Genomic DNA, 72,089 nt, shown 5'->3' on the forward strand with positions numbered 1-72,089 from the left:
GCAGGCCCATTAGTAGCATTTGATTTACAGGCCCTGGCCACCTCTAGTGCACTGTACTAGGGAATTACTAGTAAATCAAGTATGCCAATCATGAAAAGCCAACTACACATACATTTCATGTAGGAGCACTTGCACTTTAGCACTGGATAGCAATGGTAAATTGCTCAGAGGATCAAAAATAACAAAAACATAGTCTAGCACACATCAACAACCTGGGAAACAGAGGCAAAACGTTAGGTGAGACGACGCCATGGATGCCAAGTGTAACAGATCTATTTCATATTTTTTATATGAATGTACAGGAATTTCAGAGGGGTGCAGCCCCTCAGCCCTAAAAGAGCCATCGCCCCTGTCAAAAAACAATAAAGAAAATTATCAATATAGGAAGTTGTACACATCGCAGGTCAAAATACATGAAAAAGTCATGCCCTGAAAATGAAGAAATAATAAACATGAGGGTAAAAAGGAGGGACATTTTTCTTCCCATGTCCTGGAAATCCATAGAAAATCATAATCATACCATACCCAGCAAATCTACAATTCATCAATCATTTGTGAAATGAAACATACACAATAGCCTCCCAATATGGCTCAAATTTCAGTCAAGTCCATAATGTCTAAGTGGAGGTGGGACCAAGCTTCCTTCAAACCCAGGATGTGTAGGAACATAATAAAGCAATACAAATTGTACATAATGTGCAACCCAATCCAAAGTGTGCTTAGCAACAAGCAGAAACATGTAGTTGAGTGTAACAGATAAGATCACATTTACTAAAACTCCAAGTGGAGGAACGGCAAATGATAAGATCGGTGAAAAGGAGAGAGCAGCAAGAGGGACAAAATGATCGCTTGGTTATAGAAACAAGAGATGAAAGATAAAGAAAGGAGGAAGAAAAGGAGAAAAGGTAAGAAGAGAAAATAGTTTCAAATGGCAGAGATGAGAAAAGAGTGGAAGTTAAAGAGAAATAGAAATAGGGCAAATGGGGAGAGGAAAGAAAGAGGGAGAGGAATGGGGTTGGGAGAAAGTAGAGGGGGCATAAAGAGAACTAGGAAGTGGAGGAATGAGAAGGGTAGGATGAGAAGAAGAGAAATGGGGGTCAAAAGGGACAAGGGAAGTAAAGGGCCACACTAAAAAGAAGGTGCGGGTATGGCTCGAAAAAGTATTGAAATATAAAATTAAATACAATATAAATTACAAATTACAAAAGGGTCTAGATATGTATACTTATACAGGCTAGAGGAGTGACTCAACCTAGATGCACAAACAGTTCCTCATCTATGTTTAGCCCTTTAGGGACCTTGGTGTTCAGACTAATCATATATTGTGATTCCAATTGCCTCAGTGTTTTCATTCTATCACCCCCTCTCTTATTGGCAGGTATCCTATCAATCATGAAAAACGTGAACTTAGAGGTATCCGTATTAAGGTGAGTTTGAAAGTGACGACCCACTGGATAGTGTTGGTCAGTATGTGTAATGGCCCTCATATGTTCCAAAATTCTCTTTTTAGTTGGATGTATGGTGCGCCCAATACACCAGAATTCACAGGTGCAGCTAAGAACATAAATAGCAAAATCTGAACAACAAGTATGATGAAGCCCTGATTGTTATAATAGCTTCTGTGAGTCATGACCTGTGCTCTGTGATGGTATGACTATATTCATGGGCCTTGCAGCTGGTACAAGGGTCAAAACCCTGTATGCTGGTACTGGGCTTCAATCCTAGACTGATATCATTCTTATGTAGACCATCTTTTAATGTGGTACCTTTTCTAAAATTCACCCTAGGGCAATCCTCTATGTAGCCAGTTAAGCTTTGTTCTATAGACAAAACTGGCTAATGCTTCTGTAACATTCTCTTTATATCACCAGCTTTGTTCTTATAGGTGGTGATGAATCTGACCATAGCTGTAGCTGCCTCAGTGGGTGAAGGTTCAGGAATAAGAAGTTTCTCCCTTGATGTGCTTTATTGAGAACTGCTCTGAGAATCTCCGAATTGTAGCATCTTTCTCTGAACCTCTGAAACATGTTAAAGCATTAATCACTGAAAGAATCCTCAGTGCTGTCAATCATTTTTTGGGGTGACTGCTGGAGGCATGAAGCAATGTGTTGTCAGCTGTAGGTTTTCTTTGCAATCTAGATGCAAGTTTTTTGTTATTGACTTCTATGTCTGGAAACACAATGGTGTTCTCATTAATGCATGATGTCAGATTATTTTTCTACACGTTATCATTCAGACATTCCACAACCTCTCAGCACAAGTTATAGTTATTTTAGGGTGCAAGTGATAATTACTTGAGAGAACCATAACTATAAGTGCTAAATTGGGGCAGAGCTTGCCTAGCTAAGATAGCGGCCGCTTAGAGCCAGAGCTCCAAGCCGGCCCGCCTAAAATATCAGGCTCTTCGAGGGGACCCCCACGACACGGTGCGCAGGTGGGGGCCCACTAGCCAGGAGAGAACCGGCAGACGGAGTCCCTGGAGGTGCAGGGTGCCGCCACGGACTGGGCGGACGCCCGGCCAGCCTGCCACCTGGACCACTGAATTAGAGAGCGGCTGATGGCACAGAGGAACTGGTGGTGCGAACATGCGCCACCGTGCTTGGTGGCTATCCAGGAACTGGAGCAGGGGCGTGAGGAGAATTGCTGTGCCCCTGAGTGCGACCGGTGGTGCGCTGGAGATGCGGCTCGGCCGGACCCCAGAGGAGCCCTGAAGGGTGCCGAGTGCCGCCGCTAGCCAAACAGACATCTCGGCTGATCGGAGCAGCATGGCCTAGGGTTGGCTGCCACATGGGCTGCTGCCTTCCCAGAAAACCAGTGGTGAAGGGGGAAACTTGAGGTACAGGCGTGCGCCTGGATACTCAACGGCCAGGTGACTGGAGTGGTGCTGCTGGGGGGTGCGTTGTAACGCCCCAAACGCGATTGGAGGGGTGCTAGGGGTGCAGCCCGGCTCAGATCCATGTTATGGGGCGCAGTTGTTGCTGCAAAAGAAGTGGCCCCCCTGGACTGGTCGTGAGGTGCATGGGGAGCCTGGAGTGAGGTAAGGAGGCAGCGACGAAGTTGAGGGGGACCCTTGACCTGGAGAGCATTGGAGACGGGGCCCGCCCGAGCAGTGTGACTGATGGAAGGTGTTTCTTGCCTTGCCCTCCCCTACGGATGATGGAGGGGCCAGCATATGGGTGCCTGATGCGGAGCCCGAGGCTACAGATGCCCCCATGGCAACCCCATTACCTCCCCCCTGCATGAAAAGTGGACCCATTAGAGTGGAGATGGGAGATGCCAGCACAGAGGAGCTTGTAGCAGTGTGGGGCTGGGTTCCCTTCTGTGGAGCTGACCTGGAGAACCCCCTTGCCGTGTGAGGAGGTCGCTGGTGCTCGGTGCTGCGAGGCTCATCCACATTGCTGGACACTGGATGGAGGTGAATCCCGGATGCTCCCAGAGCCTTATTGACTATGGGAAAACTCAGGCCCAAATCACAGGGGGCGCCCCGGGCGGAGCTGGGGTCTGTCCGACAGTTGACTATCGGCAAGCCTGTGGAGAGCACAGCGCCTACAATGAAGCAGGACACTCTGAACAAGAGCCTTGGGGCGATTGAAGATACTAAGCTAACCCTGAGCCAGGAAATCGGAAAGGTCTCTTCTGAACTAAGTCAATTACGAATGGACCATCACAAACTGGTTGACAGGGTGGAAGCTACTGAAACAACCCTGGAGGAGCTACAACCTTTGCACCAGGCCCTTCGAGCCCAGGTCACCCACCTCTCTGAGCGGGTTCAGGTATTAGAACGCCACGCAGAGGATGCGGAGGACTGCAGTCGGCGCAATAATATACGAATTGTTGGAATGCCAGAAGCAGTTGAGGACGGTGATGCGGTAACCTACCAGGAGACCTGGCTGCGCACTATTATGGATGAATGGCTCTTTACGCCCTTCTGTGCACTGAAGAGACCACATCGAGTCCCAACTTGTAGGATAGAGCCGGGAAGACCACCCCGACCAATTGTGGCAAAACCTTTGCATTACCGAGACTGAGATTTGCTGTTGCAGATGGCCTGCGAGACAGGCCCCTTCTAGGTAGTTGTTACAACTCTGTCGTCCCATTTCTAGGGGGCGCTGTAAGGGGACTGTCGGAAGCCTGGGAATCACCTCAAACACTTCTCTAGAGTCCCTTGCTAACTCCTGTTTGTTTTTCTTTTCTCTATGGTACACTTGTGTAGTACTACATTTGCTTCCTGGGATTGCAACTCCCATAATGCACAGCCTGGTAGTCAGGAAAGCCCGGATTATGTTTCCTATTGTTTTCTATGGGAGAAGTCCAGTTGCTCCTTTTCACCGGATCCCCTCCTCCAGGACTTGCAAGTGTCTGAAACTACACACACCTGAGACCTCTCCTGTACAGCCCAGCCTGGAACTGTTTATAAGCAGCCATTTCCTCAAGATCCCCGTCGTGCATTGGAGTTCGATTTCTTTGTGTTACAGACCCTTTGTCAGATGGTGTTCCTGTTTTGTTCCTGTTCTGTTCCAGCTTGATCCTGTACACCAGTCTCAATCCCTAAAAGCTCTGCTAAACCCTTTTCTATTCTGAGTGGGTTTGATAACAATATGGACATACACACACTAAAAGAGCAGTTTTGGCAGATTAAAAGGCAAATATTGGACTTCTATGATGAATACGTTGTAACATACACTAGAAATCTTGCCCGTGGGCTCTTTTCATCAATGCATATTTCACTGTTGCCAGAACCAGACATTCTGTTTATCTGTAAGGTAGAAGAAGTAACAGAGCAGCTGATGGAAACTACTGCAAGGCAATTTGAAAACCTGAAAAAAGAAAATGATCACCAGCTTTGGCTCAAAGAACAGTATGCTACTTCATGTGCCTCTCCAAAGACTACTATAGAGCAGATTGTCCCTTCTATTATTGACAGTCAAAAGACAGCTCCAGTTATAAATATATCAGCCTTTTTTTCAGACTCTCTCTCAGCTTGTAGTTCTCCAGAGAATATCCCGGTACAGTTGACTGAATCTCTGACATCTCTGAGAGATTTGACACATTTGATTCAGAGGATGGATCAGAGTCTTCAGAGGGAAGAGTCTCAGCCCCTCTATCAGAACAAATAAAGCCAAAGGAAGAAGAGAGTTCTGATGCAGACTCCAATAGCTGCACCTTAAGAAACGAAGATATGACTTTACTGGAGATTAATGGCAAGTTGTGCAACAGTGTTGAAGAATCTGAATCTAGTGATGACAGTGGTTCCTGCCTTGCCATGAACAAACCTGCAGATAGTGCTGTTCAAATGGCACACACCAGAATTTTCAGATTGTGGGGATACTCCTGCCCTTTCAAACAATATCATAGAATTTTCAGACAATGAAGAGACAGTTCCTGTTTCAAGTGAACTAATGGATTTTTCTGACCGTGAAGAAATACTCGCAATTGCTAAGAATGTAATGGACTTCTCAGAAAGTTTAAAAATCTCTTCTGTGTCAAAGCAAACCGTGGAGAATTCAGACAAGGAAGAAAGCCAGCAATCTGAAACTAAACAGCCTGTCATAAGAAATGAAAGCCTTCTCCTAGAACTGGACACAGTTGCAGCCTCAACCACTGATCCTGACCTGCTGATCCCTGCCAATGTGTATCCTGTTTCCAGCTCCACGATTAGTGAAGAAAAGATCTCTGAGCTACCGGTATCTGATTTTGATGTAAAATCAGCCACACCAATGACACCTGCTCTGTCTCTGAAATTAAAGACTCCTGAAAAACACCAATCTGAAACCAAAGCTCAAGTACTGAAAGATGTATTATGTCCCACTAAAGCTAAAGACTTGGATTTGAATCTTGTATTCGAAGATCTGATGATAAGTACTGTTAGTGTTTTATTGCAAGAAACCATCATCACTTCAAAGGCAAGAGCTGAAATTATAGATAACAATGTAAAGGCGATTTCTGAAGAGACTCCAGTTCCATTTCTTTCCAAAGAACAACCTTTCAGTGTTAACAGAGTTGAAGATCAACTACCTGTAGTAGAAACGCTTTGCAAATAAACCATTTCTGATACCACGAAAACACCACAGAGCACTTGCAATGAAGAAATCTCAGTCTTGTCTGAAGATCACCCTAAAGAATTAGCTTGTGGAACATCTACATTTTTAGATGTTAATCCAGTTTCTAAAGACTTGAAAACTCTTGTTGCTCCTGAAGTTGATACTCCGAAGTCATCCAAGACGAAAGACAATTCTGACTTTTTCATGTTTACCTTGAGAACACCAGTTACCCATGTCTCCCAAGTCCCTATGTTTTGCAAGCCTCAGACCACAACCAATGCAAATACTGCTGCAGAAACAGACATATCCTGCTTGTCGGAAGGTGTTACAGACCTGACAGTTACTAATACGCCAATTATCTCCTCCAAAGAAGAAAGTACTGAACAGGTAACTAATGTCCTAAAAATACCGCCCATAATGCCATTCCAGATCTCCTTGCTCCTGAAATCACTTCACCAGAAACCAACTCCATGCATTCCTCCCATATCAATCGAACAATAAAGAGGAAAGACATCGGATCCCATATGGGTATTAATACATGTTTTTCTTATTGGAAGATTCACTTAAGGCAGGACTGTAAACTTATCCACCAAGGTTGGTGTTGGATTTTCTTGCTGTGGCTTTTCCTCTTCAACTTTTTTCAGCCAAAGGATCACCTTCTCTTCTTGAGCAGACTGGTGGGAGGGGGTATACTGTTACGACTCTGTCGTCCCATTTCTAGGGGGCGCTGTAGGGGGACTGTCGGAAGCCTGGGAATCACCTTAAACACTTATCTAGAGTCCCTTGCGGACTCCTGTTTGTTTCTCTTTTCTCTATGGTACACTTGTGTAGTACTACATTTGCTTCCTGGGACTGCAACTCCCATAATGCACAGCCTGGTAGTCAGGGAAGCCCGGATTATGTTTCCTATTGTTTTCTATGGGAGAAGTCCAGTTGCTCCTTTTCACCGGATCCTCTCCTCCAGGACTTGCAAGTGTTTGAAACTACACACACCTAAGACCTCTCCTGTGCAGCCCAGCTTGGAACTGCTTATAAGCAGCCATTTCCTCAAGATCCCCGTCGTGCATTGGAGTTCGATTTCTTTGTGTTACAGACCCTTTGTGGGATGGTGTTCCAGTTTTGTTCCTGTTCTGTTCCAGCTTGATCCTGTTTCCTGTTTCTCTGCCCTGCTCCTGATTGGTCCAGCCAGAGTCTGCTCCCTATCTCTTAGCCTTGTACCTGTTTGTTTCTTCCAGAGCCTGCTCCCTGTTTCTCTGCCCTGCTCCTGCCTTCTTTCAGCCTGAACCTTCTCTCTGTTTCCCAGTCCTGTTTACTGCTCATTTCCTACTCCCTGTATTCCAGTCCTGTCCTTGCCTGTTCCAGCCAGAGCCTGTTCTCAGTTTCCCAGTCCTATTTCTGATTGTTCCAGCCAGATGTTTGCACCCTGTTTTCAAGTCCTAGTCCTGCCTTTACTTCAACCTGAGCCTGTTCCCAGTTCTTGCCTCTGCCTCTTTGTTTGTTCCCTTCTGTTTCTGTTTCTTCTTGGTTCGTTGTGTCTGGTAAGTGTTCTATCAGTCTTCACCAGTGTATAAGTGTCCTCCTTTGTACTGGGGTTGGCTCCTCGTTTCCAGGAGGCAATTCCAGCCCCCATCCTTGTCTAGTGTTATACGTTGTCTTTTGTGCCTGACAGTGACAGTGTGCCATTGCTGTTTTCTCAGGAATCGCCACTGTGTTTCCAGCTGGACCCACAAGAGCGTGTCCTGTGTATGTAAGTACTATCCTTGTTTGTGCTCTAGGGTCCAGAGACAGAATCACTTCTGCTGCCTCCTTTCTATGGGGCTGGCAGGGTGACTATCTCTAAGAGCAAACTGCACAGAGGCATTGAGATTCCCTGTCACTGTGGGAGGTTCTGCACCTTACTCTGTGTACAACCCCAGCGTGTTTGTCCACTAGTAATCTGTTTCCTGTTTGTTCACACAAGGGTTGCTCTGCTTTTACTTTCCTGTGCCTGTTCATAGCTGTCCTTTCCGTGTATGCCTTTAGCTGCTCTTCTTCCCCAGTATACTACCTCTTTAGGATAGTCGGTGACTTCAAGGGGTGTCCCAACCAGAGTCCTGATCAGACCAGCCCAAAACCGTGACAGTAGCAGGTGGCCGTGCCACCTTATTCCCAGACTTTACACTGGCGGTCCAGTCTCGATGAGCCACCTTCCTGGGGGTGAAGCGAGCCCTGCGGGAGGAGGGACTTCCATATTCTTTGTTGTTCCCATCCAAGTTGGGGATTATATTAGATGGGACTACACACTTTTTTCAGGAACCTGATGAAGCGTGGGCATGGCTTGAGCCCTACCGAGCGGGCACTGCGGGCCCCAAACAGGGGGAATACAAGCAACCTCGATGCCGTGGCAAGAGAAGAAAAGCCAGAGACTCCCTGGGTGACCACCAGGTGACACAACCCACAAACCAACAGGTGCACCAAGGGAAGAGCTGCGCTCCGGGCGGTGGCCTCCCTGATTGAGGCGAGAAGTTCTGATGATGGCCAGAGATCGGAGCCTGAGTCCTTGGACAGGGGAGACCCCACAGATGTAGAATCAATGGCTAGTGTGGTGGAGGGACTCCCGCACGTGATGCCTCAGAACTCAGACAACATTATCTGAATCCATGGGGCCTACATACTCTTAGCCCTACTGTTCCCATATGGCTCAGATGCGGGCCAGCTAGAGCACTAACAGATCACTTTTGTGCTCCGAACCACCTCCAGATCACCCATCAGACAACCCAATCGGATGATGATACCACTTGTTCATATACTGGTTATTATGGTTTGGGCGGGCAGCAGTTGCTTGTTTGCTCTTGGGATGGGGAGTTGGGGATTGTTAGTATTGCCTGTTCTAGCCTGTGGTCCCTTAGACATACGTGATGTGCTATTGCAATGGTCAATGGGGAGCTGCGTGGGAAGGAGGTACATGCTCCTTGATGACCCTTTTAGGTGGTATGGCTGCGACACATCCCTGTACTAAAATACTGTCTTGGAATATCAGGGGTATGGGTTCGATTGCAAAACGACACAATACTTTCCTGTATGAAGCATAGGGGTTACAAATTGCCATGTTACAGGAATCACACCTCACCCAAGTGGAAACAGATCCCCTTCGGTGGGGTTGGCAGGGACAATTGTTTGCAGCTACATACTCGGCCTATGATAAGGGGGCGGAAGTATGGGTGAGAGCGGGCGTCCCCTTTGAGCCCACTAATATTGACACAGATAAACAGGGCCGCTATGTTTTTGTGGAGGTGCGACTGTATGGTAGGCCGCTGGTCCTGGGTAGCATCTACGCCCGAATCAGGACCAGCTTCAGTTTCTACACACATTGTCTGCCCGGCTAGCACATTTTGCTAATGTTTCATTCTTACTTGGTGGAGACTTCAATGGGGTACTAGACCCTGATCTAAACCGCTCCACTGCTCCGCTGCAGGGGGCAGCCGCCATTAGAGTGGCCAAGGGCTTGTCGACCTGGATATCCCACCAGGAACTGGTGGATATCTGGAGCCTTCAGAACCCTCTTGGTAGAGATTACTCATACTATTAACCACCTCTACCGTGTGCACACTAGAATAGATAGAATGCTCTGCTCCGCCTCGCTTAGCGGGTTGGCCACACACTCTGAATACTTGGGCCGGACTGTATCTGATCATAGTCCGTTGTTGATCCATCTGACCACGCTGGAGGCTTGCCAACCTGTCCTGACGTGGCGCTTGCACCCAGCAGCATTGGAAGATTACGTATATCGCACAGCACTCCTACAAAGGTTGACGGAATACTTGACGCTGAACCCAGGATCAGCGTCTAGTAGAGGCATTAAATGGGAGGCCCTAAAAGTTGTGGTGCGGGGTCATTGCCTTGGACAGACGGTCGGCATCCGACGGGATCTTGAGCAGGACATTTTGCGCTTAGAGGACGACTTACATAGCTGTGACAATGACCTAGATGGCTCACCAGAAGCACAGGCCAAACTGCAGGAGCTCAGGGAGAAATACTCATCGGCGCTACAACGCCTTAGGTGTCATGACTATAAGACTTATATGGCCAAAGTGCATGATGAGGAAGGGAAAACGGGGAGGCTATTGGCATGGCTGATCAGTCCAGAGACTGGGGGGACGCCGATCACTCACCTAATGACTAAGGGGGAAATATTATTTACACACCTACTCAGATCAGTGCTGAGTTCATGGCTTACTATGAATCCTTCTATGGTCCTCTCCAAGTGGACTCATCTACCGTGAGGGAGAGCTTCTTGTCTGCACTGCCTCGGGATGTCCTGACTGATGAGGACAGGGAGGGGTTGGCTGTGCAGTTATCGCTGGGAGAGATTAAGGCAGCCATTTTAAACGCTAGCGGCTGGTAAGACCCCAGGTGCCGATGGCTTGCCCTCGGAGTTCTATAAATTAGGCTGTGATGTCCTGGCTCCTAAACTGGCAGAGATGTATGCTGAAGCCTATGAGACCAAACTGTTACCGGCTACGACCAAAGAGGCCATAGTGATCCCATTACCCAAATCTAAACATGCCGACAAGAGGGTTACCGACTTTAGGCCTCAGCCCATGCTCAACACTGATTTTAAAATCCTTAGTAAAGCGCTCGCCACAAGACTGCTCCCCCATATGAATACCCTCATCCATGAGGATCAGAGTGGGTTCTTCCAACCTGCAGCACCTCCAATAACCTCTGTAGGCTATACTCCCTGCTCTACAATGATATACATTCCCCTACCCTGGCGGCAATGGTTGTGTCGGTGGATCTTGAAAAAGCTTTCAACACAGTGAGCTGGGAATTTCTGGACACCACTAAGATGCGGTTGGGCTCGGGCAGGGCCTGGGGTGACTGGGTTAAGTTGCTCTATACGCAGCCTATGGCTCGGGTCAAGACAGGACAAAATATTTCCTGTAGCTATGGCATACATAGAGGAACCCGACAAGGATGTCCTCTGTCCCCCTTGCTATTTGCCATTGCCATTTAACCCTTGGTGGCGAGACTCCGAGATAAGGCCCAGGAATGGGACATGTGTCAACGTGGACATTTCCATGTAGTCTCCTTGTACGCAGATGACCTGCTCATCTACCTTCACAATGGTCCAAAAACGTTGCCCCAGGTGTTCCATCTGCTATAGGAGTTCGGGGTCTGTTCTGGTTTCTGACTAAATAAAAGGAAGACTTATATCTTCCCGGTGGTTCATGGAACGAGCCATCTGTCTTCATGCCCGGAGGAGGTGTCCTGGGCACCACATACCTTCTGCTATCTGGGCATCCAGACACAGGACCTCAGAGAAGGTAACTTGGGGCCGGCGACTCGGGCATTGCGGCCCAGTGTCACCTTTTGGCTCTCCCTCTGTTTGCCAATTATGGCCCGCGTATCCCTTATTAAGATAGTTGTGCTGCCCAGACTGCTCTATTATTTTACTAATTTGCCTGTCACCCTGCCGCCCTCTTGGTTTTTCACCCACTGGACATGCTGATTAGGGAACTGATTTGGGATGGTGGACGGCAGCAAGTGGCACTGGCCACAATGCGACTGCCCCCGGATGCTGGAGGGCTTGGAGTCCCTGACTTTAAGTTTTATTTTCTAGCAGCTCAGATGCAGTGGCTTGCACGGTGTCTCAGTGGAGTAGGACTTACGGAACTGACAGCAGATGGGGGAGATCTCAGTAGCGAACTATTGGTGGATGGGCTGCTATTGCCAACCGTACGCGGCACTAAGAGGGGGGTATTCCTGACAACAGCTCTGGCCAATTGGTGGAGAGTCCTTAGAAGAACACCCACGGAGGTGCCCTATGCTCCAGATATACCACTAGTGGGAATGCCCTATGGCGACCCCGTCTTTTGTTTTACAACACAACAACTACACTGCTGGACAACCATAAACCTGCTTATGCTAGGTGCATTGTGTAGTCAGGGAATGCTAATCCCCCGTTTGAGGATCTTGTGGACCAGACTGGTTTGCCTCACAGGCAGTTTCTGACATATGAGGCGATGGTACGGACTATTCGGACCCTCTGGAGAGGAATAGAGGGTGAACCTCCCACACGCAAGGTCTAACAGACTATGCTGTCCATTGGGGGGGGGGCTCACACTTGGTCTCCTGGCTTCATAGGGCACTGTTGGCAATGGTACATAACCTGCTGGATACTCTACGGGCTAAGTGGGAAGATGACCTAGATAGACATCTCACTGACGGGTAATGGAACAGAATTATTGCGTATGCCCCCTCGGTCTCCCACAACACCTGACTAAAATATATACAATATAACTACACACATAGGACTTACCAAACCCCATGTCAGCTGACGCTCGTTTATGGGGGGGCTGAGATGTGTTGCCCACAGTGCCGATTACTGGATGCGGGATTCTGGCATATGGCATGAGAATGTCCACAGCTGCAAGAATTTTGGAAAGGGGTCATCCATCAAATTAACTATGCACTCCATAGACGGCTAGAGACTACGATGGAGACATGCCTCTTGGGGTTATTTACTAGGCCACGCCCCAAAAACGTGGACAACAGATTTGTTGATCTGGCTCTGGTATTGTCTAAACAACAATTATCGATGGCATGGAAATATGCTGAAGGTCCTAGCCTACAGACTTGGACACTACATGTCACGAGATGGGGCAGGAAGGAGGAGAGAGCCCTGAAGTGGGAAGAAAGCAAAGGGATGAGGCGTAGGCCATTGGCCCCACTGTGGACAGAGGTTATGGATAGTTGGGAAAACAATGCTGCTGGAATAGACACAGACCCTGAAAGCGATACAGGAAGCACTACAACAAGTTTCTAGGAGAGAGATGTAGGCAGGATGCCCTTGTATTAACTCCAGGATCCCCAGGGGAATGGCATATGAGCGGGTTGTTACCTTTTCTGCACACCCACACCACTGGAGAACCATCCTCATGCAAAGACTCCAAGATAGTACACAAAAGATGATTTCCATATCTACTGTCACCACACAGCCTGCTCTTATACATACGAGGACCACGGGCAGATTGTTAGTTCTTGTTTCTCTTAGCTTTGTTACATTGTTGGCTTCATTTCTAGATGTCTCACTTTATAAGTATTGCAGATTACAAAGTGGATTGGTAATCCCTAGATGACATGAATACGTATTGATGAGGTTGCTAGACAGTGGCCTTATGTGACATGATTATCTATACCCCCATTCCTCCACTGCTCTAGGTCAATGATAGGAACCGCTGAGTACTACTTGTATCCTAACAGAGGGGTGAGAACTTTAGCGACAAAACAGAGTTACGATGTACTGCAGAAAGTTCACTATATCTGTAAAACCTAAGAATGTCACATGTACAAATACCAAGAAATCTGTCATGAAACGAACAAGGTATTCTGTTATATCTGCTCAAACTTCATGTAAAATGCCAATAAAAAAAAGTTTTAAAACAACTATAACTGCTGAATTTCTAAGTTGTGTGTGTGTAAAATCTGAGCCTAACTATAATGTCTCTGTAACCTTTGTTTATGTCACTTAATTTTTAAGGTTTTAAAAAAAAAATCTTTCCCAACTATAACAACCTTGTAATCTCTGTTTTTTGTAGGGAATTTCTTCAGTTTTTTAATGCTATTTCCTTACTATAATGTCCCTGTAACCTTAGAATTTTTAGTGAATTTATCTTTTTTTTATAAATTGTACTACAATTTGGCCCATAAGTTCAATTTACTAGCATACATTTTCACTAGTTTAGAAATACATTTTATGCACACATTTATTTTTAGCATATATTTTGAAAAATAAATAAAAAAAATAAGGTAAGGTAACTTATGAAGTCTTTCTTCAAATGTTACACATTAAGGCCCTCATTACAATCCTGGCAGTCGGTGTTAAAGCGGCAGTAATGCCACAACAGGCCGATGGAAACAAAAATGGAATCATGACCACGGCGGAAACCGCCAAAACATACAGCCACTTTAACACTCTGACTACCACGGCGGTAGCAACAAACACCGCAGCGGTAAAAGCCAACAGACAGGTGGAAGACAATGTACCATCCACCCCATTACAAATCGCCCGTCAGCCAGCTTTTCCGGGGCGGTACCAACGCCATCAAAAGCATGGCGGAAACAGTACACAGAAGGAAAACCACTCACCTCTCAACACTCAAGGAAGAACCAGGACGCCATGGAGCCCGAACTAAAGGTGTTACCCATGCTGGTGTATCTTCTCATATACCAGGAGTACCAACGCCGGCGACGATGACCACGATGAGTACTGCACCTAGTACAGAGGGGAGGAAAAAGAGAGTGACACACACACGCAACACCCTCACCCCCAACACCATACACACAAACACATACAACAACATTACATATACACCCCATAACCCTCTGGAATAACGCAAGGACAAAAGAAATGGAGTCAAAATAGTGTAATATTAGAAATTTAGAGAAATACGTTTATATATAAATAAACAGTATGTCCAATATATACAATATATACAAAATGAGGGACACTGTCCACACAAAAATAGTCCGTTGCCCACTGGGCTATAACACATAGGCCAAGCCCACACTTGACTCCTGCCTCAAAACGGAGAGAACACTACATGGGCATCAGGTTGAAAACACACTGTCATCTCAGGTGGAAGAGGAAGGGGGGGCCTCAGCTGAAAGATGGTACTATGCCACTGCTCCTGGAGGGGGCTCCATGCCCACTGTTTGTTCCTGGGGAGTGCAAAGCCACAGTCTCTCAAGTGGGTGGTTTGCCCACTGCTTGGTCTTGGGGAGTGCAAAGCCACAGTCTCTCAAGTCTCTCAAGTGGGTGGATTGCCCACTGCTTGGTCCTGAGGAGTGCAAAGCCACAGTATCTCAAGTGGGTGCTTGCCCACTGCTTGGTCCTGGGGAGTGCAAAGTCACAGTCTCCCAAGTCTATTAAGTGGGTGTTTTGCACACTGCTTGGTCCTGGGGAGTGCAAAGCCATAGTCTCTCGAGTGGGTGGATTGCCCACTGCTTGGTCCTGGGGAGTGCAAAGCCACAGTCTCTCAAGTGGGTGCTTTGCCCACTGCTTGGTCGTGGGGAGTGCAAAGCCACAGTCTCCCAAGTCTCTCAAGTGGGTGGTGTGCCCACTGCTTGTTCCTGGGGAGCACAAAGCCACAGTTTCTCAAGTCTCTCAAGACACTCAAGTGGGTCGATTGCCGACTGCTTGGTCCTGGGGATGGCAAAGCCACAATCTCTCAAGTGGGTGCTTTGCCCACTGCTTGGTCCTGGGGAGTGCAAAGCCACAGTCTCTCAAGTCTCTCAAGTGGGTGGTTTGCCCACTGCTTGGTCCTGGAGAGTGCAAAGCTACAGTCTCTCAAGTCTCTCAAGTGGGTGGATTGCCCACTGCTTGGTCCTGGGGAGTGCAAATCCACAGTCTCTCAAGTGGGTGACATGCTCCACTGGTTCTGGAGGGGGCATGGTGCCCACTGTGCTTCATCCTGCCAAGGATAGGGTGAGTGGATGCCTTTCTCCACTGGTTCTGTAGGGGCCTTGGTGTCCAGTGTGCTTCATCCTGCCAAGGATAGGGTGAGTGGATGCCTTTCTCCTCTGGTTCTGTAGGGGGCTTTGTGCCCACTGATGCAGCACATGGGGGGTGCCAGGTCACAGTGCCTCACCTGGGTGTCAGAGCCACGAGAGTTTCAGTGACCAGGATGCATGATAGTCCATGGAGGGAGGGCTACAGTCCATCTGCCGGCGGCTATGGCTCCATAGTATTGGTAGTTCCGGTGCTGCCAGTGGTGGGGGGAGGCTCCAGCCCTTCTCCTTCAGCCTCAGACGCTGCCCACTAGGGCTGCTGGCAGTGGTGCTACTGTCAGCGGTGCAGGTGGCGGTGCTGGCCGCGGTGCAGGTGCCGGTGCTGCCAGTGGTGGGGGGAGGCTCCAGCCCTTCTACGGCAGCCTCGGACAGCAGCCCACTGGGGATGCTGCTGCTGACAGTAGTGGTGCTTGCAGCGGTGCAGGTGGGGGTGCAGGTGGCGGTGCTTGCGTCGGTGCAGGTGGCGGTGCTGGCCGCGGTGCAGGTTCTGGTGCTGGCGGTTGTGCTGGTAGCCCCCAGGCCTTCACCTGAAGGCTTGGACGGCTGACGTGCCTTGGCTAGTGTTTTGTGCCCCTTCCTGCCCTTGTCAGATGGTGGTGTCACCTTGGGTCTGGCAGCTGGAGTCTTTGAGGTGGCCTTGCTGGGTGGTTGTGGCTCCTTGCCCTTGCTGGGTGCTGTCCCCTTCTTCACCTTCCCAGGTGGTGGAATGTTCTTGGCCTTGGCAGGGGTTGATGGCACACTGGCTGGACTGACGGGTGCCCCCTTTGAGCCTCTGACAGCTTCAGACACCACAGCGGATGTGGATTTGGTGGCTGAGGTGCTGGGCTGGATTTTGGCCACCCTGGCCTGAGGTGAAGGACAGGGGGAGGGGTAGGGAAGAGGTCAATGTTTGCTTGGAAGAGCTTCTTAGGGACATTGGGGCAAGAAGAGGGCAAAGGTTTGTGAGTGGAGGAAGAGGGAGTGCTTGTAGGAGGTGTCAGTCTGCTGTGTTTGGGTGCAAGTGCATGAGCTGGATGCTGTTGTGAGGTGGATGGCTGTTGGGTGGGTGTGTGCCTGTGTTTGTGTACTTTGGGAGAAGGGGTCACAGACAGAGTGGGAGAGGATACAGGGGAGGTGTGCATGGATGTGGGGCTGGTGGCTGCCAGTGAGGGGTGCGTAGTGATGGGCGTGCTGGTGATGGAGGTAGTGGATGAGGATGTAGGTGTGAGTGGAGACGCAAATGGGGAGGAGGTGGACGAGGAGGAGGAGGGGGACACAGTGGAGGCAGTGGATGTTGGTGTGTCTGCATGGGGAAGGTGCTTGTGTGAGGGCCTGTGAGATGAAGTGTGGTACTTGTGTTTCCCTGAGCCACTTCTGTGTGTTGATTTCGGTGAATGCTGGTCTGAAGATGTGCTCAGGATAGGCTGGGGTTGAGGGGATTGGGACTGGATAGAGGAAGTTGGAGGGGAAGGCTAGATACAGGGACAATGGCTGCTATTAGTGCGGAGGCCAGAGCCTGAAATGCTCTCTGTTGGGCCTCCACGCCGGAGTGAATGCCCTCCAGGTATGCATTTGTTTGTTGCAAATGCCTCTCAACACACTGGATGGCATTCAGTATGGTTGACTGCCAAACAGTGAGGGATCCCAGGAGGTCAATAGCTTCCTCACTGAGGGCAGCAGGGCTGACTGGGGCAGGGCCTGAGGTGCCTGGGGCCAAGGAGATGCCTGGGTGAGCGGGCACGGGAAACATGCTGAGGGGCTGCTGGGAGGGCGGTGCTAGTAGGGGGGTGACGGCTGTACCTGTTGTTGGGGTGGGCACAGAGGTGTCCGCCATCGCCAGGGAGCTTCTATTGGAGGAGGAGTTGCTGTCTGTAGTGTCCCCACCTGTCTCTGTTGTGGTGCTCCCCTCGCCCTCCGTCCCACTGGTGCCCTCACCCTCAGTGGATTCGGCCTCCAGGCCCATGTGGGATGCAGCTCCCTCCGTCACCGATGCCTCTGCTCCTCCTCCTGATTATGCTAATGCACACAAGGACAGGGTGACAAAACAAAAAGTGGGGGAGAGACAGAGGATACACTTGGTCAATGCCAGCCACAACACTACCATTGGCGTACACCACACAGAGAGAGCTACCCTATGCACTAGGCCATGCACTACCTGTTACACAGCTAGTCACCAGCCCATGGGGTACGATGCCTAATGCCATGAGCTGCACACCTGAAACCCACAGGACCCTGGACAGTAGTAGATGCCCACTAATACTATTAAGGTTGGAGTACTTCAGAGCCTGCCCAAATAGGGACCTATCCTGCCATGTTCGCCTGGCCTAGGGGCACCCACAGTCCACATCCTCCACCCAGGTAATACCTTAACGCATGCAAAATCATGAATCTCAATTTGTATTCACCCCCTTGTGGCTGCTGTGATGCACTCAAGCACCCATCTAACTCTGGATAGGCCACCGCCAGGATGCAGAACATCAGGGGGGTCAGGGTACGATGGGCTCCCCATCCTCGTTGGGAGGCTAGCCCCAGCTGGGCTTCCACCGTCTTCCATGGCCAGCGGCGCAGGTCCTTCCACCGTTTTCGGCAGTGGGTGCTCTGCCTGTCCAAGACCCCCAGGGTCCGCACCTCCTTGGCGATGACACGCCAAATACCCTTTTTCTGATGGGCGCTGAAATGCAGGAAAAAGGCAGCAGAAAAGGGATTAGTCATACCGCCTGGACTGTCATACTCATGGCCCACAATACCCCTCCCATCCCCTTACGCACATACATTGACCAACATACACGCAGCGCTCTGCCCAGGACACCTCAGCCCCCCCATACATGTGGCTTACACACACAGCACTCCATACATTCATGCCCCACTCACCATGCTCACAGTGTACTTACCTGTTTGTCTGGAGGACCATAGAGAAAAGTGTACTGGGGTAGGACTCCATCCACCAGTCTCTCCAACTCCTCTGAAGTGAAGGCAAGGGCCCTTTCCCCAGACACATGAGCTATTGTTGCTTCCAGACACAGGTCACAGCAGCACTTGCAGTGTAGGTCCTCTCCTGTTGAAGGTCAGGTAGCAAGTGAGTGAACAGATAGAAAATGGCAGTGACATCCACGGGGGGCGTACCGTTACCGCCGGCGCACATCGCCATTGGCTCCTGCAACCCATAGGGCCTAATGTTAACCAATGCGAAGTTGCACAGCGGTCGTCGACCACCAACCGCAACGGCGCACAACACCAGCGGAATTACCTCATTTCCACTTGTCCCTCCTCACAGGTGAGGCAGCCGCCATTTCAGGGGGGCACAGGCCATGGCACCTCACTGCGTCATGGCAGACATTGGCACATCAACTGACTCTCGGATTCACATACTTGTTTTGTAAATGAAGATTTGCATTATTATTTCAATAGATGTGTGAATATGACCCTCTGCTCACCGTTTTCCTCCCTAGACTTCAACCGCTGAGGATGATATTTGAGATGGAGACATCCTCCAGTATACATACCCCTGGTGGACCTGGCGACAATGGAGGACAGACACATTATCCTAACCTACAGACTTGATAGGACCACAATCCAAGAACCGTGTGCCTAATTGGAGCCAGACCTGATTTCAGCTATCCGCCACCCCACAGGTATCCCCCCTCTAGTGCAGGTCCTGTCAGTGCTCCATTTCCTGGCAAGTGGTTCCTTCCAAACAATAGTGGCAATGGCATCAGGGATGTCTCAGCCAATGTTCTCAAACGTGTTGACCAGAGTGTTGTCTGCCCTGCTGAAACACATGCGCAGCTACATCGTATTCCCCCAGGTGGAGGATTTGGCCACAGTGAAGGCTGCTTTTATGCCATGCGACATATCCCCAACATCATTGGTGCCATTGATGGTGCCCATGTAGCATTTGTCACCCTCCCGTAGAAATGAACAAGTGTTCAGGAATAGAAAAAGTTATCACTCTATGAATGTGCAGATGGTGTGTTTGGCAGACCAGTACATCTCCCATGTGAATGCCAAGTATCCTGACTGTGCATGATGCCTTTATCTTGAGGAATAGCAGCATCCCATATGTGATGGCTCAACTCCAGAGGCACCGGGTGTGGCTAATAGGTGAGCCAAAGGTCCCCACCCAGTATATATTGGTGTATGGGTATGGGGTTGTCCCTAAGGGTGAGTGTTTGGCCAACAGGTATCCCTTGATATTTGCAGGTTACCCCCAACCTCTCATGGCTACTGACCCTAGTGAATAATGCCAGGACAAGGGCAGAGGAACGTTTCAATGAGGCACATGGGCGAACAAGGCGGATAATTGAAAGAACCTTCGGCCTCCTGAAGGCCAGGTTCAGGTGCCTCCATCTGACTGGTGGATCCCTGTACTACTCACCCAAGAAGGTGTGCCAGATCCGCGTTGCATGTTGCACAACCTGGCCTTGAGACGGCAGGTGCCTTTTCTGCAGGAGGATGAGCCTGGAGATGGTCTTGTGGCAGCAGTGGAGCCTCTGGACAGTGAGGAAGAGGAGGCAGAGGATGAAGGTGTGGACAACAGACGTTCTCTCATACAGCAGTACTTCCAATGACACACAGGTAAGACACTGTAACTTCAGTTTACATTGCAATTTTGGGTTGGACATTGGACATGGCAGCATGATTGCCCTGTGTCTATGACCACTTACTGTACCCTTTGGCATCTCTATTTTCAGATCTCTGTGCCCCTATCTGGCTCCTGGTGTGTTTACTGCTGCCCACTACAGGTTATACCAGTTTATAAATAACTGTACAAATGAATTGCAATGTTTACAGATTGTTGAATTAATAAATTTTTCAATCAATTAAGATACTCCAGACTTGTATTTGTTCCAAGGGTGTTTATTCAAGAGGTTGAGGGGGATGTGCAATGGGCTGGGGTGATGGTGGAGGAATGTCCAATTAGAGTCCAGCCTCTTTGTATCACAGGTGCATTGTCCAGTGGGGCATAGGAAGGGGAGCAATGGCAGTTCAAGATGGACAGGGTAGCAGAGTGGGACACAAGGGTGACAATCAGGAGAGTCTTATTTCCTGGGAGGGGGGGGTCTTGGCAATGTTCTCTGGCTTTTGCCTGGATCGCAGGGACCTTTTGCGTGGTGGTTCTCCTTCTGCAGGGGGTGTGGTGCTGGTGGCCTGTTGTTCCAGTGGAGGGGCCTCCTGTCCACTCACGCCGGTGGAGGTGGAGGGCTGTTTTTCGGTGTGGCTAGTGTCAGGGCCTGTTGGTGTGCCACTGCATCCCTCATGGTGTTGGCCATGTCAGCCAACACCCCTGCAATGGTGACCAGGATGGTGTGGATGTGTTTGAGGTCCTCCCTGATCCCCAGGTACTGTCCCTCCTGCAGCCACTGGGTCTCCTGCAACTTGGCCAGTATCTGGCCCTAGGTCTCCTGGGAATGGTGGTATGCTCCCAGGATCCCTGCAAGTGCCTCGGTGAGAGTGTGTTCCCTGGACCTGTCCTCCCCCTGTCGCACAGCAGTCCTACCAGCTTCCCTGTTGTCCTGTGCCTCTGTCCCATGAACCGTGAGCCCACTGACCCCAGGTCCCTGATTTTCCTGGGTTTGTGGGGTTGTCTGGGGTCGCCTGTAGTGGTGGACACTCTGCTGATTAACATGTCCTGGGGAAAGTGGAATGGGCCCGCTGGGTGGGTGCGATGCTGGTGTTTCCTGAGGGGGGGGTCTGTGGTGGTATGGGACTGTGGCAGGGTACCCGACTGTACAGAGGTCTCTGATGGTCCAAGTTGGTCATAGTGATCCAGGCTTGCAGAGCTGCTGTCATCACTGTGGGCCTCTCCTGTGGGGGGACTGGATGTTGGTCGCACCTCCTCTCTGGTGACGTTGAGTGGGGGTCCTGTGGGGATATAAATGCAGTGTTATTATATCTGCTTGTGCCATCTTGTGCACGGTTGTGTTTCCCTGTATGGTTGTGATTGCCCTGTCAGCTTTGCCTTGTGTGCATGGTGATTTTGTGGGCTAGGTGATTCTCTCAAATGGGCATGCTTTCATGGGTGTCCATGCAGGTCTGTGATGGGTGTCCATGCATAGGTGTTGCATGCAGGGCTTGGTATTGGGATGGGGGGTTGTGATAGCGGGGTATATGTGAGGTGGTGGAGTAATGAGGGTGAGGGTAGGAATTGGTGATGGCATACAGGTAGGGTGGGGGATATAGCAGTAAAGATTTGACTTACCAGAGTCCAGTCCTCCTGCTACTCCTGCAAGGCCCTCAGGATGCATTATTGCAAAGACGTACTCCTCCCATGTTGTTATCTGTGGGGAAGGATGTGGGGGTCCACCGCCAGTCCTCTGTACGGCTACCTGGTGTCTTGCAATCACAGAACGCACCTTCCCATAGGTCGTTCAACTTCTTCCTTATATCATCCCTTGTTCTGGGGTGCTATCCCACGGCGTTGACACTGTCCACGACTCTCCGCCATAGCTCCATCTTCCTTGCAATGGACGTCTGCTGCACCTGTGATCCGAATAGCTGTGGCTCTACCCGGATGATTTCCTCTACAATGACCCTTAGCTCCTCCTCTGGGGTGTCTTTGGGGTGCCATGGATGTGGTGTGAGTGGTATGTGTGAGGATGCATTTGGTGATGTGTTGTGGTGTGTGTGGTGAGGTGCGTGGATGGTGTATGGGTGATGGTGTTCTGTGGCTCAGATTGAGTGGGTGCTCCTGGCTTGTCTCTCTCTCTATCTCTGTTAGCTATCTTTTTTTCGTTGAAAGGGTTGTGGGTAATGGGGTTGTGTGTTTTATAGTGGTGTGGATGTGTGGGTGTGGTGTGTGTATGTGTGTCAGGTGTGTGTAGTTTGAATTGTCCAATGTGATGTTGTTTTGTAAGTGTGTGTGTATTATGAGCGCGACAATGTGTACCGGCAATGGTTTACCGCAGTTGAAAGACCGCTGCGGTGATTCCTGGTCCTGATACTGTGGGAGTATTCCTGTTGGCATAACGGTGTGGGATTTGGTACCGCCAGTTTATAACTGATCTTTGGTCTGGCGGACTTCTGTGGGTGTCTGAATAGTGGCGGATTTCTCTGTATAGGTCATAATACCCGTAGCGTTATACAGCCGCGGTCATGGTATGTTGGCGGCTGTCAGCACGGCGATAGGCGGCATTTACCGCCAATGTTTTAATGAAGGCCTAAGTCTTTCTTTTTTAAATTCATTTTATGGATCTGTTGATCTGTTCCCAACCAAAAGCACACATTCAATACTAAAACAACAACATATTTGATACAAACATATGCTATTGCGATTTCTGTAAGTGTATTACTGCCTGTGTGTGGGTGCGTGAGTGGCTGTGTGAGTGACAGTGTGGGTATGTGATTGGCCATATGGGTGTGTGAGTGGCTTTATGGGTGTATTAGTGGGTGCTGTAGGGGCTCTGTGGGTGTGTGAGTAGATGTGTGAGTGGCTGTGTGGGTGTATGAGTAGTTTTGGGGTTCTATGAATGGGTGTGTGAATAATTCCATGGGTGTGTGAGTGGTTGTGTGGACGTGTCAGTGGTTGTGTGAGTGACTCTAGCTCTGTGAATGATTTTGTCTGACTGCCATATGGGTGTGTAAGTCATTGTTAACCCCTTCTATGTTGGGGACGTAATGGTAACGTCCACCAGCACAGTGCTCCTGTGCAGAGGATGTAACCATTACGTCCTCGGCACTGAGCTGAGAGGGAGCGCTAGCGCTCCCTTTTTGGGCTTAAAAGCCGGGATGGAAGGGGAAGCTCTTCTTCCACCCGGCCATCCATCCCACCTAATGACGTGAGCGCACGATCACGCGCTGACATCATTCCAGGGTGCTGGTCGCACTAGAAGCCATTTGCTTCCAGTGCGCAATCTGAGAAACAGGTGAATTTCTCGTCCGGCAGGTGGGGGTTTAAATGAAAGAGGCCTCTGGGGAAAGGAAATGGTTTTCCTTTCCCCCGGTGTTTCTTTAAGAGTTCCTGCTGTGCGATCAGGCAGCAGGAATGTCCACTAGACACCTGGGATTTTTGTTGTTGTTTCTATTCAATGTTTTCTGTGTCAGGAAGCGGCCCCTTGGGCAAGGGTCGCTCCCATTTCGGGGGCATGTTTGCTTTTGCCATTTCTGCCTCCCTTGGGGGCAGATCGGGCTATTATTTTTAGACTGATCTGCCCAAGGGGGCAGAAATCACAAGAACACCAGGGATTTTTGTTTATATGTTTATTTATATGGAGGCCCCCTTGAGCAAGGGGCGCCCCCCCAAGGGGGGCATAGAACTGTTTGCCATTTCTGCCCCACCTGGGGGCAGATCGGCCTATTTTTTTTGTAGGTCCATCTGCCCCCAAGGGAAGCAGAAGCCACTTAGACACCAGGGATAGTGTGTATGTGTGTGTTAGTGGATGGGGGGTTGCCCCTTGGGCAAGGGTTGCTCCCCTTTGCGGGGCATGTGTTTTATGGCCAGATCTGCCTACTATTTTTAGGCTGATCTGCCCCCAAGGAGGGCAGAAACCACATGGAAAACCAGGGGTATTTTTTGTTTTGTTTATTTATGTGGGGGACGCCCCCTTGGGCAAGGGGCGCCCCCCCAATGGGGGCAGAAGCCACTTATGCACCAGGGATAGTGTGTGTGTGTGTTTTTTTTGTTTGGGGGTGGCCCCTTGGGCAAGGGTTGCTCCCCATGAGGACAAACTACTAAAGGCATTTTCTGCCCGCCTATGGGGCAGTTTGGCCTATTTTTTAGAATCCACTTAGGCACCAATTTCTAAATGCTTGATGGTGGGGTGTTTGTGCTCTGGCGAAGTATTTGCATTTGTGATTATTATTTTTTTTGGCCTTTTTGTTCTAGTTTAAAGCTTTTGGTTTCTTTGCTGTGGCTCCTTGCGGTTTTGGCAGTGGTTGACCTGCGGTTTGCATAGTTGCATGTTTTAGGTAAGTAAAAACAATTTACTCCAAAGGAGTATTGTTGCCATGCATGAATGACATGTTTGTAGGTGGTGTACTAAATGCAGGATTGTGTGTGAAATTGTCCTTAGATTTGTGCACAATTATATTTGTGTTGTCTTATTTCTAATTTGCTTTTCTTTCTTTCTTTTTAGTGGGATATCATTGGTGATTGCTGTGTCTGTGCTGAGTAGTTGCTGGTGAGTCAAGCATTTTTAGGCAAGTGAGCGGTATAGTTTTTGAGTTTATAACTCTTATTGATAAAGCTACACTTTATTACTTACCTTATACAGTGCTGGTTGTTGGTGGTGCATTTGTTCAGTTACTTTTTGTTGGAAAGATCATGGCTAGCCGCAGGATGACCGCTCAGCAGGTGGTTGGTATGCTTTTTGAGACATTGTCTTATCATGATTATGAGACGGACTCTGCATGTGAGGCAGAAGAGGAAGTGAGAGATTCTGGCAGTGAAGTTTCCATCGGACAGGAATCTTCTGATGAGTAAGCCACTCTCAGTGCAGATGAAGGGCCTGTTTTTTTAGGACAATGATGTGCCATTAGTGCACCAACCTGGGCCTGAAAGGTTTCCTGTTAGAAGACCTGAGAGCTCCCAGAGTTGCCTGCCTTTACTGGTCTCCCAGGGTGTAGAGTCAATACAGAGAACTTTTTGCCCGTCAATTTCTTTGAGTTATTTGTGGATGATGTGTTTTTGGAAGAGATTGTTGAGCAGACTAATGTGTATGCAGAGCAGTATTTGAGGGACAATACTTATAGACTTAGGCCACACTCTAGCGCTACCCAGTGGACTCCCACAAATTTTGAGGAGATGACAAGGTTTTTGGGTTTGACTCTTTTGATGGGGTTGATAAAGAAGCCGTCACTGGCTTCTTATTGGTCTACTAGTCCCTTGATAGCAACAGCTATATTTCCTGCAACCATGAGTCATAATCGGTATTTGCTTCTTCTTAGGATGCTGCATTTTGTTGACAATGCATTAGCCTTGCCACGAGATCACCCTGATTCTGACCGTCTTTTTAGGTACTGGATTTGTGTATAGTTTCTGTGTCTACACTGGTAGGGATTCCAGTATTGACACCTCTGGTAGTCCTCCCACTTTTGGAGTTACTGAGAAAATTGTGTGGGAACTTGGTAGACGACTGTTCAACAAAGCTCACCATTTGTATGTAGATAACTTCTACAATGGAGTGCAGTTGTTCAAGGAATTGTTTAGAGTGGACACTGTTGCTTGTGGCACAATTCGTTGTAACCGGAAAGGCTATCCAAGGGAGCTTGTCTGTAAAAAACTTGAGAGCAGACAGTGCAGTGCCTTGTGGAAAGATGAGCTGTTACCTTTGAAATTTTCAGACAAGAGGAATGTCTACATGCTAAGTACCATCCATGATGAGAGTACTTCCCCCGTGACTGTTTGGGGCCAGGTTGCTGAAGTGCGCAAACCTGTGTGCATAATAGATTATAATAAGCACATGGGAGGTGTACATAGATTTGATCAGAGGTTGGAACCTTATACTGCTATTCGTAAGTCTTACGTTTGGTATAAGAAGTTAGCAATTCACCTCTTCCACTTGGTAACTTTTCATGCATTTATTGTTTTAAAGGATAGGTATCCAGAGTCAAAGATGACATTTGTGAAATTTCAGGAGTCAGTGATAGAGACCCTTATTGTGGTGGAACAGGCAAGAGTTCCTAGAGAAGCAGTGGTGGAGGATGTGGCTAGATTGAAAGATTGCCACTTTGCTGAGCACATTCCTCCCACGCACAAAAAATACTTTCCGGCTCAGAAATTTAGTGTTTGTGCTCGAAGAGATATCCGGAGGGAGACTCGAATGTACTGCCCAGATTGTCCTTCAAAGCCTGGGCTGTGTGTGGGTGGTTGTTTCAAGAATTACCACACCCAGAAGAATTTCTGGGAACTACCATGAGTGTAAACTGCCTGTTTTATATTTCCATGTGTTCAGTTTCATGGTTGGCATTTCTGTCATGTACTTAACTAGAGCTTTTGTGTTTGTAGTTTTGTAATTATTTCTAATTAGTTAGTGGTTTCTTTGTTTTTAAAATAAAAAAAATGATGCCATTGTGAGCGGAGTGGCGCCTGGCTGACGGTGTACATATTGACTTGCTGTTGGCTACTGCAACACACTGCCTGCCAAACGCCAGTCAACACACTCCCATCAGCTGGTGTGATTGCTGTATCAGGCATGTGGGCGTATGTAAGTGATGGGCCCTTGAGTGGCACTGTCTGTCGATGCAAGTGTTGTAATGTGCTGGGCCCGTGGCTGGCGGCATGAATAGTCTTGTGCATGTCATGTATGAAAGGTGTGTGAATGGGCTGTAAAGCGGTTGGTGCCTTGCCGTGGCTTTACAGCTCACAAGCTGTGAGTCATTGTTTCAGTATGTTGACCTTTCAGTTATTAACAGTGCATTTCATTTTTGTGAAATATCTTGTTAATAAAATTTGATTCACTGAACCATCACTCACCCTCGTGCCAAATCCAACCAGTATGTGTGGTAAAAATGTCAAAACCTGCTCTGCTGTAATCAGGCGTTGCAGCACACCTGTGACACGCTAGGTGTCTCGGGTGGGACCCCGATGATGAAGCGTGCCACCAACTTGGTTGGTGGGTGAGAGGTCTTTTTAACATAACATACAAAAAGGTGTACACTGTTCCAAACGGAAAAATGATAACTAGGGGAACATTAAAGTTCAGGAGCAAGAGCCCTCACACATCCAAGAGGATGTCATGCTTCATCATCGGGTAGCTCCTCGTCAGACCGGCACTGCAATGTCTGACGGGCTCCCCGTAAGGGGGCTCTTTGCCGGAGATCTTTTTCGGTAGCAGCCGTGGTAGCGGACACTACAAGACCTAATGTTGCGGTCAGGCGCTATTCCTGGCAGGAGAGTGAATGATAAAAATTGGTTACCAATCCTAAAAAGGCAAGTAAATTTAATTAATCAAAAGAATAAGACTGGGACCAAGATTAAAAACATAAGGAAAGAGTAAAATGAGAAATAATGCTCAACCACTTTCTACATGGTGCTGGAGCTTGAGGAAATTATCTCAAGGCTCCCAGGACATGGTCAACATGTTTCGCGTACAGTGGTCTAACAAGATCCTATGACGCTTCTTCAGGACCAATACATAACAAGACTTCTCCTGTCTATATTACAGACAGTTTGCAAAAATGTCAAACAAATCATGTAGTCACTTCAATCAATCAATAGTTTATTCGGCCTAAGTTTAGGCTATTTAAAAATTAGAAATAATCATACATGCAAAAAGATAGAAATCGTACACCATCACATAAAAAGGAAGCATTAACCGTTAGCACACTGTTTATCGAAACGGGCTAGAGGTTAAATAAGAGTTCCATAGTTTGTACTTCCCAGATAAAAAAGTGCCATTTGCCAGAACGGTTACAAAGAGAACAAATGATATGCCAAATCTTTTCAAAGTGTGCTTAAGAAAAACTGTTATAGAGCAAATTCTACTTAAAAAATGGTTCATAGTGCTTCATAAAAGATTTCATAAATAATTAAAACAAGACATTTAAAATGGTACCTAAATCTTACCATATGCAAAGTGCTATGTGCTAACATAATACAAATCAATTTAGAATAAAAGGTAGCATACCAGGTCTTTTCTGATAAAACATATAAAACTATTCTAAAACAGATTTGTCCATAAAATAGATCATAAAACTTCATTAAATAGCTCTTATTTACAAAAGTTAAAAGCCAAACAGTGGAAAAGGGTACCCTAGGTTGGCCTGTTCTCTTAAGTAAATTGGTCAAATGAATTGTGTCTTGCCGTTTACAAAATAATATGTACTAGGGAACTATAAATCACTTTAGTTGGGGTAACCCACTGGAAAGCATGCACAGAGATACAATCTGATAGCCTCAATAGATCAGCACTAATAGTTATATTTAAGATCCCTTTCTATTGTAACAGGCCACATCCGCTAACTTCTAGACCGTTCTTCAACCAGTGGATTGAGATCTGAAATAATCCTACTACGGATTGTCCATACTGCTGACAAGTATTTAGAAACAGAACTCACTACCAGCATGGAGGTGTCATATTTACATAATCTGTAGACACTGGTTCGGTTTTGTGCTAGCAGTGTTTTGCACAGAGGAATAATCCACTTTCCTCTAGGGCATTTGTACAAGGGACAGAAAAATAAAACATGCTCAGGAGTTTCCTTGCATAGGTGACAATTTATACATTTGTCAGACATAGGACTATTGGGCGACCAACGAGCCGTGAAGCTGTTGACCGCAAATGTTCCGTATCTGAACTGGAGTAGTAAAGAACGGGCACGGGCTGGTATAGGGAGATCCAGGAAGCTTTCAGGCAAAGGTTCGTGCTTGACCAGCAGAAACTCTGCTGTCAGCCGACCTGACCCATTTGAGCCGAGAAATTCCTCATAGATTTTCCCCCAATATCGGTCTTTGATCAGCAATCTAGCGTTAGCAGGAATCATCTCAGGATTCTCCCAGTAATTGGATAAACCCAATTTGGCCCAAGCTGCTTTCATCTCCCTTAGCCAGCGAACTTTCTCCCATCCATAGCAAGGTGATAATAAATCTTTAACTGCTATCCTAAAGGGTTCGAGTTCTTCCGTTTTCCATAATCGAACCCAGTATAGAAGTGGCCTTAAGTAAGCTGTATCTTTGATGCTGTTTAAACCCAAGTCTAGTCTTAGGGGGAGCATCGGCGTGCCCTTCCCTAGCCTAGATATGTGTCTGAGGAAATTATTTTCTTTGGTTTGAAGGGTGTCCAGTTGTCTATGTGAACCCCAGAGTTCCGCTCCATATAGGGCAGCGGCACGTATTTGGACTTTGTAAATTTCAGAGATAAGAGTCAAAGGGGGGCTTACTGCAGTGCTAGCCTTCCGTTCTAGCACTCCACATCTTTGGCTGATGGTAAGTGCCCCTTTCCTTATAGCTGCATCCCAGCTACCCTTATCAGATAATCTAATGCCCAGGTAATCATATTCCGTTACCCTCTCCAAGTGAACTGAATCCATCTTTATATTTGCTCTAAGTTTCTTGTTCGGGGCGCTATATATCATGAGTTTGGTTTTCTTAACATTAATATCCAACCCGTAATCTCTGCAAAATGCACAGAACTGGTTGAGCAGATTTTGGATTCCCATGGATGTTTTGGCCAACAGGATAGTGTCATCCGCATAGAGTAAACATGGCACTTTAATCCCGGCCAACTTTGGGGAGTCATTAGTGCAATTTGCTAAATACCTAATACAATTATTTATGTATAGAAGGAAAAGGGTAGGGGCCACAACACAGCCCTGTCTGACTCCTCTCTCAATAGCTACTGGATCAGTTAGGTCACCATCCTTACCGCTCCTAATTTGTGCGTAGGTGTTCTCGTGTAATCAGACGATAAGTTTCAAGAGACCATATGGGATGCCCATGTTGGCTAATGTCAGCCATAACTGATTTCTGGGGACCAGATCAAAAGCAGCTCTAAGATCAATAAAAACTACAAAGAGGTTACCCCCTCCTACTTCCACAGTCTTCCATTTGATTGTAAGAAATCTTAAAACTTGATCTATGGTACTGACTGCTGGCCTAAACCCTGCTTGCAGGTCGGAAATAACATTAGTTTCCAAAATCCATTCTTCTAGGCGGGACAAGATTTGCTTTGCAAAGAGTTTTTGGAAATTATCAAGTAAGGAGATTGGACGGTAGTTGGCAGGGTCGGAGGGGCTGCCTTTCTTAAAGATGGGGACTATCTCTGCTCCCATCCAGGAGCTCGGGACAGACGCTCCTGCAGCTACTGTATTGGAAATCAGGTTCAGGTATGGGGCCCATATATCTGGGCTTGTCTTGTACAAATCGCCTGGAATTTTATCAAGGCCGGAGGCCTTACCCACTTCAGTGAAACAATCGCAGCCTTGGTTTCTGCCAGGGTAAATTCAATTAGGGGGGTCTCAAAGGTCATATTATTGTTCAGTTCCATGGTGGTAGCACCTGAGATCCCAGAATATAATCGGGAAAAATGATCTGTCCACTCTACGGGGAGTATTGAAGCACCAGGCGAGCGGTTAGGTTCTTCACTGGCATCAGCCACCAGTTTCCAAAATTTTGAGGTGTCATTTATTTTAGCAGAATCCAGGAGTGAGACCCATCTAAGTTCATCCCATCTCCTACGGGCTCTACTTAGTTCCTGTTTGTAGTCTTTCCTAGCTTTCCTTATATGGTCTGACTGGCCCCCTCTTAAAGCTCTCAATAGTTTGTGCTGTGCTTCCCTGCATATAGCATCGAACCACCTTGCATTGCACTTCTTTTTGACTTTTTTGGCAGACTCTTTAGTAAGAAGATGTTTTAGAGAATTAAATAGTTGTGTGTGGGCTACTATAAGCCCTTCACTATCTTCTAAAAGCTGAGGTATGCGTTCCATATGGTCAGCCAACTGCCTGTACACAGATGCCATTATGGCTGTGTCAGTACTCATAGATTCCCATTTAACGTTTCGTCTGTTGTTGGTCAGTGCAAGCTGTTGCTCATGAATCTTGGGGCAAGGGGCTTCAAGTAGGGGTAATAAACTCCTAAGAGATAAAATCAGTGGCTCATGATCACTTTCCTCATGTTCTACAATATTCATGTCAACCATATGACCCCACAGCCAGATATCGAGCAAAATATAATCTATCTAACTCTTCTGTGTTCCACGCCTAAATGTAGGGTGAAGATCAGGGTCCGAGCGGGAACGACCGTTGCAGGCCCGAAGGCCATGTGCCAGTGTAATATCCAGAACCTGATGTGTTAGTCTATTCATTTTTGGCCTTTTTCTTGACACCAGTTGAGGAATACCCCAATAGGCGTCCTCATCTTTATATAGTTCCTGAGCCAGCAAGTAAGGTTCAAAAGTGACATTAAAATCCCCTGCGATAAGAATAAAATGGGAGGGTGATTTGCAAGAAAGGAGGCTATCCAAAATAGTCAATGTGTCCGACTCATATTTACTACCCAAACTCCTATTATAAATGTTAATTATTAGAAGCGGTTTCTCACTAAGGGATGGTATTGATAAACCCATCAAATCGGGACAGCCCAGGTCAATTGTTTCAATCCGGCATTTAAGGGAGCAACTAAGCCATATAAGCAGCCCACCTGAGGGTCTCCCTGAGTTCACCTTACTTGCTGGGACCCAGTAACTTTTGTAACCGATTCTATATTTGGGCTCCAGTGCCCACGTTTCTTGGAAAAGACATATTTTATGTTCATATATGAATTTGCCCCATTCAGGAATACTCATTTTATTTTCCAGCCCTGCAATATTCCACCTAAGAACGGTGTCTAGACCATCTATTTTGTCTTGGAGAACTTCAACCGCAAAGTTCCCTCTTGCAAATGGAGTGCCGTGAGGAGATTTTTTACCCTTTTCAATCATAACTATACCGGCCTCATTTGGGTTTCCCACTACAGTGTCACCCAGAATATTACTTGCCCCGTCTGAATCGGGGCATGGCGTGGTAGGTTCGAGTACCTGAAATGGAGGTGAATACCCATGATTACTGGGGCCTGTTAAATCCGGGGCTAAATTGATCTCATTCGTTTTGCCCTCCTTACTTGCTCCCCAGATACAAATATCCAAACTCTGGTCACAGAAGGAAAGCGGGATACTGGTTTCCATCTTAAAAGGATCTAGCTGGGCAGGTGCGGGGGTTGGCGTGGAATCTCTGATGTCTGCAGTAGGAGTCTGGTTGGCCTCAGGATTACCTAACCCTATTTCATAAGTTTCAATATTTCCGACTATAGGGTACTTCTTATCCCAGTTTTTGGAACCTTGAGGCTGGAGTGAGCTGTGTACAGTGCTAGTTTTTAGTCAATCGATTTAAGAAAGCGAGAGGGAACTACATCTCAACTGAGGGTCAGGCTGCATCTGCAAACTAGTGGCACCTCTGAGTAACGTTATCGCCCCCTTTGTAGCTGGTACAACTTTGTGAGGGTAGAAAGCCTGGAGTCTGCATAGAGAAATTTCTCCCCCTAAAGGGTTAGATTGGCACACATTCAAAGAAAGATACTTAACAAGGGAAGGTGCATCGAAGTTGATAACAATACAATCTCGTGTGCCGGGATTCTTGAGTGGACCCACCCAACCCACCCTCCTCACCATTAATATTGAGGGTACCATATGAAAAGCAAATCTAGCGTATCTGTGTAGCCAATGAATTACCTTATTTTTCAGTTCAATAAATGTTTCGGAAGTGTTGGGTCTAAGCTTGGGAACACTCGTGATGACAAGCACATAAGGGCAAGCTTCCGGTGGTAGGTGTAAAGTTCTCATATTAGTCCCTTGATCCCTGTGCATCCGATCTGCTGGAGGGTGGATCTGATCAGGGGTATCTTTGTGAGGTTTTGTACCCATATTATTGGAAGAAACAATTTCGTCATTCCCCCTTGAGAAGAGGGGAGCAGTCTTGGAGCACTTGGTTTTTGAGGCATTGACCAGTCTAACAATTGGAGCCTTCACTGGTTGATATGAGGAATCAGGGCAGATCGTTTGAGGGTTATGGACCGTACTCAGTGATAAGGGAAGGCTACTGGCACTGTTGCCTGGACGCCAGGGTAGGTCTCTCCGACGACTGCCGGCATCCACTAATAGTGACCGGTTCCAGCATGCTACTTCCCAAGGGCCCCCCCATGTAACATGGGATGGGCGACCGTTAAAGCTTTTTTGACAATTAGTGAACTTCAATGTAAGTGACTACATGATTTGTTTGACATTTTTGCAAACTTTCTTTAATTTAATATACACAGGAGAAGTCTTGTTATGTATTGGTCCTGAAGAAGCGTCATAGGATCTTGTTAGACCACTGTACGCGAAACATGTTGACCATGTCCTAGGAGCCTTGCGATAATTTCCTCAAGCTCCAGCACCATGTAGAAAGTGGTTGAGCATTATTTCTCATTTTACACTTTCCTTATGTTTTTAATCTTGGTCCTAGTCTTATTCTTTTGATTAATTAAATTTACCCGCCTTTTTAGGACTGGGAACCAATTTTTATCATTCACTCTCCTGCCAGGAATAGCACCTGACCGCAACATTAGGTCTTGTAGTGTCCGCTACCACGGCTGCTACCTAAAAAGATCTCCGGCAAAGAGCCCCCTTACGGGGACCGCGTCAGACATTGCAGTACCGGTCTGACGAGGAGCTTCCCGATGATGAAGCATGACATCCTCTTGGATGTGTGAGGGCTCTTGCTCCTGAACTTTAATGTTCCCCTAGTTATCATTTTTCCGTTTGGAACAGTGCACACCTTTTTGTATGTTCAGTTATTTGGGAGACCGTATACTGGACCAATTAATCTCCCAGTCCCTCTCTTTGTTGATGTCTTTTTAACATAACCTAAGTGTGTTTCTTTTCAGAATTTTAGTATTTGGAACATCACATAAGTATGTGGACACACCAAAATGATCTATTGCAAAACTACCTGTGTTTTGGGGATGCACCTATGTTTTTGGTCCTGGGTGCAGCTTTCAGCTAGGGAAACCTACCAAACCCAGACATGTTTTAAAAAAAGACACCCCAAGGAGTCCAAGGAGGTGTGGCTTTCCTGGATCCACCAAAATATTCTTACCCAGACTCCTCGGAAAACCTCAAAATTTGCTTAAAAAATAATATTTTCCTCACTTTTTTTGTAGGATCACCACTGCGGCACAAATTTCCTACCACCCAGCGTTCCCCTCAGTCTCCCAAGTAAAATGATACTTCACTTACGTGGCTTCCCAAAGCAGAGTCAGCCTAAAAGATGTATAAAAGAAAAATATGTACTTATCAACATGCTGTGCTGTCCCTTCAATCTCTACAGGTTGTTGGCATTTTTCTGTTGCAGGCACCTGGGCCACCCACACAAGTGAGGTATAATTTTTATCGGGAGACTTGGGGGAACGCTGGGTGGAAGGAAATGTGTGGCTCCTCTCAGATTCCAGAACTTTCTGTCACCGAAATGAGAGGAAAAAGTGTTTTTTGGTCAAATTTTGATATTTGCAAAGGAATCTGGGTAACAGAACCTGGTGAGAGCCCCACAAGTAACACCATCTTGGATTCTCCTAGGTGTCTAGTTTTCAAACGTGTGCAGGTTTGCAAGGTTTTCCCAGTTGCCGGCTGAGCTAGAGGCCAAAATCCACAGCTAGGCACTTTGTAAAAAACAGCTCTGTTTTCTTTATAAAAATGTGATGTGTCCACGTTGTGTTTTGGGGCATTTTCTGTTGGGGGCGCTAGGCCTACCCACACAAGTGAGGTACCATTTTTATCAGGAGACTTGGGGGAACGCTGGGTGGAAGGAAATATGTGGCTCCTCCCAGATTCCAGAACTTTCTGTCACCGAAATGACAGGAAAAAGTGTTTTTTGGTCAAAGTTTGAGATTTGCAAAGGAATCTGGGTAACAGAACCTGGTGAGAGCCCCACAAGTAACACCATCTTGGTTTTTCCTAGGTGTATAGTTTTCAAACATGTGCAGGTTTGCTAGGTTTTCCCAGTTGCCGGCTGAGCTAGAGGCCAAAATCCACAGCTAGGCACTTTGTAAAAAACAGCTCTGTTTTCTTTGTGAAAATGTGACGTGTCCACGTTGTGTCTTGGGGCATTTCCTGTTGCGGGCACTAAGCCTACCTACACAAGTGAGGTACCATTTTTATCAGGAGACTTGGGGGAACGCTGGGTGGAAGGAAATATGTGACTCCTCCCAGATTCCAGAACTTTCTGTCACCGAAATGACAGGAAAAAGTGTTTTTTGGGCCAAATTCTGAGGTTTGCAAAGGATTCTGGGTAACAGAACCTGGTCAGTGCCCTACAAGTCACCCCATCTTGGATTCTCCTAGGTGTCTAGTTTTCACAAATGTGCAGGTTTGCTAGGTTTCCCCAGGTGCTGGCTGAGCTAGAGGCCAAAATCCACAGCTACGCACTTTCTAAAATACAGCTCTACTGTATTTTCTTTGTGAAAATGTGATGTGTCCATGTTGTGTTTTGTGGACGCTAAGCCTACCCACATAAGTGAGGTACCATTTTTATTGGGAGACTTGGGGGAACGCTGGGTGGAAGGAAATGTGTGGCTTCTCTCAGATTCCAGAACTTTCTGTCACCGAAATGAGAAGAAAATGTGTTTTTTTGGCCAGATGTGTCAGGATACTTCAATTCGATTTCCTCAGAAGCAGAAGATAACTCCTCAGTCCCGACCCGAGCTACTCACAACGAATATTAATCCTTCGTGCTGAGTACCCCGGAGGGGGAAAGGGGAATGGGATGGTAGAGAGACTGCCACAGAGATGATGAACGCCAGTACTCAGTCTGCCTCTTCACATCTAAGATTGGATACAGCACCTGCAAGAGTCACAGTCGCAATTACTAGGGACATACAACATCAGTTTTTCACTTTCTACTCTCAACACTTAATTCTCTTTAATTCTATTATTTCTTCACTCACCCTGAGTTCTCTGTAGCCTTGCTTCTCTCTATAAATGATAGCTCTTCTTAAAAAAATGCTTATTACTGATTCTGGAAGAACTTCTCAACCTTTGTTAGAGATTGGTTTTATGTTGCTATATATATATATATATAGTTGGTGAAAATGCGTTCTTCAAATCAGCTGATGTTATTTAATTTCTCCTGTCTTATTGTGACTTCTGTCAATACTTGTATTTGTAAATGCTTGTTTATTAAAGTTAGTTTCTCCTTTCTTACTTCAACATTTGTTGATAACTTGTATTTGTAAATGCTTGTTTATTACAGTTAGTTTCTCCTTCCTTACTTCGACATCTGTCGATAACTTGTAGTTGTAAATGCTTGTTTATTTAAGTTTGTTTCTCTTTTAAACTCTACATTGGTTTATTACCATTGAATTTGTAAATGCTTATTTGTTAACAGTTCGTTTCTCCTTTAAACTTGGCCTTTGTTTATAACCTTGACATTTGTAGATACTTGCTCTTTTAAAGTTAGTTTTTTCTTTGACTTTAATATCTTAAACAAGAACCTTGTAAACATAAGGTTAATTCATACATTAACTCTGTAGCCTTGCCGACTTCCACGGAACGGTCTACTATCAAACTCTTCGAATAAACCTTGACAATATTTATCCGTTTTCTGTAATATAATCTTCAAATGTAATTTTACCTCACAGGAGTTTCTGTTCTGAAGCGCGCTCTCTCTCCACACAGCTGATTCCTGTCAGACCTCAGTTGAAGTGCAAGGCTTCCAGCTGGAGAGCTCGTAACCTAGCAACCAACCGATTGCAAGACTAGAACTGTAACTAACCTTCAGGACTCACAGCGGCCATCTTGGATCTTCTCTTCTTGATTCTTCCCTTGAAATAAGCGCAAGATTACTCTGCAAACCTTCTTCCAGTTTGGGCTTTGCTGTCTCCACTGAGGATATCTCTTTGCTTTTCTCATGCACTTCTTTGATTTGACTTGGCAAGTTTGTGTGGTCATGACAGTACTCCCCCTCAAGGAACAGTTCTCCAATTTAGGTTTGCTTGGGTAGGTTCTATGAAAGTTTCTCACTAATCTTGAAGCATGTACATACTCGTGCGGCTCCCAGGATCGTTCCTCTGGACCATAACCTTTCCAATCAATTAGATAATAAAGCTGGCCATTACGGATTTTGGAATCTAAGATTTAATTGACCTCATACTCTTCTGCAGAGCTAATCTGGATAGGAATTGGAGGGGAGTTTTGACGTAAATTTGGAGGACTGTTCTTTAACAAGGAGACATGGAAAACAGGATGTATCTTTAGATGAACTGGCAACTGCAATTTAACTGCCACTGGATTGATCATCTTGTCAACTTTGAATGGGCCTATAAATCGTGGCTGAAATTTGCGATTTCCTTTGAGACGTAAATGACGAGTGGATAACCAAACTTTGCCTCCTTTTGAATAAATGGGGCTCTCTCTTCTTTTTCTATCAGCCTGAGTCTTATATGAGTCTTTTGCTTGAATGATGTTTTTTCTAGCCCTAACTAACGTGGTCTGCAAATCCCTCACCATCTCTTCTACTGCAGGCACTGAGTCATCTTCTTTACCCAACATTACATTAGGATCTCTACCATGGTTCAGATAAAAGGGGGTGAACCCAGTGGTGGAACTAACAGCATTATTGTAAGCAAATTCAGCTGCCCACATCAACTCGGGCCATTCCTTCTCTTTATCGAATAAATTGAGTCTTAAATACTGTTCTAACTCTTGATTCACTCTCTCTGTTTGCCCATCGGTTTCAGGATGGAAACTGGTAGAGTAACGAGAATCAATTCCTAATCTTTTACTAAAGGCCTTCCAAAAGCGAGAAACAAATTGGGACCCCCTGTCTGAAACTAGACTTTTTGGGATACCATGGGTGCGTACTATGTGTTGTGTAAACAACTGTGCAACCTGTGGGGCTCGAGGGATTTCTTTCAAAGGAATGAAATGCGCCATTTTAGTGAAAGTGTCTACAAAAACTAGGATAGTGTTAAAATCTTGGCTACTAGGGAGGTCCACTATAAGATCCATAGTAACAGTATGCCAGGCATGGGGTGCAATGGGCAAAGGTCTTACCAGACCTTGTGAAGCTGTTCTATTTGATTTCCCTCTTTGACATTTGTCACAAGTTGACACATAGGGGATCATTCCGACCCCGGCGGTCAAGGACCGCCGGGGCCGGGGATGCGGGAGCACCGCCAACAGGCTGGCGGTGCCCCGCAGGGCATTCTGACCGCGGCGGTCAGACCAGGAAAACCGGCGGTCTCCCGCCGGTTTTCCGCTGCCCTGGGAATCCCCCATGGCGGCGCAGCTTGCTGCGCCGCCATGGGGGATTCCGACCCCCTCACCGCCATCCTGTTCCTGGCTCCGGTTCCGACTGCCGGTTCCGACTGCCAGGAACAGGATGGCGGTGAGGGGTGTCGTGGGGCCCCTGGGGGCCCCTGCAGTGCCCATGCCAATGGCATGGGCACTGCAGGGGCCCCCGTAAGAGGGCCCCACATTGAATTCCAGTGTCTGCTTTGCAGACACTGGAATTCGCGACGGGTGCCACTGCACCCGTCGCACCTACCCACTCCGCCGGCTCCATTCGGAGCCGGCTTCCTCGTGGGGAGGGGTTTCCCGCTGGGCTGGCGGGCGGCCTCCTGGCGGTCGCCCGCCAGCCCAGCGGGAAAGCCAGAATGGCCTCCGCGGTCGGCGGCTCCCTCCAGGCGGGCGGCTCCTGCCACCCGCCGGGGTCAGAATTACCCCCATATTGTCTTATCTGAGTTTTCATTTTTGGCCACCAAAATTCTCGTTGTATTAGATTTTGAGTCTTTTGAATTCCTTTGTGTCCAGCCAATTGATCGTCATGATAAGCCTGAAGAATTATTTCTTGCAGCTCCACAGTCGGAACATACAGTGCACCTTTAAAGTATGGCAAACCTTTTTTGATTTCTTTTCCTTGGCCTTCTTTGGACCACTTCAGCATTCCTTCGAATGTTAAGTTTTCTTGAATTTCTTTGGTTACATTTTCATACAATATGGCAGATATGAACTTCTCTTGTGGAATAATCAATTCTTTTTCTGGAGGCTCTTTAACTGCACCGGTATCAATTTGAGATAGAGCATCTGCCTTCCCATTTACTTTTCCTGGTCTGAAAGTGATAACAAAATCAAAGTCTACAAAATATAGGGACCAACGCAGTTGTCTAGCTGTTAGAGTTCGAGCTGATTTTAAAAACTGTAAATTTCAATGGTCCGTGTAAACGGTCACTTTATGCTTAGCTCCCAAAATGTAATGCCTCCACTCACGAAAAGTTTCTTTGACTGCCAATAGCTCCTTATCCGCAATTGAATAATTTATCTCTGGTGGTGTTAATTTTCGAGAGAAATAGGCCACTGGATGTAATTGACCTGTATCTTTATGACGCTGGGAAAGGATACCTCCTATGGCAACATCTGAATCCTCTGCCTCCACATAATATGGCTCATCTGGATTGGGGTGGAGCAAGATTGGAGTTGAGACGAAGGAATTCTTCAAAAAATTTAAAGCATTTTCAGCTTCTTTTGTCCACTCAAACTTCACTCCTTTCTTCAACAATCGAGTAATGGGTGTAACTGTTTGAGAAAAATTGGATATGAATCTTCGATAAAAATTAGCGAACCCCAAGAAACTCTGGATCTCTTTGACATTGCAAGGAGAAGGCCAATGTTGCACTGTCTTTATCTTGGCAGGATCCATACTAACTCCTTCTGGTGACAAAATGAATCCTAAGAACTCAACTCGTTCCACATGAAATGCACACTTCTCCAATTTTACATAGAAATGGTTTTCTTGTAACCTTGTAAGGATGGATCGAACATGGGAAATGTGCTCCTGTAGATTGTCGGAAAAGATTAAAATGTCATCTATATAAACCACGGCAATCTGGTCGAGGAATTCTCATAATATATAATTAACGAAATGCTGGAAGGCAGCGGGAGCATTGCATAACCCATAAGGCAGTGGTTCCCAAACTGTGCGCCGCGGCTCCTTGGTGCGCCGTCAAAATTAGCCAGGGGCGCCGCACACAGTCTGGAAACCACTCGGAGGTGCTTTTAATCGGTAGCTTTTCACCGTGGTTTTGGAAACAAAACCCCCTGCATTAATTATTGTGACCAGCGGAGGGCGCCAGAGTACCATTAATAATATCCCTGTGACAAAAGAAAAGAAATAATTTAAAATAAATGGTTTTCAGGAATCTGAACGAGAGAATTAAGAAGTCAAACTGTAAATAGTGTAGGTACAGGTACAGGCTGGGATTACGTTCCCCCACCCGCCAAAAAAAAGTAACATAATGGGGAGCCGTGGCCAACACGGCCAATAGGTCAAAGGAGCCGGGGATCGAAAAAGTTTGGGAACCACTGCCATAAGGCATCACTTGATATTCAAATAATCCGTATCGAGTCCGAAAAGCGGTTTTCCATTCATCCCCTGAAGCCACTCAAATCAAATGATATGCTCCTCGCAGGTCCAATTTGGTGTAGATTCTAGCATTATTTACTTGATCTAATAAAACTGACACTAAAGGCAGTGGGTATCGATTCTTGATGGTAACCTGATTGAGGGCTCGATAATCAATGCAAGTTCGAAGACTCCCATCCTTCTTTTGTATGAAAAATAGTGGGGATGACACTGGAGATTCAGAAGGACGCATATAACCATTGGCAAGATATTGATCCAAATACTCCTTTAAATGTTGATTCTCTGCTTCGGTCAATGCGTATATTCTGCTACATGGCAATATCGCACCTGGCTCCAGTTCAATTTTGCAGTCGTAGGGTCGATGTGGTGGCAATTTCTCAGCCTCCTTTTCATCAAAAACGGCGACTAAATCCTCATATTCTTTTGGGATTTCTGCTGTCTTTAGTGCACAGATCATTGAAGAGTGTGATGATAAACAGGCCGCTTGGGACTTGGTGGACACTTCCACTCCATCATGAAAGCAATTCTCTTTGCAGTAAGAGGAATTCATCTTGATCGTTCTTTTGCTCCAATCAATTTGTGGATTATGTTCTGTATGCCAGGGCAGACCCAAAATGAGTTGAAATTGTGGAGCATCTATCAAATTAAAGATTATCTGCTACTGATGTCCACCAAAACCTTGCATCTGAATTGGTTCGGTCTCATGGGAAATGGGTCCTGAAGAAAGATTGGTTCCATCCACAGCTCTTACTACTTCCAAAGTAGATTTCTTGATAAATCGAATACCCATTTTACGAGCGTATTTGATATCACAGAAGTTGCCCGTAGCTCCAGAGTCTATCATAACTGAGATCCCTTGAATTTCCTTCTCAAGGGTCTTAACGGATACTGTTTGTACCAAATGTGGCGCTGTGGTTTGTAAGGTATTCGCCACTCGTTGATCTAAAGGAGTTGTCTTGGGTTCTGCTTTCATCAGGGCAACTCCCTCTACTGATGAAGCTGGCCTTTTCCCGACTGAAGAGCTTTGGGTTTCTTGGGACAGTTTTTAACAAAATGCCCAGCTGCACCGCAATATAAACATAGTTGATTCACTCTTCTTTTCTCTTTTTCTTCCTTAGATAAAGGACCTCGGATGGAACCAATTTGCATTGGTTCTTCTATCGTTATCCCTTCTCCGGCTCTAATATGATCATTTCTTACACGATCAATTCTCAGGGGAAATGGTCGATACTCTCTTTTCTTTTCTGCTCTTTGTTCAGTTAACCAGTGGTCAATCTGTAACACAAGATCAATTAACTCCGAAATTTCGGTGGGTCTATTTGGAACTTGTGCTAAGGCATCTTTCAATTCATCTCTCAGTCCACGATAAAATATGGCGGCTCTTTTTGACTCCGGCCAGGCAGTCTCTACAATGAGTTTATTGAAATGAGCCAGATAGGCTACTAGTTCTTTATTACCTTGCCTGATTTCCAGTAGTTCATTGTCAGTGGCTTGAGCTGCAGTTCGCCGATCAAATATTCTTAAGAACTCTTCCTTGAAATTTTGGAAATTATATAAAACAGGATCATTTCTGGAAATTATTGTCATGGACCATGCGGCCGCATCTCCTGTCAGATAAGACAATATAAATGGCACTTTGGACTGGTCTTCGGAAAAAATGACTGGTCTGCATAAAAAATGCAATGAGCATTGGGTCAGAAAAATCTGCGCCTTATTTGGATCCCCACCGAAGCGCTCGGGTTGAGCCAAAGGAAAAATAGGGGAAACTGCATGAATTACTTGAGTGGATATACCTGCAGACTGTGAAGGGCTAGGGATTTGTGAAAACACAGATTCATTTGATTTAGCGGTGTTCCCTAACTCGTTTATTCGCTGTTTTATTTGGACTGTTTCTTCTATGGTGTTATTTAATTGTTTCTGTAACCCTTCCAAAACGGTGGCTAATGCTTTTATATCAATTCCTTCTGCCATTCTGCTCAGGAGGAAATCTGTTTTTTCCCTAAAATTAGGGTGATGGCACTTCAATCTGTCAGGATACTTCAATTCGATTTCCTCAGAAGCAGAAGATAACTCCTCAGTCCCGACCCGAGCTACTCACAACGAATATTAATCCTTCGTGCTGAGTACCCCGGAGGGGGAAAGGGGAATGGGATGGTAGAGAGACTGCCACAGAGATGATGAACGCCAGTACTCAGTCTGCCTCTTCACATCTAAGATTGGATACAGCACCTGCAAGAGTCACAGTCGCAATTACTAGGGACATACAACATCAGTTTTTCACTTTCTACTCTCAACACTTAATTCTCTTTAATTCTATTATTTCTTCACTCACCCTGAGTTCTCTGTAGCCTTGCTTCTCTCTATAAATGATAGCTCTTCTTAAAAAAATGCTTATTACTGATTCTGGAAGAACTTCTCAACCTTTGTTAGAGATTGGTTTTATGTTGCTATATATATATATATATAGTTGGTGATAATGCGTTCTTCAAATCAGCTGATGTTATTTAATTTCTCCTGTCTTATTGTGACTTCTGTCAATACTTGTATTTGTAAATGCTTGTTTATTAAAGTTAGTTTCTCCTTTCTTACTTCGACATTTGTTGATAACTTGTATTTGTAAATGCTTGTTTATTACAGTTAGTTTCTCTTTCCTTACTTCGACATCTGTCGATAACTTGTAGTTGTAAATGCTTGTTTATTTAAGTTTGTTTCTCTTTTAAACTCTACTTTGGTTTATTACCATTGAATTTGTAAATGCTTATTTGTTAACAGTTCGTTTCTCCTTTAAACTTGGCCTTTGTTTATAACCTTGACATTTGTAGATACTTGCTCTTTTAAAGTTAGTTTTTTCTTTGACTTTAATATCTTAAACAAGAACCTTGTAAACATAAGGTTAATTCATACATTAACTCTGTAGCCTTGCCGACTTCCACAGGAACGGTCTACTATCAAACTCTTCGAATAAACCTTGACAATATTTATCAGTTTTCTGTAATATAATCTTCAAATGTAATTTTACCTCACAGGAGTTTCTGTTCTGAAGCGCGCTCTCTCTCCACACAGCTGATTCCTGTCAGACCTCAGTTGAAGTGCAAGGCTTCCAGCTGGAGAGCTCGTAACCTAGCAACCAACCGATTGCAAGACTAGAACTGTAACTAACCTTCAGGACTCACAGCGGCCATCTTGGATCTTCTCTTCTTGATTCTTCCTTTGAAATAAGCGCAAGATTACTCTGCAAACCTTCTTCCAGTTTGGGCTTTGCTGTCTCCACTGAGGATATCTCTTTGCTTTTCTCATGCACTTCTTTGATTTGACTTGGCAAGTTTGTGTGGTCATGACAAGATGTTGAGGTTTGCCAAGTATTCTGGGAAACAGAACCTGGTCAGAGCCCCACAAGTCACCCCAACGTGGATTCCCCTAGGTGTTTAGTTTTCAAAAATGCGCTGGTTTGCTAGGTCTCCCCAGGTGCTGGCTGAGCTAGAGGCCAAAATCCACAGCTAGGCACTTTGTAAAAAACAGCTGTTTTCTTTGTGAAAATGTGATGTGTCCACGTTGTGTTTTGGGGCATTTCCTGTCGCGGGTGCTAGGCCTACCCACACAAGTGAAGTACCATTTTTATCGGGAGACTTGGGGAAATGCTGGGTGGAAGGAAATTTGTGGCTCCTCTCAGGTTCCAGAACTTTCTGTCACCGAAAGGAAAAGAAAATGTGTTTTTTTTGGCCAGATTTTGAGGTTTGCAAAGTATTCTGGGTAACAGAACCTGGTCAGAGCCCCACGAGTCACCCCATCTTGGATTCCCCTAGGTGTCTAGTTTTAAAAAATGTGCAGGTTTGCTAGGTTTCCCCAGGTGCCGGCTGAGCTAGAGGCCAAATTCCACAGCTACGCACTTCCTAAAATACAGCTCTATTTTCTTTGTGAAAATGTGATGTGTCCACGTTGTGTTTTGTGGACGCTAAGCCTACCCACACAAGTGAGGAACCATTTTTATCGGGAGACTTGGGGGAACGCTGGGTGGAAGGAAATGTGTGGCTTCTCTCAGATTCCAGAACTTTCTGTCCCGGAAATGAGAGGAAAAAGTGTTTTTTGGCCAAATTTTGAGGTTTGTAAAGGATTCTGGGTAACAGAACATGGTCACAGCCCCAGAAGTCACCCCATTGTGGATTCCCCTAGGTGTTTAGTTTTCAAAATTGCGCAGGTTTGCTAGGTTTCCCCAGGTGCTGGCTGAGCTAGAGGCCAAAATCCACAGCTATGCACTTTGTAAAAAACAGCTGTTTTCTTTGTGAAAATGTGATGTGTCCACGTTGTGTTTTGGGGCATTTCCTGTCGCGGGCGCTAGGCCTACCCACACAAGTGAAGTACCATTTTTATCAGGAGACTTGGGGAAATGCTGGGTGGAAGGAAATTTGTGGCTCCTCTCAGATCCCAGAACTTTCTGTCATTGAAAGGAGAAGAAAAAGTGTTTTTTTGGCCACATTTTGAGGTTTGCAAAGTATTCTGGGTAACAGAACCTGGTCAGAGCCCCACAAGTCACCCCATCTTGGATTCCCCAAGGTGCCTAGTTTTAAAAAATGTGCAGGTTTGCTAGGTTTTCCCAGGTGCCGTCTGAGATAGAGGCCAAATTCCACATCTAGGCACTTTGTAAAAAAACAGCTCTGTTTTCTTTGTGAAACTGTGATGTGTCTATTTTGTGTTTCCAGTCGCGAGCGCTATGCCTACCCACACAAGTGAGGTACCATTTTTATCGGGAGACTTGGGGAAACACAGAATAGCAAAACAAGCGTCATTGCCCCTTGTCTTTCTCTACATTTTTTCCTTCCAAATTGAAGACAGTGTGTAAAAAAAACGTCTATTTGAGAAATGCGCTGTAATTCACATGCTTAAATGGGCACCCCGGAATTCAGAGATGTGCAAATAACCACTGCTTTTCAACACCTTATCTTGTGGCCATTTCGGAAAGACAAAGGTTTTCTTGATACCTATTTTTCACTTTTTATATTTCAGCAAATTAATTGCTGTGTACCCGGTATAGAATGAAAACCCATTGTGAGGTGCAGCTCATTTATTGGCTCTGGGTACCTAGGGTTCTTGATGAACCTACAAGCCCTAAATATCCCCACAACCAGAAGAGTCCAGCTGACATAACAGTATAATACTTTCAATAATCTGACATCGCAGAAAAAAGTTACAGAGTAAAACGTGGAGAAAAATTGCTGTTTTTTTTACCTCAATTTTAATATTCTTTTATTTCAGCTGTTATTTTCTGTAGGAAACACTTGTAGGATCTACACAAATGACCCCTTGCTGAATTCACATTTTATTTTACTTTTCCGAAATGTTTAGCTGTCTGGGATCCAGCACTGGTTTCTCACCCATTTCTGTCACTAAGTGGAAGGAGGCTGAAAGCACAAAACATAGTAAAAATAGGGTATGTCCCAGTAATATGTCAAAACTGTGTGGAAAAATTGAGTTTTCTAATTCAAGTCTGCCTGTTCCTGACAGCTGGGAAGATGGTGATTTTACCACCACAAACCCTTTGTAAATACCATTTTCAGGGAAAAAACCACAAGCCTTCTTCTGCAGCCCTTTATTCCCATTTGTTTTTGTTTTTTTAAAATACATTTTTGCTGTATTTTGTCTAATTTCTTGGTCTCCTTCCGGTGAACCCACAAAGTCTGGGTACCTCTAGAATCCCTAGAATGTTGGAAAACAAGGACACAAATTTGGCATGGGTAGCTTGATTTGGAGAAAATGTTATGAGGGCCAAAGCGAGAACTGCCCCAAATAGCCAAAAAAAGGGTCGGCACAGGAGGGGAAAAGGCCTGGCAGCGAAGGGGTTAAAGTGGTTGTGTGGGTGTGTGAGTGTCTCTGTGGGTCTGTGGGTGGTTTTAGGTAGCTGTGATTCAGTGTGTAGGGGGCTGCATGAGTGTGTGAGTGGGAGTAGTAGTGTGCGTGTGTAAGTGGGTGTGTGAGTGTGTGTGTCTGCGGGTGTGTGAGTGGCTGTGTGAGTGGTTTTGTGGGTATGTGAGTGGGTGTGTGAGAGGCCGTATGGGTGTATGAGTTAGTATGTGAGTGGCTGTGTGGGTGTGTGAGTGGGTGCATGAGTGTGTGTGTGTCAGTGGCTGTGTAGGTCTGTAGGTGGGTGTGTGAGTGGTTTTGTGGGTCTGTGAGTCGGTGTGTGAGTGGCTGTATGCATGTGTGAGTGCATGTGTGAGTGGTTGTGCGAGTTGTTTAAGAGGATGTGTTAGTGGGTGTGTGAGAGCATGTGGATGTGTGGGTCTGTGAATTGGCTGTGTGAGTGGCTTTGTGGATCTGTGAATGGGTGCATAGGTGGCTTTATGAGTGTGTGAGTGGTAGTGGGTGTGTGGGTGTGAGGGTGTGTAAGTGGGTGTGTGAGTGGGTATGTGAGTGGCTGTGTGGGTCTGTGAGTTTGTGTGCGACTAGTTTTGTGGGTCTGTGAGAGGGTGTGCAGGTGGCTGCATGTGTCTGTGAGTGAGTGTGTGAGTGGTTTGTGGGTGTGTAAGAGGGTGTGTGACTGTGTGTGCGGCTCTGTGAGTGGGTGTGTGAGTGGCTGTGTGGGTTTGTGAGTGGCTGTGTGAGTGGTATTTTTGGTCTGTGAGTGGGTGTGTGAATGGTTGTATGGGTGTGTGAGCAGGTATGAGTGGTTGTGTGGGTGTGTAAGTGAGTGTGTGAGTGGGTCTGTGAATGCTTGTGTGAATGGCTGTGTGAGTCTCTGAAAGAGTGTGAGTGTGTTTTTTAGGTTTGTGAGTGGGTGTGTGAGTGGCAGTATGTGTGTTTGAGTGAGTGTGTCAGTGGTTGTGTGTGTAAGTGTTTGTGCGTATGTGAGTGAGTAAGTGTATGAGTGGGTGCGGGAGCGGCTGTATGGGAGCTTGAGTGGGTGTATGAGTGGTTGTGTGGGTGTGTAAGTAGGTGTGAGTGTGTGTGTGTGTGGCTGTGTGGTGTGTGAGTGATTTTGTGGGTATGTGAGTGGGTGTGGGAGAGGCTATATGGATGTTTGAGTGGGTGTGTGATCAGTTGTTTGGTGTGTAAGTGGGTGTGTCAGTGAGTGTACGAGTGGGTGTGTGACTGACTATGTAGGTCTGGTAGGTGTAGGTATGTAAGTGGGTGTGTGAGTGGTTTTGTAGGCCTGTGAATTGGTGTGTCATTGGCTGTATGGGTGTGTGAGTGGGTGTGTGGGTGCCTAAGTAGATGTGTGAGTGGCTGGGTGAGTGTATTTGGGAGTGGGTGTGTGGCTCTGTGAGTGGCTGTATGAGTGGGTTTGTAGATCTGTGAGTGGGTGTGTTATAGTTGTATGAATGAGTGAGTGGTAGTGGGTTTGCGGGTGTCTACATGGGTGTGAGGGTGTGCAAATGAGTGTGTGAGTGGCTATGTGGGTCTGTGAGTATGTGTGTGAGTGGTTTTGTGGGTCTGTGGGCTAGTGTGTGAGTGGGTGTATGGGTATGTGTGAGCAGGTATGCAAGTAGTTGTATGGGTGTGCAAGTGGGTGTGGGTGTGTGAGTGACTGTGTGAGTGGCAGTGTGGGTCTCTGAAAGGGTGTGTGAATGGTTTTGTAGGTTTGTGAGTGGCTGTGTGAATGGCTATATGCATGTTTGAGTGTATGAGTGGCTGTGTGAGTGTGCAAGTGTTTGTGTGTGTGAGTGAGTATATGAGTGGGTGCAGGAGTGGTTGTATGGGAGCTTGAGTTGGTGTGTGAGTGGTTATGTGGGTGTGTAAGTGAATGTGTGTGTGTGTGTGTGTGTGTGACTGGCTGTGTGAGTGGTTGTGGGTATGTGAGTGGGTGTGTGAGAGGCCATATGGTTGTATGAGTGGGTGTGTGAGTGGTTATTTGGGTGTGTAAGGGTGTGTGTGAGTGGGTGTATGAGTGGGTGTGTGAGTGACTGTGTAGCTCTGTAAGTAGGTGTATGAGTGGGATTGTGGGTCTGTGAGTGGGTGTGTCAGTGGCTGTATGGTTGTGTGGGAGTATAAGTGGGTGTGTGAGAGGGTGTGTGAGTGCATGTGTGAGTGGGTGTGTGGGACTGTGAGTGGCTGTGTGAGCACGTTTCTGTATTTGTGAATGGATGTGTAGGAGGCTGTATGAGTGTGTGAGTGGTGGTGGTTGTGTGGGTGTGTAAGTGAGTGTGTGAGTGAGTGGATGTGTGGGTCTTTGAGTGAGTGTGTGAATGGTTTTGTGGGTCTATGCGTGGGTGTGTGAGTGGCTGTATGGGTCTGTTAATGGTTGTGTGAGTGGTTGTGAAGGTATTTAAGTAGGTGTGTGAGTGGGTGTGTGGGTCTGTGAGTAGGTCTGTGAGTGGTTGCATGGGTGTGTGTGAGCAGGTGTGTGAGTGGTTGTGTGGGTGTGTGAATGGCTGTGTGAGTGGCTGTTTGGGTCTCTGAAAGGGTGTGTGAATGGTATTGTAGGTTTGTGAGTGGCTGTGTGAATGGCTATATGCATGTTTGATTGAGTGTATGAGTGGCTGTGTGAGTGTGCAAGTGTTTGTGTGTGAGTGAGTATATGAGTGGGTGCAGGAGTGGTTGTATGGGAGCTTGAGTGGGTGTGTGAGTGGTTATGTGGGTGTGTAAGTGAATGTGTGTGTGTGTGTGTGTGTGTGTGAGTGGCTGTGTGAGTGGTTGTGGGTATGTGAGTGGGTGTGTGGGAGGCCATATGGTTGTATGAGTGGGTGTGTGAGTGGTTATTTGGGTGTGTGTGAGTGGGTGTATGCGTGGGTGTGTGAGTGACTGTGTAGCTCTGTAAGTAGGGGTGTGAGTGGGATTGTGGGTCTGTGAGTGGGTGTGCCAGTGGCTGTATGGTTGTGTGGGAGTATAAGTGGATGTGTGAGTGGGTGTGTGAGTGCATGTGTGAGTGGGTGTGTGGGACTGTGAGTGGCTATGTGAGCATGTTTGTGTATTTGTGAGTGGTTGTGTAGGAGGCTGTATGAGTGTGTGAGTGGTGGTGGTTGTGTGGGTGTGTAAGTGAGTGTGTGAGTGAGTGTGTGAGTGGATGTGTGGGTCTTTGAGTGAGTGTGTGAATGGTTTTGTGGGTCTATGCATGGATGTGTGAGTGGCTGTATGGGTCTGTGAATAGGTGTATGAGTGGTTGTGAAGGTATATAAGTAGGTGTGTGAGTGTGTGAGTGGGTGTGTGGGTCTGTGAGTGGGTGTGTGAGTGGTTGCATGGGTGTGTGTGAGCAGGTGTGTGAGTGGTTGTGTGGGTGTGTGAGTGGCTGTGCGGGTCTGTGAGTATTTTTGTTGGTCTGTGAGTGAGTGTGTGAATGGTTGCATGGGTGCCTGTGTGAGCAGATGTGTGAGTGGTTGTGTGGGTGTGTAAGTGGGTGTGTGACTGTCAGTGGGAATGCATGTGTGAGTGGATGTTTGGGTCTGAGATGGTGTTTGAGTGGTTCTGTAGGTTTGTTAGTGGGTGTGAGTGGCTGTATCAGTGTTTGAGTGAGTATGTGAGTGTCTGTGTGGGTCTGTGGGTGGTTTTATGTATCTGTGATTCAGTGTGTAGGTGGCTGCATGAGTGTGTGAGTCGGAGTGGTAGTGTGCATGTGTAAGTGGGTGTGTAAGTGTGTGTGTGTCTTCGGGTGTGTGAGTGGTTTTGTGGGTATGTGAGTGTGTGTGTGAGAGGCCGTATGGGTGTATGAGTTAGTATATGAGTGGCTGTGTGGGTGTGTGAGTGGGTGCATGAGTGTGTGTGTCAGTGGCTGTGTAGGTCTGTAGGTGGGTGTGTGAGTGGTTTTGTGGGTCTGTGAGTTGGTGTGTGAGTGGCTGTATGCATGTGTGAGTGCATGTGTGAGTGGTTGTGTGAGATGTTTAAGAGGATGTGTTAGTGGGTGTGTGAGAGCATGTGGATGTGTGGGTCTGTGAATTGGCTGTGTGAGTGGCTTTGAGGATCTGTGAATGGGTGCATAGGTGACTTTACGAGTGTGTGAGTGGTAGTGGGTGTGTGGGTGTGTACGTGGGTGTGAGGGTTTGTAAGTGGGTGTGTGAGTGGGTATGTGAGTGGCTGTGTGGGTCTGTGAGTTGGTGTGTGACTAGTTTTGTGGGTCTGTGAGAGGGTGTGCAGGTGGCTGCATGTGTCTGTGAGTGAGTGTGTGAGTGGTTTGTGGGTGTGTAAGAGGGTGTGTGACTGTGTGTGCGGCTCTGTGAGTGGGTGTGTGAGTGGCTGTGTGGGTCTGTGAGTGGGTGTGTGAGTGGTACTTATGGTCTGTGAGTGGGTGTGTGAATGGTTGTATGGGTGTGTGAGCAGGTTTGAGTGGTTGTGTGGGTGTGTAAGTGAGTGTGTGAGTGGGTCTGTGAATGCTTGTGTGAATGGCTGTGTGAGTCTCTGAAAGAGTGTGAGTGTGTTTTTTAGGTTTGTGAGTGGGTGTGTGAGTGGCAGTATGTGTGTTTGAGTGAGTTTGTTAGTGGTTGTGTGTGTAAGTGTTTGTGCGTATGTGAGTGAGTGAGTGTATGAGTGGGTGCGGGAGTGGCTGTATGGGAGCTTGAGTGGGTGTATGAGTGGTTGTGTGGGTGTGTAAGTAGGTGTGAGTGTGTGAGTGGGTGTGTGTGTGGCTGTGTGGTGTGTGAGTAGTTTGGTGGGTATGTGAGTGGGTGTGGGAGAGGCCATATGGATGTTTGAGTGGGTGTGTGATCAGTTATTTGGTGAGTAAGTGGATGTGCCAGTGAGTGTACGAGTGGGTGTGTGACTGACTATGTAGGTCTGTAAGTGGGTGTGTGAGTGGTTTTGTGGGCCTGTGAATTGGTGTGTCATTGGCTGTATGAGTGTGTGAGTAGGTGTGTGGGTGCCTAAGTAGATGTGTGAGTGGCTGGGTGAGTGTATTTGTGAGTGGGTGTGTGGCTCTGTGAGTGGCTGTATGAGTGGGTTTGTAGATCTGTGAGTGGGTGTGTTATAGCTGTATGAATGAGTGAGTGGTAGTGAGTTTGCGGGTGTCTACATGGGTGTGAGGGTGTGCAAATGAGTGTGTGAGTGGCTATGTGGGTCTGTGAGTATGTGTGTGAGTGGTTTTGTGGGTCTGTGGGTTAGTGTGTTAGTGGGTGTATGGGTATGTGTGAGCAGGTATGCAAGTGGTTGTATGGGTGTGCAAGTGGGTGTGGGTGTGGGTGTGGGTGTGTGAGTGACTGTGTGAGTGGCAGTTTGGGTCTCTGAAAGGGTGTGTGAATTGTTTTGTAGGTTTGTGAGTGGCTGTGTGAATGGCTATATGCATGTTTGATTGAGTGTATGAGTGGCTGTGTGAGTGTGCAAGTATTTGTGTGTGTGAGTGAGTATATTAGTGGGTGCAGGAGTGGTTGTATGGGAGCTTGAGTGGGTGTGTGAGTGGTTATATGGGTGTATAAGTGAATTTGTGTGTGTGTGTGTGTGTGAGTGGCTGTGTGAGTGGTTGTGGGTATGTGAGTGGGTGTGTGAGAGGCCATATGGTTGTATGAGTGGGTGTGTGAGTGGTTATTTGGGTGTGTTAGGGTGTGTGTGTGAGTGGGTGTATGAGTGGGTGTGTGAGTGACTGTATAGCTCTGTAAGTAGGTGTGTGATTGGGATTGTGGGTCTGTGAGTGGGTGTGTCAGTGGCTGTATGGTTGTGTGGGAGCATAAGTGGATGTGTGAGTGGGTGTGTGGGACTGTGAGTGGCTGTGTGAGCACGTTTGTGCATTTGTGAGTGGATGTGTAGGAGGCTGTATGAGTGTGTGAGTGGTGGTGGTTGTGTGGGTGTGTAAGTGAGTGTGTGAGTGAGTGTGTGAGTGGATGTGTGGGTCTTTGAGTGAGTGTGTGAATGGTTTTGTGGGTCTATGCGTGGGTGTGTGGGTGGCTGCATGGGTCTGTGAATGGGTGTGTGAGTGGTTGTGAAGGTATATAAGTAGGTGTGTGAGTGTGTGAGTGGGTGTGTGGGTCTGTGAGTGGGTGTGTGAGTGGTTTCATGAGTCTGTGAATGGTTGTGTGAGTGGTTGTGAAGATATATAAGTAGGTGTGCGAGTGTGTGAGTGGGTGTGTGTGTCTGTGAGTGGGTGTGTGAGTGGTTGCATGGGTGTGTGTGAGCAGGTGTGTGAGTGGTTGTATGGGTGTGTGAGTGGATGTATGAGTTGCTATTTGGGTCTCTGAAAGGGTGTGTGAATGGTATTGTAGGTTTGTGAGTAGCTGTGTGAATGGCTATATGCATGTTTGATTGAGTGTATGAGTGGCTGTGTGAGTGTGCGAGTGTTTTTGTGTGTGAGTGAGTATATGAGTGGGTGCAGGAGTGGTTGTATGGGAGCTTGAGTGGGTGTGTGAGTGGTTATGTGGGTGTGTAAGTGAATGTGTGTGTGTGTGTGTGTGTGTGTGAGTGGCTGTGTGAGTGGTTGTGGGTATGTGAGTAGGTGTGTGAGAGGCCATGTGGTTGTATGAGTGGGTGTGTGAGTGGTTATTTGGGTGTGTAAAGGTGTGTGTGAGTGGGTGTATAAGTGGGTGTGTGAGTGACAGTGTAGCTCTGTAAGTAGGTGTGTGAGTGGGATTGTGGGTCTGTGAGTGGGTGTGTCAGTGACTGTATGGTTGTGTGGGAGTATAAGTGGATATGTGAGTGTGTGTGTGAATGCATGTGTGAGTGGGTGTGTGGGACTGTGAGTGGCTGTGTGAGCACGTTTGTGTATTTGTGAGTGGATGTGTAGGAGGCTGAAGGAGTGTGTGAGTGGTGGTGGTTGTGTGGGTGTGTAAGTGAGTGTGTGAGTGAGTGTGTGAGTGGATGTGTGGGTCTTTGAGTGAGTGTGTGAATGGTTTTGTGGGTCTATGCGTTGGTGGGTGAGTGGCTGCATGGGTCTTTGAATGGGTCTGTGAGTGGTTGTGAAGGTATATAAGTAGGTGTAAGAGTGGGTGTGTGGGTCTGTGAGTGGGTGTGTGAGTGGTTGCATGGGTGTGTGTGAGCGGGTGTGTGAGTGGTTGTGTGGGTGTGTGAGTGGCTGTGCGGGTCTGTGAGTATTTTTGTTGGTCTGTGAGTGAGGGTGTGAATGGTTGCATGGGTGCCTGTGTGAGCAGATGTGTGAGTGGTTGTGTGGGTGTGTAAGTGGGTGTGTAACTGTCAGTGGGAATGCATGTGTGAGTGGATGTTTGGGTCTGAGATGGTGTTTGAGTGGTTCTGTAGGTTTGTTAGTGGGTGTGAGTGGCTGTATCAGTGTTTGGGTGAGTGTGTGAGTGGTTGTGTGGGTGTGCAAGTGTCTGTATGTGTGAGTGAGTGTATGAGTGGGTGCAGGAGTAGATGTATGGGAGCTTGAGTGGGTGGTGAGTGGTTGTATGGGCATACAAGTGGGTGTGTGAGTGGTTGTGTTGGTGTGTGAATGGGGGTGTGAGTGGTTTTGTGGGGGTGTGAGAGGATATGTGAGAGGCCATATGGGTGTATGAGTGGGTGTGTGAGTGGTTGTTTGGCTGTGTAAGTGAAGGTGTGAGTGGTTTTATGGGTCTGTGACTGGGTGTGGCACTGGCTGTAACTGTGAGTGAGTGGTTTTGTGGGTATGTGAGAGGCCATATGGGTGTATGAGTGTGTGAGTGGTTGTGTGGGCATGTAAGTGAGTGTGTGAGTGGCTATGTTGTTGTGTGAGTGGGGTAAGAGTGGCTTTGTGGGTATGTGAGAGGCCATACGGGTGTATGAGTGGGTGTGTGAGTGGTTGTTTGGGTGTGTGAGTGGTTTTGTGGGTATGTGAGAGTCTGTATGGGTATATAAGTGGGTGAGTGAGTGACTGTGTAGGTCTGTAAGTGGGTGTGTCAGTGGTTTTATGGGTCTGTGAGTGGGTGTGTGAGTGGTTGTGTGGGTGTGTGAGTGTGTGTGTAAATGCATGTGTGAGTTGGTTTGTGTATCTGTGAGTGGCTGTGTGAGTGGGTTTGTGTATCTGTGAGTGGGTTTGTAGGTTGCTGTATGAGTGTGTGAGTTGGAGTGGTAGTAGGTGTGTAGGTTTGTGAGTGGATGTGAGGGTGTGTAAGTGAGTGTGTGGGTGATTGTGTGAGTAGCTGTGTGGGTCTGTGAGTGGGTGTGTGAGTGGCTTTGTGGGTTTGAGGGTGGGTGTATGAGTGGCTGGATGGATCTATGAGTGGGTGTATTAGTGGTAGTGAGGGTTTGTAAGTTGGTGTGTGAGTGGCTGTTTGGGTCTGTGAGTGGTTTTGTTGGTCTATTAGTGTGTGTGTGAAAGGTTGTTTGGGTGTGTGTGTGTAAGCGGTTGTGTGCGTGTGTAAGTGGGTGTGTGAGTATAAGTAGGTCTGTGAATTCATGTGCCAGTGGTTGTCGGTCTCTGAAAGGGTGTGTGAGTGGTTTTGTAGGTTTGTGAGTGGGTGTGTGAATGTCTGTATGGGTGTTTGAGTGAGTGTGCGAGTGGTTGTGTGTGTGTGAGGGAGTGTATGAGTGGGTATATGAGTGGCTGTATGGGTGTGTGAGTGAGTGTGAGTGGTTGTGTGAGTGTGCAAGTGGTTTTGTGAGAGTGGGTGTGTGAATGTGTGTGAGTGACTGTGTGTGCCTGTGAGTGGGTTTGTGAGTGGCTCTAAGGGTGTTTGAGTAGATGTGTGAGTGGTTGTGTGGGTATGTAAGTAGGTGTGTGAGTATGTGAATGAGTGTGAGTGTAGGTGTGGGTCTTTGAGTAGGTGTATGTGTGTTTTTTCATTGGGGTCTGGAACCACAGATCCACTTTGGAGCACAGAAGCGGTAGCACTGAGCACCATGGCGGATCTGTAGCTCCTAAAGCACTAAAACAATGTTTTGGACAATTTCTTGCCTATGAGGGATTCCTCACAGACCCCTCCAATAGTCCATTAGGATCAGGGCACCTCTTTCCTCACCCCTTATATCACTTTTAATCCCCCCCTAAGAAAAGAGTCCTGATGCACAAAATGATGGTCACAACTTTCATCTCAGGTTGTGGCCAGTCAATCATGGCAATGCTGTTGCCGCATGGATTGGCATATCCACCACAGTGGATCTGCATCTCTAGATACACATAAATCTTTTTACATTAATAATTCCAGAACTATTGAACTACTGAACAGATGTACACCAAATTACAAAAGCACTCTTTTTGGAGCAAGATCTAGCTTTTTGTCAAATTTGATTTATTTGGTTCAGCGGTTCTAGCTGTAGTTGTGTCTAATATCCCTACTAGAAACAGCATGGGGAAAATGCATTTTGGAACTCCCAATTTTTCTTAGCTCCCACTTGCCGGATCACCCCAAATTTTCCAGACAGCAGCTGAAATGAGTGGCGACAACTGTCTGACACGCTTGCTCTGCTCCTTCTATCGAAAGCCTCCTTCACGTTGTCTAAGAAACTCTTTGTGTCAGACTTGAGAAGGTAACTCTTCAGTGGGTCTAACCTGATCCCTTTATATGCCTGTCATTCATTGTGGTCAGCCTAAACTTGTAACTTTCCCTCAGTCCGATGCAACCAGGTAATTGCAGGTTGCACTTTCTGCTTCTTAGCACTATTTTCCCGAAAAACATTCAATATCTCTGGCTCTACTGATTGTCATTTTGGTATCATTTTATTTACTAAAATGCACTCTATTTTTGTAAACTGGTTTGGGATTTTTCTTTTGTTGTGTTTTCTCTGTATTACTGTTTCTGATCTGCATTCATATTTCCACATTTCTTCAAGTTAAGCCTAACTCCTTTTCTGCAAATATACCAGAGAGTTAGGCACAGGTTAATTTAGTGACTTTTTGAGGGTCACCCTGACAAGGATTATGGTTGTTGCCTGAGTGGGGTTTCCACCACTCTCAACCAATAACAAATTCTTATGAAAACATAAACTTGTGTTTTTGCACCATCAGGACTTAGATTAAGCCTAAAAAGACCTAATTTAGTCCCTTTTCGAGGGTAAATATATGAAAGACTTTGCAACAGTAGGGAAAGGCAAATTGTGAGAATTCATTAATGCTGGCCAGTGCCCAATGCAGAAGGTACCAGGTGTGCTTCCAGTGGGGCTATCTCAATGAGAACACACAGTAATATGTACTATTACTTTACAGTGGCATTACCTCTTGTATATATGTACTTAGCTCAACCATCAAGTGACAAGTGGTCTCTGCAGACTGCCATGCTGCCATGCTCAACTCATAGTTCACCATGTCTATCAGGCATAACCGATATGTTTACACTGTTGCCAATTAGGCATGGATATTTGTTATCTGCTTCTTCTGGTTTGTCCTTTGGAGATCGCTCTACCCCTTGTTTCAAGTGTCATGAATATAGTGGCAGGATCCAAAGGTAAACAGGGACCTATGAGTGCTGTTGACTTGCTGTAGTGCCTTATTCTTGACTTACCTCTACCCGTACAGCAACCAATACAAGGCTTCTGAAGAGTTAAGGATGGGACAGGAAGTCACCCATGTGATGTCACCAAATTCAAAGGGTGTGTATCTCACTTCTGTTACCTCAGGCAATTTGGTAAATCAACGCTCATGCCTGGATTATTATTAGATATGGTCCATAGTCTAGGGCTATTTTTGAGATACTGAGCCCTTGTAAATTGGATGTTTGCACAAAATATTGAATAACAATTACATTGCTATACAAAATATTGTTTTCAAGTTATTGTTGTATATGACATAATTTTTGTTAGATTTTTGTGTAGTGTTAGTTTTGTTCATTTTTCATTCCTAATGTGTTTAATGTGCAATGTGAATATTATATCGTTTCAGAAATCTTAATGTGAATATTTCTTTGTTTGTAGATGTTTTATTATGTTATAGAAGTGGGATCTGGGGTTTGTAGAAGAAAAGGGTACATTTTTAAAATGTCCGTGTCTGAAATATTTTTTATTATTTGTTGTATAACTGATGATATTTTAATAATTAAATTTGTAATGTTAAGTGTAATATTTTATATTTTTTTAAAAAATATTTGTCAAAATGCTTTTAAATAATGGTTATCTTTAATACGAATATGTTTTTGTTTTATAATATTAATACTTTTTTATGTTTTCTATTTGATGTTGATAGAATTGCTATATAACTTAATAAAAACATTGAAAAGGTAATATTTTGTATTTATGTTGACAATGTTTTTATTGTTTGATTTTATATATATATATATATATATATATATATATATATTTTTAACTATATAGTATGGAATTTTTAACATTTTTTTTTATTTTCATGTTACGGTGTAATGTTAAATGTTTATTTATTTTATTATGTATTAATGTTTATTATTTTGTGTAACATATCTTCATTAGTTTGTAATAATCTTTAATTATTAAATAATTTTACACTCTTATCTATTAGTATTAATGTTTAGCAGTTCGCCCGGAATAATGAGGCTTCCAATGTGGCGGTCCGAGTATGGATCTGGAAAACCAAATACATGCAACAACGTATCCTCATATAGCAAAGGAAACGCTTGGACACCTTTGGAATTGCATTCAATCTTTTACTCACACAATACTTCCTCCCAACACGTCTCAGCCATAGCCTCGATCACAGATGGGATGGCAATGAATGTTACATATTTAATATAAAAAAATTACAAAGACATAACAAACAGACTAACAACCCAATACCCACACATTGCATTGCAGAGCGGCCGCCATGATGGAATGTCGAACAGTGCCAATTTAATTATTGTTTACCAATACATTTATCGAATGTGGAAAGCATGTGCACCCTGCTGGATCTATTAAATAGTCACATTAAAGATTAGTTCCCATATTTCCAATACTTTTTGGCGCACAATATTGCAGAATTATATTATTTGTATACAAAAACCTATGTCTAATTCCTTACAAGATATGTATATAATAAACAAGCAAAATTCATCGCTAGGTGCAAATACATGACATTTCTATCAAAAATATTTCATGATCTTTGATACTTTATAGAAATATGCTCAATTTTCATATTAATTATTAGCCTTACTGCCCAAGTTGGCTAATATATGTGCAACGCTACAATCCCCCATATCAGTTCCTTCCCACCATGCATAATACACACATACATCTTATTGCATGGGCATTTCAAACTGTATACACAAAAGTCCATATTGAAATTAAAGTGTCCCTTAATCTGATGGGTTTTATGTCCATTACCCAGTTTGACATTTGTACTGCTAACACTGTGTCTACAAGCTTTACACTGTGTGCAACAGTAGAATCCAACCGGATTCCTTATTAAGTGTAGACTATTACAAATTTGTATATCATATTCATTAATAAAATATACTCTTTTAAATATGTATTCATTTTTATTTATAAATTATTTATATTTCAATATAGATAATGATCATTTACGTGTGTACTTGAATAATTTTGCCTCTAAGTGTGTTTTTGGAAAAATCAATTAAATTATATTTTTAATCTTTAATCAATAGGTACACTGTTAAGTTAATTTTTTCAAAGGTGTAATTTTTAATTAATTGTTTTATATAATTCTATTTTGCTAGTTTGGTTGGTTGTATATGTTTCAGACATTTATTTATTACGTGTAGTAAAAAATGATAAGACATTAATTACATTTAATATTTAATACTTTTTGTGTTACTACTAATGTATGTTTAGTTTTCTTTAGATTTTTTCATATTTTACTTTGTTTATATAAAATATATATGCCTTTTTGTTATGATTATTACTTATATTTAATATTATGTAGATGAGTATAACTTTTTTATAGGGTGTTAAATATGTAATGTGCTATCTTTAGTGTTAAACAGCATCACACAAACATAATTATGATTGGAATGGCAATAGTTAATGGACCACTTTAGTGTCATAAATCTCCCCCTAAAAAGTTTAGTGTCCAACACCTTCCTTTAAATGGCGTAGATTGTAGTACGTATAGTAAATGTTATCTTTTTACTGTCCAACGCATTTCCCAACATAGTCTAGATTGGATTGGGAATAGTAAATCTGCCTCCTTTAGTATCCAAAACCTTTCCTAAAATGGTTGAGATTAGAGTGGGGCTAGTAAATGAGGCCACTCTAGTGTTCAACACCTTCCTCTAAACAGCTTAGATTGTAGTGTGAATAGTAAATGGGACCCCTTTACGTCCAACACATTTCCCTACATGGCTTAGATTACAGTGGGAATAATAAATGTGACCACCTTTAGTGTTCTACATCTTTCCCCTAAGTGGCTTAGGTTGGAGTGGGGATAGTAAATGTCACTCCTTTAGTGTCCAACACTTCTCAATGACTTAGATTAGATTGGGAATAGCAAATGCCACCCATTTAGTATCCAACAGCTTCCCCTAAATGGCTTAGGTTGTAGTGTGAATAGTAAATGCCATCCCTTTAGCTTCAAGAACCTTCCCCTAAATAGGTTAGGGCCTAATTTAAATATTGGAGATGACGGATATCTAGTCTGCCGAAATCTAAATCCCATTATGTCCCATGGGATTTAGATTTCGACAGACGGGATATCCGTCACTGTTGTGACAAAGTAACTCGTCTGCCAGTATCTAATTCAGGTCTTTGGATTGAATTGGGAATAGTAAATGTAATCTTTTTAGTGTACAACATCTTCCTCTAAATGATTTAGATGAGAGTGGAAATAGTAAATGCCATCGCTTTAGGGTCCAGCACCTTTCCTTGAATGGCTTGGATTGGAATGGAAATAGTAATTGTGATCAATTTAGTGTCCAACATCTTTCCCTAAATAGCTTAGATTGGAGGCGGAATAGTAGATGGCATCCATTTAGTGTCTAAGACCTCCCCTTAATTGCTTAGATTGGAGTGAAAATAATAAATGTCACTTCTTTAGGCCCATATTTATGGATGGTTAGCGTTGCTTTAGCACCATTTATTTTGGCACTAAAGCTGAGCTAACCTAACTCCATATTTATATGTTTACGCTAGACCCATCTAGTGTCAAAGTATAGGTGTTAACGCAATGTTTATGGTGTGTGAAACCACCTTGCATCAATGAGTGCAAGGTAGGTGCTCCCGTCCTAAACACGACGCGAACCCCCCAGCACCATATTTATTTCCAGGTGCAAAAAACGTGCGTAAGGAGGAGGCAGGCCTAAATATTTGTGCTAAGCCCGCTTACCGCCATTATTTAACACTTGGGTCGAACCAGCAGTTAGGGTGCAGGTAGGCCCATTTCCATGCCTAAACACCATGGAATGGGCACAAAGATGCCCACCCCAAGGCCCAGGAACACCACGACCCACACCACAGGGACACTACAGGAGGGGGACCCCCTCCTAGGTAACTTTAGTTAAGTATGATTTTTTTTAAAGTGCCATTCGGGGCCCCTTACATGGGGCCCCCTGCCTGACACTAGGTATGTTGGGCTTGCCCAGGGGACACTAGTCACCTGTGGTGGACATTGGGGTGGTGGGCATGACTCCTCTAATTTTTTGCCACTAACCAGCCTAACGTAATTTCAGACCCACTAGCTCCATTTTCCCTTATGCCATCCCTGACTGGCTAGCATCTTTTTTGTTAGATGCTAGCCATTCCTCAGTGCCATCTTGTGTCATTTATTAAATATGGTGCAAAGATGGCTCTAAGGAATAACGTTAGCCAGCATTAAGAAAAATGACGCAAAATGTATTAGCACAGTTTTGCGTCATTTTTCATAAATATGGGCCTTAGTTTCCATCATCGCCCCCTAAATGTCTTAGATTGAAGTGAGAATCATAAATGTGACAAATTGATGCCCGCATTTATGAGAGGCTTGTGCCATTGTTATGTCACTTTTAGTGATGCAGCAGTGGAGTAGAATTCTCAACCATATCTAAGAGGCAACGCAAAGTCATTTTGCGTGGCTCTGAATGGTCTCATAGATATGGAGTAAGGCAAGGCAGCACAAATCACTGCTTTGCCTTACTGTACACCAGGGAGGCATTCCATGGCTGTTGCGATGGATTTTCCCACACAACACCCATGGATTTTGCCAGATCTCCACATTTACGAGTCTGTAAACTTGGGGATGAATCAAAACCTTACGCCTTCCCAGGGGAGGCCCAATGTGTAGAAAGATCTTTATTTCTCCCCATTATTTTTTTTCTCTTTCTATGTGTGCTGCAATCTGGCACCTCACTAGTGTGGGTAGACCTAGTGACCGTGACATGAAACGACCAACAACACAACCTGGACGAAGCACATTTGTCCACTGAAAACCAACCTTCTTCTGATATGGTTACCTCTAGATTTTGGACCCTAGTTCAGCAGGCATTTAAGGGAACCTAGCCAACCTGTCAATTTTTTTTAAAGTTAGCAACCTTTGGGTATTCAGGGTGCTCTGACGTGCGTGGCTCTCACCAAGTTATATTACTCAGAATCTTGCACAATTCAAACTTTGACTAAAAAAACACATTTTCCTCACATTTCTGAGATAGAAAGTTCTGGAATCTGTGGGGAGCCACAAATCCCCTTTCACCTAGCATTTCCCCAAGTCGCCCAATAAAAATGGTACCTCACTTGTTTGGGTAGACCTAGTGCCCACAACAGGAAACAGCCCAAAACGCAACATGGACCCACTACATTTTTCCACCGAAAACTGACCTTCTTTTTCCGATGTGAGTACCTCTAGACTTTGAACACTAGTTCAGCCGGCACCTAGGGAAACCTAGCCAAACTATACATTTTTGAAAACTAGACACCTACGGTTATCCAGATTGGACTGACCTGCATGGCTCTCACCATCTTTTATTACCCAGAATACCTTGCAAATGTCAAACACATTTTCCCCACATTTCTGTGATGGAAAGTTCTGGAATTGTTGGGCAGCCACAAACTTCCTCCCACCCCGCATTTCCCCAAGTCTGTGTATAAAAATGGTAACTGGGCCTAGTGCCTGCACTATGACAAATCAAACGAAGGTCAATGAGAGTCCCTTTGTGAGGAAGCCCATTGATGTTAATTTAATCGATTCCTGTCCACAAAAGTAGGGCAGCATTTTAATGGGGTAAGGGAGGAAACACTGGGTGGTTGGAATTATGTGGTTTCCTTCTCTTTCTGGAAGAATATGGCATATAAATGCAAGGGAAATGTGTGATTTTAGTCACATTTTGAGGTTTGTTCGGCATTGTGGCTAATAAAACTTGTTGCGATTCACAAGAGGCACAGCACCATGTACTCTACTGGGTCTGTAGTTTATGAAAATATCTAGAGTTAGTAGGTTTTCCCCAGAGAGCATGTACACCCTGGCAGAGAAAGACGGAGCAAACAAATATTACTTTACAACCATCTTCTCTACAAGTGCGCACACATACTGATTGGATTTGGCATGAAGGGTGAGGGAAAGGTTCAAACTGAAAATTTTATTAGCAAGAGACCTCACAAAAATGAAATGCACTGATACTGATAGAAAGGTAAAAAAACTGAAGCAATGATTTGCAGCTGTTGAAGCCACAACATGGCACCACAGGCTATTCACACACCTTTCGTGTGTCAAACACACAAGACCATTCATACTGCCAGCAGCAGGCCCAGCACATTACAACCCTCACATCAACAGACAATGTAGAGACAATGTACATCCTGGAAAAGACAGAAATGTTAAATATTACTGCACAACCAACTATTCCTCAACTACACACTAGAGGCACAAACCTTTGCCAATCAAGCTTTCAGTGTTTCATTCATTTGTTCAACCAACCCAGATGCCTTTGGGCTGTAATTGCAATGCAGTTTTTACTCCATGTTCAGTACTGCACAGAACAATTTTACATTCTCATTAATAAAATCCAAATGATTCCAAAGAAGTTGGGAACCCAAACATCGGGATCAGTTCCCTGAGCAGCAACTTAGCTACAGTAAGACTCTCATTCCTACATGTTGGATCAGCCTTGATCCATTGGGAAAACATGCATGCAACAACCAATCAATCAAGTTGCATTCTGTTAAATGACCTCCTGATCTGCCTGTGTGGCTCAAAATAACCACTGTGCGTTTCCCTACATTCATTTGTTGACAGGTAACACATCTGTGACAAACCGCTTCTGCAATCAACCTAAATCTGGGTTTGTATTATGTCTGTTTGAATGTGCAAATCATTGCATCTCTGCCAAGATGGACCCGACCATGGTAATATCTTGCCATTGAGTTCAACAATCCGGCAACACAACTTTCTCTTCAGTTGAAGTCCAGACATCATCTTCCTCACTTTGAACACAACCTCCCTTTTGACCAACCTATGTGTTCTTCCTCTTTTGTCTCTTCTTGCAATCTCTTAATTTCATCCCAGGTATCAACTACTGATATCAAGGAACTTTGTTTTGTCTCACTGGTGACACTTCCACCACCCCTCTATTCATTGAAAGTGATGCAATGGAGTGCACAATATCTGGCAATTAGCTCTGCATAGGCATTATCCAATGATACATAATCATTTGATTTTTGATGGGCTGTACACTTCACTGATAACTGCAAAGCATTTAACAAATTATGAAGTCTTTCACCATTTTGAATGGGTGGTACTGATGAGGTCATAAAACCTTGAAGTCATGCACAACATCACATTTGCATTTACTATCTGTGAATATTGTCACTTTGAGCTGCTCTGATACGCAGCATGCTCTTGTAAGAGCAACCAATTTGGCTAGTTGGGCAGAAGTGACTCCTTGAAGCCATGAAGCTTTGTTTACCCCTTAGAGTGTGCAAACTGCATAACCAGCTCTCAGAGTACCTTTGTTGTCTCTTAAACAGGAGCCATAAACAAATACAACTTGATCATTCTTCTCTAAATGAGTATCCTGAATATCAGGCCTGGGTTTGGCGCACAGTTCAGTGACATCGAGGCATTCATGTTGCACTTCATTAGCATCATTTGAATCATTAACATTAACAAGCAATAAAGTAGCTGGGTTCAGCACAGCACACCTCTTGATAACACCATTGGCAGGTCCAAGAATCAATAACTCATAATGGGTAAGATGGGCGCAGGTCAAATACTGGATTTTAATTCTAGTCAAAAGAACTTCAACTCAGTGAGAGACATGAATGATTAAAGGGTGTCCCATCATAAAGCCCTTGCATTGACCTATGTTTACACCAGCAGACGCTACTGCCTATTAAAAACCCAGGCAAAGCCACAGATCTGTTTGTTCTTTTATGCAACTGTGTCAAAACAGAAAGAGTACAACTTGGTCATGACAAAACAGTGAAAATCTGTTTATGTAATCAGGCATTTCAAAGGCGGAAGCCCTGCACAAAATCTCTCTAAACTCAGTGAAAACTTTCATACATTCTTCATTGATGGGGACTGGTTCTGTAAATCTTTTGTGTGTTAACTTCTGCAGCAGTTTGGAAATTACTGAAAAATTTGGGATCAAATAGCAACAGTAACTCATCATTCCAAAAACATTCTGACATCTCTCTGCATATTCGGGGCATTCATCTGAATAATAGCTGCAACTCTCTGACGGGACGCCTTCCGTGCACCTTTCTCAGTTTTGTAACCTAAATACTTAACTCTTTCTGACAATACTATAATTTGGTAGGGAGAACCTTATGTCAATTTTTGCCCAAATGATCCAATAACGCTATTGTATCTTGTCTGCAAGCCTCACGAATATAGGATGCAAGTATCAGGCCATCAATGTACTGCACTATGTCTGTGGCAGACTGAAATGGCATGTTCAAAGACCCTAAGGCGGTCATTCCTACCTTGGCGGGCGGCGGTTGCCGCCCGCCTGGCGGGAACCGCCAGAAGACCGTACCGCGGTCAAAAGACCGCGGTGGTCATTCTGTCTTTCCCGCTGGGCTGGCGGGAGACTGCCAAAAGGCCGCCCGCCCGCCCAGCGGGAAAGCACCAGCAACGAGGAAGCCGGCTCCGAATGGAGCCGGCGGAGTTGCTGGTGTGCGACGGGTGCAGTTGCAAGCAGACACTGAAAATCAATGTGGGGCCCTGTTAGGGGCCCCACGACACCCGTTCCTGCCAGCCAGGTTCTGGCGGTGAAAACCGCCAGAACCAGGTGGTCGGGAAGGAGGTCGGAATCCCCATGGCGGCGCTGCTTGCAGCGCCGCCGTGGAGGATTCACATGGGCAGCGGGAAGCCGGTGGGAAACCGCCGGCTTCCCTTTTCTGACCGCGGCTTTACCGCCGCGGTCAGAATAGCCCCGGAAGCCAGCCTGTTGGCGGTGCTTCCTCCGTCCCCTACCCTGGCGGTCTCGGACCGCCAGGGTAGGAATGACCCCCTAAGTTCTTTTTCAAAATCTGATTAAAAATGGATGGTGATTCTGAAAACCCCTGTGGAATGCAGCACCATGAATACACACTTTTGCAGAATCTGAATGAGAAAAGGAATTGGCTATCCTCATGTAAGGGTACAGAAAATAAAGCTTATGACACATCAGTAGCAGAAAACCATTCTGCTTCACATGGAATCTGGAATAAAATTACTGCTGGGTTTGGCACCACAGGATATCAGGATACCACAATTGTGTTCACCTTTCATAAATTCTGACCTATGCGATATTTCCCACTTGGCTTTCGCAATCCCATAATTGAAGAATTACATGGGCTTCTCATCACTTTTTTCAGAACTTCCTGCTCAACAAAGTCTACAATTATTGGGCTAATCCCCTCAATTACTTCTGGAGTCATGTTATACTGAGGTGATCCGGGAAAAACTGCATTCGGCTATACAGTTACTTTGACTGGTTCAACACCTCGTATGGGTCCAACATTCTTACCCGAGAGATCTCAAATTCAGACTCCTTCGTCTCCTGAGATGTCTTGTCAATTCTTTGCCAATAAATATCTTCAGGGAAAACTCTAGTTTTCAAAAACTCAATCACCCTGTTGTAGCTTTTCATCACTTCTTCAGACAGCGCATCTGTCACTGCATCCCCTGGCGGCTCACACTTTGGCCAATCAACACCCATTTTACACTCAACCCACAAATCTGCTGGTACCAGAGTCTCAAATGATGTATTGAAATCTTCCCACAGGCAAATTCAAGCTTGACAAACCTCTTCATTTGCTGGTACCACTCTACTCGTTTCTCCCTCAACTTTGGGTTATCATTTGTAAATGACAGTATGTCACTTCTGCTCCAAGGAAAATGGAAACAATCCCTCCCTTAACGTCTCTCACTGGCATCATTTTTACAGCTCCCTCAGCCTGCTGTACATCATTTGAAGATGCAGTGAGCTTTTTCTACTGTTTTCTTTTCTTTGCCCATTTTCCTTCCCATTTATCTAACGCTCCCCATGTTTGAATGTTCTGGATTATTTCTTTAATAAAAATCTGCTTTCCAGGTGACCTCATGTGGCAATGTCTCTCTAATCAAATTCTAATCTGTAACTTTTCTTCAATTGTTTGGATTTATTCATCTCAATGTCATACTTTTTAGCTAAATTAGTTAATTTCTTTTAAACCCGTCCTGCTTGAAGAGTTGTCACGTAGGCTCTCATTATTCTAATGAGACTACTAGATTTTGAGCAGCAGGATCGTCCATGGTGTGGGAGACTGAGTCTCATCCACTGCGGATGACACCTGTCGATCCAAATCCAGGTTTTGCTCCGGCCAACTAGCAGTGCCTCATCTCTACCAGAGGATAGTGATGAGTGGGCAGCCGAGCGCATGACATATTAGGCTTCTCAGGGAAGTCGAGGTCACTCAGGTCGCATCCGGTTCTCTCATTTACAATTCAGTCTCATATAAAAATGACAAACAGAAGCAGTATACGTTTCAATGATTAGTTTAATAAAACAACTGCATCTTAGATAGCAAAGCATGAGCTACACTATCCAGGATGACACAACATGACAGTATCAAAATGGTGACGAGAAGAGTGAAGCATAAAAATAACGCTATCATATTGTCACTATGATCGATGGATTATTTCCTATCTAAGTCATAAGCTGAGCACAGAATGTTAAGCCCTAATTCTGCCTTTCAGGTTCCCTTGGGAAGACATCAACCCTCATACCTGAGCAAAGGCCTGTAGTCTGCGTTAGCATGTGTATCTAAGCATTCGGGAATCAGCACACAGTAATGGTTTCCTGGCTGGAATCTCCCTCTTACCTTGTAATGGCACTAGGAAGTGTTTTTGTAAAAACACAACTGATGTTATGAGAAAATGTCCCTACGTAAGGATGTGTATTTTCTACGAATGTTGGAGACTAAACCTCTACCACGTTCACCGGCAATGTACCAAACTGTAGCCTTGAATGAAGCACAGAGTGATCAAGAATGTCTTGTTTGAGAACACAGTGCTAGGCTAAGCAAAAACAGTTAGATAGATGAAAATAAAACAAGACCGTGAAAATGGTTATTGTGAGAATAACAATGCGAAGCCGAATAAAATATATCTAGGTTATGGTGCACAGCGACCTAGTGTGTTAAAATAACGTGCATGGAGCTATAACCAAAATGGCTACACAACACCCTCCCCTTGTCGGTTGAATGTGGTTCAAAGCCAAAACTAAAATTTCAGAGCTAAAAGCTCAACCTAAGATATATATAAAAAAAAAAATATATATATATATATATATATATATATATATATATATATATATATACCAGGTCAGGTCAATTTGGACAAGTTAAAGGGACACATAATCATACTACATGGCAATTTAAAACATGAGCATGTGACTTATAATCAAATTAAAAAGCCATGTCAATTTAGAAAAGTTCCAAACTAGGTACGAGCCATGGAGAACAGCAGATCTTCCACTTCAGCAGATGTCAAAGCCGGAAAGTCCTCGCCAAAAAGGATCAAGGAGCAGGTGTGATCCATAGCCCTAGTGACAACCAAGGCGGCATCCGGTGGAGTGCTCATTGATGAGCTGTCGACAAATTCCTCCATGAAGGGTAACTCATAATTAGCTTCACGCAGCAAACGCAACCTCAACGCGCATGTCTGGTAATGAACCCTCAGCGAGAACATCAACAGATCAGCATCTACTGCAGGCAAGCGCTGCTGTGAAAGATAGACTTCCAGTGCATGTTCGAAAGAGCACCTAAGGCACCGAAACACGGGCTGCACACAATACAAAACTGGTATGAATGACAAAGACCAGTCACATTCCAATTGCTCCAGGAGTGTTGCTCTAAAATACTGCATCATACGCTCATGACACAGCTGTACTGATGGGAGCACCGTTATTTCTCCTTGTTGTGGCGGGACAGCCATTGCGCATAAACAACAGCAACAGCAGGATGCCAGCTAATAAAGCCAAAGTTATCGGAAATGCCCCAAAAATACTACCAAAAATTGAGTGGATAGCTGAAGGTATCAAACCGAATATGGAGGAGAAGGTGTGAATGAAACCAGAACCAACAGCTTTGAAAAAATGTGCGATTCCAGCTGTACTGGACGCATTAAATATTCGTCCCACAAGTTCACCAAAGTGTCTCGGAAAGTTTGTATTTAACAGGGACTGTATTTCTGCTGATGACCTTGCCACTTGAAGTGTGTAGGTCTCGCGCGCAGATGTAAGGGCCACATGCTTTTGAAACAATAAAGCCTTGAGTCTGCTTAACTTGTCAAAATTCACGTTTGAAGTAGCAATGTGAGGCCAAATTTCAGCTACCTCCTTAAATGTAGTGGAGGGAAACAGTACGTTCCTGCAGCATGTAATGACCTTAGAGACCGAAACAACGTAAACTATTCCGGTCCGCATGCCACAAAAGCCTTCACCATTGAGGAGGATGTAGCTGCCGTTTGAAAGCACCTGGAACGTAGGTCTAATCAAGGGTACTGGAACTCCCTTCAGATAACAAGCCAAGTTCGCAGCAGATGTGTTACACGCCCCATGCAAGGACAGCTGTTTACAAACCATCGAGTGGCTGACCGAAGTCTTGCATTCACTACCGCTAAGAAAGACCTCTTTCATGCTACTGAAGCATTTGTATGAGAAGGGAAGCTCCCACACCTCATGAATGTAACTATCTCCCAGTTTTTCATATCTGCCTACCGGAATGTGTTTCAAACAGGAGGTGAATTGTAGTGTGGAAATATGCTGATTAATAACCCCGTGTATGAACCACTCAGCCGATGGTATTTCGGCCACAGTAAAAGGCAACTTTTCTAATTTCTCGATGTTAAGCATGACATAAGTCGCGTCAGAATAAAAGAAGAAATATCTCCCTTGCACTGACGTGCTGCCATGGGACGCGGACCGCCTTCAATGTTTGAAGCCTCCAACCCAACTGCATAATGGACCTGATCTGACTCTGTCCATGGTATAAAGAAGACATATCTGTTTGTATAATGTCTATAGTAGAAGAGACAATATTATTTATGCTGTATATCCGGTCGGAAAAGTTGTTAATCCCATTATCCACAACAGCTAATGCCTTTTTTATATTTTCCTGATCTATTTGCCTTAACCGGGCAGCAGCATCTTGTTGGGAAAGTTTCCAAATCTCACTGTATACTGCATATAAGAAACACTTCCTACGTGGTGTTCTGGGGCCTGACAAGAAGTTTTGTAAGTCAGTGGAGTTAGACAGGAGACTGAGGTGTTCTCTAACCGCGTATACTGAGGATGATTTTAGCCTCTGCTGGCATAGTTTTCCCACACTATGTGTTGTAATTATACCCGCATGTTCTGATGATATATAGCGAGGGTCTGTCCTACTCGTCCTAAAACCCCCGAGGAGTTAATAAAACGTTGATAACACCCATTTGTATCTATTAGCCACAATAACCACCCGCCAGGATGTGTCAGTGATGCATTAAATGTACCATTCTGGAACCACTCATCGAGCTCAATTTCAGTTGCATTTGTATATTTTTGCCATTTATAAAACTTTGCAGGGACAGGTATACTGGGCACGTTTAATTCCCTAATTTTAGCTAAGCCTAAACAGCTTGTCTGTTGTACTGTTTCGTTTAAAAAAATCATTTGTACAGGAATAAGGCATGCTCTAAACAAGGCTTCCTTTCCCTTAGTTTGCCAATTTCTTGTTCCCCACACACTTTTCAGGTCAATTGATATAAGCCAATATTCATAGCCTTCTATCGATAACCGAGAAACAAAAGATTCCGAATACATTAATTTCATATTAGTCATTAACATATGTACATCCTTTGTAGGTGGTACCTTAAAGTAATATGACACAGCATTCTTTTGATTATGCCGAGAAAAATGTGCAAACTTTTCAGAATATGTTTTGGAACTCCCCTGTGGCGGAGTCGGGCAATGTTCCCATTGTGTGTAATTAAAAACAGATCTGGGACTGCTCGCTCTATGTATGAAATGGTGCCCATAATAATTATAGCAAAACATATCACCATCATTTTTTTAAAATTGGTAAACGCCTTCATTCTCAAAGACAATATAGTATTGCAATTCAGTCATCATAGAATTAACTGTTCTCACACCCCAATCATCAGAAACAATGCCTGGTATTACTATATCATTCACTAATAATTTGAACACATACGGTATTTGAATAACTTCCGTGGGACCATATATATCAAACATTACTTTGTCCCAAACAATCCCATCAGGAATTGGCACTGCGGAAATGTTCACAAAAAATAAGTCTCTTCGGACTTTATGTGGTGAAAAATGTGGTTTCAAAGCCTCCTCCACCAGTTCAACTGTTGATCTTTCATGAAGAAAATGACGTGTATTAATAAGAAAAAGGTGATGACAAAACCAATCCAAAGTAGAAAGGCTAACACAGTCAAAGAAAGCCATAGATAGTTCCATGGAAAAATAAAATACGTTTCTTTAAGCCAGTTTGTTAGCTTACGTGTTCTTGACAAATCAGCTGTCGAAGAGGCAAACTAGTCCGAGAAATCATCGTTGAAGTCGGCAAAATAACCAGAGGCAGTTCGTGCAAATGGCGGAGCCGTTGTCAGTGGTGGAGTTGGTGTTTCCTGCAGTGGCACACTCTAGATAGCACCATCAGTTTGTGTTGGAGTTGAGTTGACTTGGTCGAATGTTTCGGCACTGTTAGAAGAGTTATCCTCACAGAACTGTTGTAATTCCTGTAAGACAGTGACAAGTTCATTTATGTCAAAAGGTGTTTCTGCTGCCTCCACGCCAGGACCATCAAGGTCCGGATCATACATTCGAGTTCCGAACAGGCACTCATATGAGGCACAACCATCCAGGGACCTTCTAGGCAGATTGTTTAGTGCTCTCTGGACTCCATACAGGTGGTTAATCCAACTACGACCCGTACCTAAGACTCTGGCTGTTCAGGATTGCTTTAAATCACGGTTCAATCGATCCACAATACTATTTCCCTCGGGATGAAATGGAGACGAGTACTGGAGTTGGACCCCCAACGAAGTCCCCAACAAGTCCCTGAATGTCCTTGAGGCGAAAGCAGGGCCCTGGTCCGAATGGAAAGCCGCAACTGCATGTGTACCGATAAAGACTCACAAATCTTTAATAACAGTCCGAGCGTCAGCCGAGCGTTGTGGCCACACCAATACAAATCTGGAGCATGAATCAACAGCGACTAAAATATATTTGTATGCGCTATCCGGTGTTAGGGGACCACAGTGGTCCAAGTACACATATTGTAATGGTTTATTAGAAATTAAGAGGGGTGTTTGTGGCAGGCGTTTGGCAGTGGAGACTTTAATTTGTTGACAGATGCCGCAACAAAGGACATACTGCTTGGTCTCTTTGTAGAGGCCTGGCCACCAATAATGGGCCTGCAATATTGAAATTGTAGCTGCCACGCCAGCATGGGCAGATGCTACCCCCTCATGCGCTGCTGTAATCAATCCTGGTCTTATGTCTTTATTGGGGATGTCCCTTACGCCTACACCTGGTATTCTAACTTCAGCGTTCA

This window comes from Pleurodeles waltl, chromosome 2_2 (assembly GCF_031143425.1).
Source record: "Pleurodeles waltl isolate 20211129_DDA chromosome 2_2, aPleWal1.hap1.20221129, whole genome shotgun sequence".
Classification (NCBI taxonomy): Eukaryota; Metazoa; Chordata; class Amphibia; order Caudata; family Salamandridae; genus Pleurodeles; species Pleurodeles waltl.